Source organism: Notamacropus eugenii, chromosome 6, assembly GCF_028372415.1.
Source record: "Notamacropus eugenii isolate mMacEug1 chromosome 6, mMacEug1.pri_v2, whole genome shotgun sequence".
Classification (NCBI taxonomy): Eukaryota; Metazoa; Chordata; class Mammalia; order Diprotodontia; family Macropodidae; genus Notamacropus; species Notamacropus eugenii.
In genome coordinates, this window is record NC_092877.1 from 388,362,566 (window position 1) to 388,430,999 (window position 68,434).

Genomic DNA, 68,434 nt, shown 5'->3' on the forward strand with positions numbered 1-68,434 from the left:
AGGGGCTTCTCGGCTTGGAGGGCCCAGAGCTGGGGGTGGGGGTGGGCAGGAGGGCTACTCTGGCCCTTCTAGGTTTCCCTACCAGGCAACTCTTTTCTGAGGCATCAGACAGCCCATGACTGATGGAGTCCAGGAGCCAGGATTCCCCACCCAAAAAAGTGACTTCAGTTGGCCCCTTCCCACCTTCCTGTCCATGCCTGGGATGGAGAGTGAAGGGGACCCCACAGAACCCTAGACCCCTGGAAGGACCTTGGAAGCCATTGAGTCTTGATCCTCTAGGTCATAGAGGAAGGCAATGATGCTCAGAAAGGTCTGGGCCAGACTCAGTCTGGGAGCCCCAGTATCCAAGGTCCATAAGCCTGGGGCTTGTCTCCCTGCCCCACTGGATCAAGGATTTCCAGGATGCAGTCTTGGGACAGGAGGAGAAAGGAGGGAGAAGGATAGAGAGTCCTCCAGCCCATGGCAAGAATCTATGTTCTCCTGGTCACGAGGTTTCCTGCATAATCCTCTGTCCTGAGGTGCTGTGGAAATGAAGAGGGTAGTGGGTGCTGTGAGGACTCCTGACGGCATTCATCTGAATTGTGAACCAGATTCTGAAGATGAGGTGGATGGAGAGGACAGATAGGGAGGTGGCCAGCCAGGCATTGCCTGCCCACTCCTCCTCCCTCCAACTATCCAAGGGGGCTCAGAGACATGTTGACACTGTGCCTGGACCCCAATGGGGCCAGCTGGCCAAGGGTGGCAGTGTCCTATTGCCTGGCCATGCCAAAGGAACTTTGATCTGGAAAGAATGAGAGTGGCCCAGAACAGTGACCAGCTCCCTGGGGGGATCAAGTGACCCTGAGGCTGGTGACCCCAGCTGCAACCACTGCGCCATACTCCTCAGCTCTCTAGCACTGCCCGCCCCAGCAACAGCCTGAAGCAGAAGAGAGCCCCTGGCCTGGTCTGGTCTGGCTCAGCTAAGAATGAGGGGGAGGGGTGGGCTCCCACATTCTCCCTTCAATCTTCTGGAGGAGCCTGGCTTTCCAATTGGAAGGAATCTTTGTGATCAGTTTCAAGAGGCAGCCAAGCCTCCAGCTAGGGTTCAGATCTTGCCTTGGACACTTGCTTGCTGCGGTGCTGATAAAAGTCACTTGGTCTCTCCTTTATGTCTTTGTGAAGGGATGGTCTGTATAAGAATATAGTCACTATGCAGTCCAGGAACTAGGTCATCTCTGAGGTCTCTTGCAAGACCTATGAGACCTCAGGCCTGCTCTCAGAACTCAGTCATGCTGGGGAGATGAAAGTTACTCTCAGAGTAAACTAAGGGAATTACAAGAATAATTCTGACCTCAAGAGTTCATCCATCGTGGAGGGCTAATCATGGGCTGGTGTCCAGGAGCTGAAACTGAGGAAGCCAGAGGAGGGGAAGCTCAGAAGGGGTTGGGGGCTCCCAGGGGCTTCATGGGAAGGCTCAGCTCCCTCCCTCTGAGCCCCAATTTCCTCATCTGTAAAATGGGGTTGATAACGGATGCTACCTCACAGTTGTTATGAGAACAGGCCAGTCTGTGGGAGCGTCTTATTGTTTGGACAAGACAAGAGGTGAGGAAAGGCATTTGGGCTGAATCTGAAGTCCAAGCAGAGACGGGCTGGAAAGAGGATGATGCACAGAACTGACTTGACAGCAGTAGGGGGCGTCGCTTAGGTTTTGTGCTAAGGTGAGCACAGAAAGTACCCAGAGGGCAAAAATCACTACTGGAGCTCTGAGGCTCAGGAATTTAGGGGCACTTTCCCAGGGATCACCTCTGAGAACCCAGAGAATCCTCTACTAGACTGCCTCCAGGCATCTGAGACAGCTGGGATGGTTTGGGGGTCTAGTGGCCTCAGGGAAAGGACTGGCCCACACCGAGCTTCCGACATGAGGAAGAAGAAAAGGAGATTCAGCATAGGAGCGTGTGCGTGTGCATGTGTGCATGTGTGCCCATGTATGCATGTGCATGTGCGCATGTGTGCCCATGTATGCATGTGCATGTGCGTGCGTGTGTGTGTGTGTGTGTGTGTGTGTGTGTGTGTGTGTGGACTCAAGCACTGGGGCAACTGACCAATTTAAATGTCAAGCACCTTCTCCTCAGTCAGGCTGGGAGGGGTTTGGAAGAGGGATGACTCAGCGCAGCTACCCAAGACTCCAGCTGACCCTACCTCAAAGTCGTGTTGGACAAAGGCATCCTCCTCCAGGAAGGCAGCCTGATGCCCCTCCCCCCAGATGGGAGGCTTCCCTTCTTTCCCCCCTTAGTTCAATGAGGTTGGGGAACGGGGGGGGGGGGGGGGGGGGGAGGGGGAGGGGGGCGAAGAGGAGGGAGGTGATAGCTGGGGGGGTTTGTGGGAAGAGGTGATGCCTAGCCCACTGGGGTTTTGTGGGGGAAGGGCAGGTCTTACTCGGGCTAACCTTGCTTCCCTCCTGGGGGACTGAATGGTTTGTCCCATCTCTCCCCACCTTGCCAAGGCCTGGCAGCCCCAGTTCCTCCCCTCCCCTCCCTTTTCTTCCCTTCCCCTCCTCCTTTCTTCACCGCTCCCCCTTCTCCCCATTTCTGTTCTCCTCCCCTCCTCCCCTTCTCCCTGCAGTCCAGATTCTGAGTGACACTGACTTTTGCTGGTTGAAAGAAGACACTGACTCCAGATAGGCCTTAAGAAGGCCTTCTGGGCCTGGCCAGGTCACTTCCCATAAATAGTTCCTTGCCCTCACCCCCACCTGCCCCATTTGATGGGGGAAGGGATGGGGTCTGCTGGCTGGCTCGGGCTGAGGCAGAGGCAGGACCCTGCCCTGGGAGCAGTGAGGAGCTATCTCCTTCAGCCCTAGGATGACTTTCTCAGAAGACTGACTCCCAATTCCTGAGACTCCCCACTTATCCTGCCCCAAGACCCTGGAATGGGGAACCCCAGCCTGGACACAGGCAGTGAAGCCCTTGGGAGTCAAGAAGGAGGACTTGGACTGGGCCAGTGGAAACTGCTGGCCTTTGTGGACAAAACAGCAAAGCTAGTCTGAGCTCCTCCCTCCTTCCTCTCCTCCCCCTCCCCCCTCCCCCTCTCCTCCCTCTCCTTTCTCCCCCTTCTCCTCCCCCGCCCCCTCTCCTCCCTTCCCCCCTCTCCTCCCCCGCCCCCTCTCCTCCCTCCCCCCCTCCTCCCTCTCCCTTCTCCCCCCTCTCCTCACCCTTTCCTGAAGTGTCACCTGGGCTACCCTCTTTCCTTTTCTACCCTCTCCCTTTCTTCCTTCTTCTCCCTCCCACTTCTTCTCCCTCCGCTCCCCCTCCCCCCACTGATAAGCAGCTCCTGGAGTCCAAAGGAGCCAAGCCCTAGGGGCGAGTGGGAATAGCTCCGTGCAGCCTGATCTCCCATCTCACTGCCTTGCTGGTGGGCAGGGGGACCCCAGCCTTTGATTCCACATACATCCCATTCCTTTCCCCACCCTACCTCCTTTTGTAGCCATCCTCATTGGAGTCTATAGGCCCCTGGCCCCCCACCTGTCACCTTGTGCTAAAAGCAAACCGTTCCTTCCTGGGGGAGAGGTGGGATCTACCCACCCCAGAGGAAGGAGGGGGGAAAGAGAGAAATGGAGGAAGGAAAAGGGAGAGAGGAGAGACAGACAGGGGAGGGGAGAGAGAGGGAGAGAGAGAGAGAGAGAGAGAGAGAGAGAGAGAGAGAGAGTGTATATGTGTAGAATCCCACTGCTTCCCCTCAAGAAGCCACAGGATCATCAGGGACAAGGGAAAGGGGGAGGGGGTTAGGAACGAGAAGGAAAAGGAAGTCCAGTGGGTGGAGGACTGAGCTGCCACAGATAAAGGCCTGGCCATTGGGACTGATAGTGGACTGATGGAGGAGGGAAAATCCTGGGAATGGAAACTGGAAACTCTGAGCTCAGCTGGTCCTTCTCCTGGAGGATGTAGCCCTTCCTGCATCTTGCCCCAAAGTGAGCCTCGTGAGCCCTACCCATGCTGTCGGACTCAGACCCAGAACCAATGGGCAGCCTTGGACCCCAAGAAGGACAATTCTGTGTTCTTCCAAGGTAGCTGTATTCTCACACCTTTGGGGAGCTGTGTGCCCTCCCATGTGTGATTGGGCAGCCCTTCTGTCACTTAGTGGCTGGTCTTTGAGGACCTCCCCTGCCTTGTGATTCATCCTGAGGATGAGACCTTCCAACCTGAGTGAGGCTGGCCCTGGGCCTGTAACTACCCCAGGCTCTGTTACTAGGCCTGCGCTTGGGGTCTTCTGCTGGCTGGGTCCTGCCCTTACTGGCTCAGGGGAGAGCCTCAGAGGAGGATTCAAGATGAGCTTTTGTGAAATCCCTCACATGGGTGAGAGCCCAGACAGAGCCCACTTGCCCAGCATTACTCAGAGGACAAGGCAGAGGACCCCCAGCTTGTGGGGTAAGGGCAGAGAGAAGTCCACCCCAGCTTTGGGCCCAAGTTTGGAATTTGGTGACTGTGTGTCCCATATACACACTTCCCATCATGGGCCTGGGATACATGGGAGAGGAGAGGGATGAGGGCGAGGTTCCAGAGAGGACACATCAGTGCCCACATATACCCAAGCATGTGTACCCCACTCTCAGAGGTATACACAGATACACATGTACACAGACACAGGACCGTGTTCACACACACATCTGCCCATACATGAACAAGTGAGCAGGGAAACACAGTGGAGGGAAAGCTCATGCCCCACAAAGGGATGGTCTCTGAACAAATGCTGGAACCTCAGGGACTGACCCTGGTGGCCTGAAAGTCTCCCTGCTCTGCTGAGCCTGGGCAGATGTGGTCTGAGAGAAAGCATGTGGGGCTTCCTCATCTCTCCTTCACCAAGATCTCACCCAGGCACCACCTCACTGGCCCTGGCAGGCTCAGAACCCTTCCTCTGTCTCATGCCTGCCTTGTCCCAGGTGTTCCCACTAGAACCCTCATCTCAGGCTTCCAGCTCCCACCTTATCAGAACTCTTGGCCTCCCAGGAGCTCAGCCTGGTCCTGCAAGGAAAGATAAGGAAGCCTAGGTTTCCTCCCCCAGCCCTGGGAAGGAGATTGATCCCTCCAAAGGCAAATGTTTCTAGGGCTGGGGTGGGAGGGTCCCTTTCTAAAGCACAGATGAGACACAGGACATGTCTTTCTGCTTGACACCAGTTCTGTCACCCTGCTAGGACTCATGTGACCTAAGAGGCTTCAAGCCCCAGAGCTCTCCCTGGGACCCTCAATTGTGGCTCAGTGTGGACTGAGCATGGGGGGATGGGACTGAGCAGGGGGGTTCCTGGAGGAGCCAGTGGGAGGTAGGAGAAAGATTCTGGAGCCTGTGACTAGCCGCTGTCAGTGGTTGCATCTGTATCTCACACAAGGGCGAGGTGGGAGGAGGGCCCTTCCATCCTGAGCCCTGCCTACAGCAGTAAGTACTAACGAAGTGTTGGGGGAAAGTGCTTTCCAAAGCGAACCCTCCCTCTTCCTGCCTCCAAACACACTCAAGTCTCTCCATCCTAAAAAGGAGACAGAAGATAAAGCCTTTACTCGTCCTGTTCCTTCATAAAACTAGCCTTCACTCACTCACTTGCTCAAAAAGGGTTTGCAGTGGATCTGTCCTGGCTCACTCACCCAGAGCTCTGAGGGATCTGGAGTCTCTTCTACTGCCATAGAATGAAGTCCCCATTGAGAGATGCCCCGATTGCATTTAGCTATTTTCCCTTTTCCTTCCTTCCTTCCTTTCTTCCTGCCTTCCTGCCTTCCTACCTCTTTCCTTCCCTTCCTTCCTTCCTTTTTTCCTCTCTCCCTCTCTTCCTTCCTCCCTCCCTCTCTACCTTCCATAACCAGCCTCTGGTTCTTCAGCAATCATTCTTGGCCCAGCCTCTTACATTTGATTTCTATTGCCGCCCCCACCCCCACCCCACCCCGCCCAAGCACCATCTCAGAGGTCACCAGTGACTCCTCCCCTACTTCTAGACCCCATGATCTTTTCTCACCCTCCAGAACCTCTCTGCCGATAAGGACCCCAATGGCCTGTCTTCTCCCACATTCTCCCCACCTGTGACTTTCCTGCTGCAGATCTATCCCAAATCCAGTATGCCTCCAACCTCTCTGTTTTTTCCTCTTCACTCTCAACATTCTTTTTCTTAGAGACCTGACCCTCTCCCACAGCTTTCTCTATTACTTCTAAGTCGGTGACTTCCCCATCTATCTCTTTAGCTCTTATCTTTCTTCCTTGAACTCCAAACCCACAATTTAAACTACCTCCCAAATCTCTGCCCTTGAGTAAACCAGAAGTCTAGGGGTGGAGTGACTTGAAAGGTCAGAGCATGGAACCCCCCCATTTTTTATATGAGGAATACCCCTCCCCATTGCAGCTTGAGATCAGCCTTAACTGGCCCCAGCAGCAGAGGCAGGCAGGCTGCATGGAGGCACCCACATTCTCCTTCTCCTGGGACTGTAACAAATATCCGGGAGAGGGAAGGCAGGACTAGGTTGTGGCTGGCATGAGAGTGTATTGAGGAGAATATTTTTCTCTGTATGAAGCTAATGGTACCACACAGAATCATGTCCTCAGGCAAGCCTTATCAACATGAGGGAGAGAGAGATGGAGAGATGGACAGGCAGACACAAAGGGATGGATGGATAGAGTAAGCTGTGTGTGTGTTCATCCTTCGTTGCCGAAGAAGACCATGTCATCAGAGAAATAATGACATGACTTGCACTTGACTTTGTTTTGAGTGAGGGAGGGCTGTGCAGATCACCAGCCTCAGTTATCCAGAGTCATCTGAATCCAGTGACCAGATATTCATCAGGATGACTGGAGATAACCCAGGATGAGGCAACTGGGATTAAGTGCCTTGCCCAAGGTCACACAGCTAGTGAGTGTCAAGTGTCTGAGGTGAGATTTGAACTCAAGTTCCTGACTCCTGCACTGGTGCTCTATCCACTGCACCACCTAGCTGCCCGTAGATAGAGTAAGTTAGAGATAGAAAGACAGATGGATGGAGAGGCAGACACACAGGAATGGACAGGTGCAGACACAAAAAGACTGACGGGTGGAGGGAGAGACAAACACACAGACAGGCAAAGACACACAGAAATGGGCAGATGAAAAGACATACACAGAAAGAGGCAATGACAAGCACAAGGAGGCAGACTAGAAAGAGGCTAGAGACAGGCAGAGATGGACAGATGGACAGACAATGAGACAGATGGAGAAAGGCAGGCAGTTGGAAGGACAGACAGATCTTTAGGCTGAAAGATAAGTGGGCTCAGTGATGAGAAAGGGAAACAGAGGAAGAGGAAGGGAGGGGAATTGAGGATGCTCCGGGGTCCTGGAAGGAAAGGCCCCCTGCTCTGATCATGGGCTCAGGATCAAGAAGGGGTTTGGTCCAGGGAAGGTCAGGGTTGCCCTGGGCAGGGTGGTGAGCCCACAGCAGGTGATCTCCCTGAAGGCATGGGGGTGGGGACAGTGAAGGTAAACATGACCAAAATGATGAAATTATTGGATCTGACATGATCATGGAATTTAGAACTGGAAGGGACAGTAGAGATTACCGAGGTCAGTCTGCTCATTTTACAGATGAGGAAACTGAGGCCAAGAGATGACAGTCATCTCCAAGGCACAAATGTAGTCAGGCCCTCTGACTCCAAATTCAGTGCTCTTGATACTACTTCTGAGGGCTGACTTGCCAAAGCCAAGCTTTCTGGGGTCTTCTTGGCCCTCTGGGTCATCCTCCCTCCATCAGCTCCACTGTCCCTCAGATGTAGCTCAGTGGACAGAGCACCATGTGAGATCCACTGTGGGTTCTGTTCCCAGAAAGACTAACTAGTTTTCTACAGAGGAGAGGAGAACTATATACTGGTCCCACGGGATTTCTGGCCACACACTGCCTGACCCCTGGTGCTCACCCATTCTGACTGCTAACCTCAGCCACAGACTGAGTGAGCAAGCCATGGCCCCTCAGGCTGTCTCACAGGCCTGGGCAGCTACAAGTACGGGCGAGACAGGGTGATGGAAGGAAGCAGAAGAATTAAGAAGATGCCTTGCAGATCCACAGATGGTTTACTCATAGGTTCAAACATATTACACTTTGTTCTTATTTTGTTAAAGTGCACTCTATCAAGTTACCATTTTTTATGTAGTCCAATTATAAATAGTTTACATTTTAACCTGTGGGTAGCTATAGATAAGAATCATGAAGGATGAGCAGGCACAGAGAGGAGCTGTTCTGTAGCCTTGGAGGGATCTTCCATGTGAATGGGATCACAGAGCCAATGGAATGCTGGGGGGAAGGGAAGAAACATTGATTAAGCGCCTACCACGTGCCAGGAACTGGGCTAAGTGCTTTACCAATATGATCTCATTGGAGTCTCAGAACAACGCTTGGAGGTAACTCTATTGTTGCCCTCTTTTTTTACAGTTGAGAAAACTGAGGCATACAGACGTTAAGTGACTTACCCAAGGTCACAGAGCTAGCAAGTGTTTATGGCTGGATTTGAACTTGGATCTTCCTGACTTCAGGCCCAGCACCACCTAGCTGCCTGTTTGGAAACCCAGGAAGGCTGGGTTGAGGAAGCATTTTCTGGGAATGCTGAGGTCCTCTAGGTACTCCCATTTGCAAATGCCAGAGCTCTGATTGCCTCAAGCTCAGGAGCACTGCAGAAACCACTAAGATTTATAAATCATTCTCAAGTTTGGCCTAACCATCCACACAGGAAAAACAAAGTGTATGAAGTGTGATTATTGCTCAGACTATGATATGGAACTGGCCTATCAGTATTTATCCTGGAGATACACTTCCTAAAAACATTGGGCTGGACCCAGGATTGCACAGGAGGAGATTAGTAAGAAAACATCACCCTTCTAAACATGGTGGTTCTTTCAGTGACCAGAGTTTCTCCTTGTGAACTGCTTGGGGTGGCTCCCTTTCCTCCATGGAGCTAGCCCAGGCTCAGCCAGGTACTGGGGGCCCACATCCACTTCCCAAACCAGAGCTTGGGAGCCTCACCAATGTTGCCAATGTTTTCTTTACTTACTCATTTAGTTTGCAGGAAAGTTATTAGACAAAATAGTGTAGCAAAAAACCCCAAAACCCAAAACTTGTGTGAGAGAGCATGTCTTTATCCCCCTGGGCCCCACTGTCCTGTAGATGGACAGTGTCAGTGCGGGGAGAATGTTGGTGGGTGGAGGGGTGAAGGGCACAGCATCGTGACAGCAATAGTGATAAATAAAATGTGTGCTGTACTCAGTTAATCTTCACAACAACCCTGGGAGTAGAGATTTTTGTCCCCATTTTACAGATGAGGAAACCAAGGCAGACACAGCTACTCCTGGGGATTCAGGTGACCATCCACCACTCCCTCTAGTTTGTTCTCTCTGGTGTCCCCATGGCCAGATCACCCAAGGGCCATCTCCACATCTCCAGGGCTTCGGTGACACATGGTATCTCCTAGGCAGTCACTGGCTGGTCTTTCGGTGGCTGCAGGTGGGTTCTGCTGGGTCCATCATTGGGGACTTCCTCTCTGCTGCCAGTTTCTGGATGCACCTGGAGTCTCTGGCAGAAGGGGGCTCTTCTATGTAAGAGGAAGGGGGGTGGGGTTGGCATATCACTTTTAGCTTCCACCTTTCCCTGTTCTAGTCTGGAAACAGCTGCTATTGCAATTGGGTGGGGGTGTGAACCTAGCAATTCTCAGGGTTTAGCTTTCCTCTATAGGAGGAGGGTTGTTACCTCTAGGGCCCAGGTTCTTTCAGAGCATCAAAGAGCCAGTAAGCTAAGGGGCCTATAGGCAGTTACTCTGTCTTCCTTTGGATCTACTTCCTCTTGCTAGGAGAACCCACGTCTTTGTCCCAGACCTCTCTCCAACTTAGAGCTGGGAAGTATTCTTTCCCTTCCCCTCTTCCCTTCCCTTCCCTTCACCTTCTCTCCCCACCAAGAAACTCTACAAAGTCTGGTCAGGGCAAGAGCAGAAACCTAGATGCCAATGTCCTCTTCCTCAGTCCTGCTGTTCTCCAGGCCTGCCCCTTTTTTCTCATAGGAGGCAGCCTCCCTATCCCAGTGATGTTGAGCACCAGGGGCTGCAGAAGAAGGCCATCCAAAGAATTCTCGTTGTGGTGTGGGCTATGGGGATGTGTGGTAGGTGGGCTGCCCCCCACATTCATGAAGAACAGTATGGGAGAAGTAGGGTCAAGGATGTCATCTGAACTCTGTGTGTGCCTGGAAAAGGACTGGAGTGACGATGTTGAGAGGGAAGGGTGGGCAACGAAGAGTACACTCATCTGCATGTTGTATATACCCATATAGGGAAGAGGGAGGGAGCACACCACAGGCTCCCTGGGGACCAGCGGGCTCTAGAAAGCTTCCCCTGAGGCCTGGGGCCTGGCCCCTCTCAACATTTGTCTCTCAGTGCCCACATTAGAGTAAGAGGCTGACCATGGAAAGCCTGCTTTGAAGGTGCTCCCCAAAAGGTGGGTTCCTGGAGAAGAGGGGAAGGGCACCTGAGGGTGTTTGCCTTGGGCCACAATTGCTCTGCCACTGTCTTACTCTACCATTCTTTCCCCAGAGGCGGCTTGGGGTCTGGCATACTGCCAGTGCTTCATCAATGCCTGTAGAATGGAATGATCCTCACAACCTGAGGCCCGCCTGGTCTTCCTCTTCTGCCAGCTGAGTTGGCTCCTCAGGCTAGCCTTAGAACCTGGCTGGGCTGGGGGCTGGGGAAATATCCCTGTACCTGCTAAGGTGTAGAATTCCTCACTGCCCCATGGGTTTAGCCCTACAAAGCTCCCTGCTCCAGGTGGGAGGCACCATGCCCACCATACAGAGGGGCATAGATCCCAGAGACAGTTTCTTTTCTGTCTCTTCTGGTCTCCTCATCCTGCAAAGCCTTCAGAGATGGAAGTGGGAAGGTCTGACCCACCACACCCTCAAGTCTGGCCTGAGCCCAGGCTGCTTGGCCCCAGCCCCTGAAGCTCTAGTCCTCAGGTCCTCCCTCTCAGCTTACCCCTTCACTGGGTGGGAGGGGGCTGAGACTCCCTGACTGCCAGCTGGCTGCCTCATACCCCACCCCCACCCCTACCCCTCCTCCCTTCTACCCCTACATAAAGCAAGACCTCCCTGATGGGATTAGGCCTGAAAGGAGCCTGGGGCTTTGGGACTGGGCCAGATTCTCTCAGCTGCACTTCAGGCCAAAGATTTCGTGGGTTATAATAGCATATGCAGTGATCCCCAGCCAATGGGAGCTGCTGCTTTGGCTGGTCAATCACTGGCTTCCACATGGAAAAGAAATCTGGCCCTACTTGCCCGACTATCTCCCCAGACTCACAACCTCATACTACATACACACTCTTATACATACTTACACAATCACACTCATACACACTTATACACCGACACATGCGCACAACCCACCTAGACTTGCACACACACAGAAACATACATACTCACATGTGCTTGCACTTATATTCACACAGACACACAGACACACACAGACACATGCACATAACCCACTTAGGCTCACGCACGTAAAAACACACACACATGCTTGCACTTGCATGCTTTTACACTCACACATAGATGCATGAACACATACACATAGACACACACACATACACTTACATGCACCTACATATACACACAGTCACTGGGCCCATGACTTTCCAATGACATCGCCATTGGAAGGCCCAGAAGATGACCTTCTCTTGCCTTCTTTCCTAGGGTTCCAGTGAATGGAGCCTGCCCTGGGTGGGGGTGAGGGTGCCCTGGGTGCTAGATTGGATGCTGACCTTGAAGGACTGGGGGCATTTCTGCTTATGACCTCTCCTCTGGAAGGCCCCCAAAGAGCACGCTAGAAGACAGTGTCTGTGGTGTCTTCTTGTTGCCAGGACACTTTTTTGGTGCAGGAGGGGAGGAGGAAGAGTGCCTACTGTGTGCCAGGTACTATACTAAGTGCTTTACAAATGTGCTCTCAGATGAGCCCAGGACACATGGATTGACTTATTTAACTAACTTCATTCAGTTCATTTGTAGTGCATGCTTTGTGAATGCTGGTGGAATGAACGTAAGAGAAATGTAGAAATTTTCCAATGGGCCAAGGAGAATAAAAGATTTGAATCAATGCCAAGACTGGTATTACATGAGGGTGGGCTGGGGAGCAGACCTGTGATAGCCACATACATTGGGCATAACCTTTGGAGAGGAAAAAATAAAGCTGGGGGGCCCTCATTTCCACCTGTGCTAGGGGGTTGGAGCTGCCTGGTTCTATGAGTTTCTCTTGGTTTGGGCTTGGGTTTGAAACGAAGTCTTGGTGGGTACTAAAGAGCCCATAGGATCATGTCACATCATCTCTCACCCACGCATGTATTCCAAGGCCCTTGTGACCACTTCCCTGGTCCCTTGGTCCTTCAAACCACCAAATGAGATATTTGTCAGGGACTGTTTAAAGTACTCCTAAGGCAAATGCAAGCCACAGAAGCAGGGTGGCATAGGGAGGAGAAAGTGTCTGAGAAGTGTGGTGAAGGCACCCAGAGTCAGGAGCCAAGCTGGAGGAGGCATGGGCTAAGGATGGATGGCACAGGCCCTGCCTCCAATGAAATGTCTAGGTATTGGGTCTCTGTGTGTGTCCAGGCCTGGGTTAGCCTCTGCTCCATGGAGACATCATAGGGGAATGGAAAAGAAGATGGCTGTGAGCTGAGTCTGGAAGGATGAGAAGGAGCCTGACAGAAGAGGAGAGAAAGGACATCCCAGGAAGAAGGGATGGTGTGGACAAGGGCTCTGTGGTGATAGGATTCTAAAGCTAGGGATGGACCTCAGGGCTCATTTAGCACACCTTGTCATTTTACAGATGAGGAAACTAAGGCTCAGAAGGTTACAGTGAAATGTTCAAGTTTGTGTGATGGGAGGAAGTACAGTATGTGTGGGCAGCAGTGAGTTTGCTCAGGGGCATGACAAAGCATGTCAAGCCACCCTCCTGATGCTCCATATCACTGATGCCCCAGCCCACTCCCCAGAGCAGCTCCCCAAACCTTCTCATCCCTTCCTGCTCCTTCAGCTGAGCCTCGCTCACTCACCACGTACTCCCTCTTCTCTCCTCCCCCTCATCTCCTGCCCCACTCTCCTCCTTCACTCGTGTCTCCCATGAGGAAATGGCTTCTCTCTCAAGGTTGGCCCCCCAACTGGGTGGTGGTTCTCAGCGGGTGGACAGTTCACTTCTTTACAACTGCCTTCTGGCTCTGGAGAAGGGCCTTGGCCTGGCGGAGGGCAGCCATGTGGAGATGGGCATGTGCAGCTTGTGCTGGACACGATTGAGGGAGGCCTGACACTTCTGGTGACATTGGGGGCAGGTTCTCTTGATCTATTTGCCTTTCATGATGCCCTTACCATCAGCCACCATAAAGACATGAGGTGTAGGTCCTGAGATAGGTTCAGTGTTGTAGGTCTGTTTAAAGCCAGGAGGAGCAGTCCCAGAGGATCCTGCTGCAGATGGGCTGCTGAGGTGGCTGGGCTCTTCTCCGGGGACTGCACCTGTCATTCCCCACTGTCTCTCCTGGTCTCCTTGCCATTTCCCCCCTGCCTACAAATATACCCACATCTCCCCTAGCCTCAGACGAACTGCTCTTGGGTCATTCCTCCCGCCCAGCCACCATGCTATGCTTTTCTTACCCAAGTTCCTAGAGACACTGTCTCTAATAGGTACCTCTGCTCCACTGGGTTCTCTCTGTTCCTTTTCTTCATAATTTCTGGCAGTCTCATTTCCGACCTCATTGTTCTACTATAATGGCTTCCTCCAAAGTAACCAATGGCCTTTGGGTTTTTTTGGCAGGCAATATAACAGCCAATCACAAGCCTGATTACACTATTATTGACCCAGGTATTTGGACATGCTATGCTTCTGATCTGTCCTGGATTGCCCTTCCTTGGTCAGTCTGGTGGGCCCTTTCCAGTTCCCAGGGACTCACCATATGCTAGACTTGGTGTGGACACCTGATTGGCTTAGCTGATTATGGCTTACTTGCCTTTACTGTAGCCTCATCTTCTCTGGCTGCAGGCCTGGCTCCAGTGATTTGTGCATCAGCACAGCTAATGGCCTTTTCCCTGTCCCCATCCTTCTGGACCTATCTGAACCCTCTGACACTGTAGATCTCTCTTCCTTGATATACTGTCATTTTTTTTCAATCAGTTTTCTTGGCCAAGATCCTGGAGTACTTTGCCATTTTCTTCTCTAGCTCATTTTACAGATGACAAAACTGAGGAAAACGGGGTGAAGTGACTTGTCCAGGGTCACACAGTTAGTAAGTGTCTCAAGACAGATTTGAACTCAGGAAGATGAATCTTCCTGACTCCAGACCCAGGGCTCTATCCACAGCAGCTCCACCTCGCTGCCCTGATAGTGTCTGAGTTTGGATTTGAACTCCAGGCTCCATGTTCCTATGCACGATGGCGCCCCCTAGCTGCCTTAACATACTGTACTTTGGGGTTTCATGGAGCCACTCTTCTGGTTCTCCTGTCTGTCTGAGTGCTTCTTCCTAGTCCCCTAACCCTGTTCCCATCCTTTAAAGGTGAGTGTCACCCAATGACCATTTCTATGCAGATGATTCACGTTCAGATCCACTCATCCCACCCTAATCTCTCTGCTGCCCTCCAGCTCCCTCTTGTCAGCCCTGCCATGGCCCACACCTCCTAGTCCTGGACTCCTCCCACATGCTCCCCCCTACCCCCAGATACAATCTGCTGCCCAGGCTGTAACATGTCCTCTTCTCTCCTTGTCATCATGGTATAGGTCCTCAGCTCCTCACACCTGGACTATGGAATAGTCTGGAATGTTGAACCAGGTGTTTTCCACGTCAGCTCAGCTGTCAAGTCACCCCTCCCCCCTTGAGGAACTGTTGCTCCCCATCTGTCATGTCTCAGTTCACTTTGAAAGCTTCACCCTCATGGTGCATCATGGTCTTTGGGCACCTCACTTTCTGCTATCCTCTGATTCAGAGACTGGCCTGCATTTCCCAAACAAGACATTCCATCTCCCAACTCTGGCAGGTTTTGCTGACTGTCCCCCTTGCCTGGAATGCTTTCTCTCCTTTCCTCCTCCTCCCTCCAGTCTTCTACAGGAAGCTTTTCCCAACCTCTCTTAATTCAAGTTCCCCTCCCCCCCATTTTCTTCCATTTTCCCTGGATTTGGCTTGTTCACTCAGGGTTATTTACGTCTCCCCCAGCAGGCTGTGAGTTCAAGGGCTTGGGCTTTTACCTTTCTTTGTTCCTTGAGCTCTAAGCACAAAGCCTATGTTTAATGTTGATAGACTGACTGACTGATCATCTACCTCTGCCACGTGGGTCGTGTAAGACAGTAGGGACCCTAGCCCCCTCTGCTTGATCAGTTTGTCCTTGCCATAGCCCCACCCCAGAGGTTCATTTCCAGGAAGATCATAAGCTTCTCTCAAATTGCTGGGCAGCCCAATCCCCATGGGCATCTGAGGAGTCAATAAATAACTGGCAACAGTGGCAGAGTACCAGTTAGTGAGTCAGAAGGGGTTTTGCCACTTGCTACTGTCCCTTTAAGGCCCCTGGCACAGCAGAGCTGGGAGGCCCCTTTGGACCCCACTGTTCTCTTGCCTTTTATGAGCCCAGTATCATCTATCTTCATGGGCAGTACACTGAATTACAGAATCTGGGCACTGGAAGGGCCCTGGGCTCAACCTCAGACCAAGGGAGGAGCCCCTGCCTCCAATGTCCCCCAGACTTCTTTTGGACCCTCCTTGGGAAGGCCTCTGGACTCTTCCCAGGCCTCTGTCCACTCCTTGTTTTAGCCTGGTTTCTGCCTCTGTTCCAGGACCCACTTTCCTACTTGTCCACTTGTTTATATGGCATGAAGATTCTATATTCCACCTGTCCAGGAACTTTCCAGTGAAGACAACCCCATGCCCTGAGTCCCCAAACCAGGAAAGTTCCATTAGTGCACCCAGTCACAGACTCAACAAGGGAGTACAGGAATGAGGTCTGTGGGGTACATAGGATGTGGCCTCCCCCAAACTTCACCGGACCTGAGGCTTTCTTAACTGAAACATGTGATCCAGAATGAGATACCTGTTCAGTCTGCCCTAGTCAGGCCTCATGTGGAGATCTGGGGATGCCACATTTTGGAAGGGACATTGAAATGCTAGGGCATGTCCTGGACAGAAAAGGGTTGTCAAACCATGCTGCCTGGGATCCATTGGAGGGAGGGGGCATTCTGAGGCCAGCGAAGATGGGAGGATGATTGGTGGCTTCATGCTGCTCCCTGGCTGTGATGTGGAAGAGGGGAAGAGACCTGATCTGCTTAGCCTTGGAAGGCCAAATTGGCAGCCATGGGTCAAAGTTAGAGGGCAGCAGATTCCAGTTCCACATCAGTCAGAAACATGTGTTACCTTGTAAGGTAGCAAGTTCCCAATCACCTCAGGGCTCTTCCCTTCAGCCTCCTCTGAATAACCTAATTCAGCACCATCACCCATGGTCCTCCAACAAAATGGCTAATTCTAACAGGCAAGGGACCAGGACTAAACCTCACACTGAGCTGGAACCCTCCAAGTCTTTGTTTCCCCGTAGAACTTGTCTTTGAGCATCTCTGTCCCTTACTCCTAATCTTTATTTGTTGAATCAAACATGGGACTAGACTTTGATTTGCGTTATATTTCATCTTGTTTGCATTTCCTCATTATTAGAATCTTTGAAGAAATTTTGGGGAAGAGAGGAGTCTAACAATGTAACAGCAGAAATTGTATCATTGTACATGATATAATATAACCTAATGGAGGACAGAAGGGATAATATGGCACCTACAGGGAAAGCAGCTGGGTGGTAATGTAATAGAAATAGGTGTTAGAATGTAACACAGGGGAGGCCAAGAGAAAAAAAGGCACTGGGTGATGCAATATAATAGCTAGACTATGGTATATGTAGTGATACAATGTAACCTAGAATAAGGACACTATAGAACAGAGAGAAGTGATACAATATGACCCCTAATAGCACCTAGGTCATACAATGTAACAGAGCCAAGAGACCAGGTGTAAGACAGGAGATGGGTGATGTTATCTCAGAGTGGGCAGAGCCTAGGAGACATAGTGTAATAGGTCTGGTACAGGGTAACATACAAGGGTAAGAGTGGGGCTGGGGCAGCTGGGCAGTTCAATGGGTAGAGCACCTGGCTTAGAGAAAGGACAGACCTGATCTCAAATCCAGCCTCAGACACTTACTAGCTATATGACTGAGCAAATGATTTAACCCAGGGGTGGGCAACCAGCACCCTCGAAGCCACATGTGGCCCTCTAGATCCTCAGGTATGGCCCTTTGACTGAAGCCGAACTTCACAGAACAGTGTTTGGACCTGGAGGGCCACATGTGGCTTCGAGGGTGCAGGTTGCCCACCCCTGACTTAACCTCTGCTTGCTTCAGTTTACTCCTCTGTAAAATGGGGATGATGGTAGCACCCATCTCCCAGGGTTGTTGTGAGGATCTAGCAAGATAATATTTGCAGGCAGCTATATAAATGTAAGCTATTATCAACATAGGAAAACTGGATGACTGTTCTTCAGTCACTGAAGAACACAAGGTGATTCAGGGTAATGCAACACTGAGCTCACCCCAGACTGAGCTCTTAAATGGTTGCTGCCTTGTGGCAGCCTGCTCCTCGATTTTCAGACTTCCCTTCTGTACAAGCTCATTCCTGTCTTCCTACCAGCACAGACCCACCTTAGGGATCCTCACTAGACCCCACTCCTCCTCGCCATGCACTTATCCCATTTCTCTTCCCCTTTTTTTCAGTCACTTTCTAGGAAATTTATCTCATTTTGGTCTCTACTTTCTCTCCTCTCACTCACTGAAGTTGGTTCAGTGTTGCTCAGGGATGGGGAACCTGTGACCTTGGGTCATGTGGCCCTCTAGGTCCTCAAGAGCAGCCCTTTGACTGAATCTAAATTTCACAGAACAAATCCCCCTCATAAAAAGATTTGTTCTGTAAAACTGTAAGAAGCTACAGTGTAGCTTCTAAGTTGAACGCTTCCTCTCCCAGACTGCCAGTGATCTTTTAACTGCCAAATCCCATCCCCACAGTCCCTTATAGTGCTGACCAGCCCTCCTGAACACTCTCTCATCCGGAGCTTTCTAGGACCTTGTTCTGTCCTGGTTCTCCTTCTGCCTCTCTGGCTGCCTCTTCACAGGGTCGGGCAGCCTCTAGTTTGTCCTGGGTCGAGGAATCTTCTCTCCCTCCTTTCTCACTTGGTGATCTCACCAATGGCCATGGTCTTAAACACCAACTCCATGGCTCTGAGGTCCAGGCTCAGGCCCCTAATGGAAAGAAGGGCAGGCCGGAGTTCTGAGGTCTGGTGATGAGACTTTCCGAATCCCCAGCGACTTGGATTTCCAGTGGCACTCCAAGTGTGTGTGTGTGTGTGTGTGTGTGTGTGTGTGTGTGTGTGTGTGTGTGTGTGTGTGTGTGTGTGTGTGTGTGTGATATGGTCTGCAGTGAGTGGTGTGTATCTCTGTACAAAATGTCTCCGAGGTAAAAAGCTATGGAGGAGTCGGTCGGTGGGGAACCTGACTGTCAGGAGCTGCTTCTTCGGGGATCAGACTTCAGGCCCCCGCCCACCATGGTTCTCAGTCCCTCCTCCCTGTCCCGCCTCCTGCACCTGCCCGCCTCCGTAGCCGGGGTGGGGGTGGGGGTGGGGGGTCTGAGCTCGGGGAGTCCGGCTGGGGTGGGAAGAGGACCTGGACCCCCCCTCCCCCGCAGCCGGTCAGGGGTGGGGTAGCCGAAGGGGACCAGGAAGGACCCTTCCCCCCTCTTCTCCAGTCCCCTCCCCTAGCCGGCCAGCTTTCTCCCTCCCTCCTTCCCTCCTGGGGAGCGATAAGGTCTGTTGACTTTGGCTGTGCTGGCCCCAGTGGGCTGGGTAAGAGAGCCCACCCGGTCTCCGCACCCTGGCTCTCTTTCCTGCCCAACAGGAGGGGGCCCCGGCGAGTTTCCCAGCGTCCGCCCCAGGCTAGTCTGGTCCCCTCCCCCCTGGCCCGGTCAGCTCCCCCATTACCCTCGCCTCTCCCCCCTCCTTCTTTCCCCCCGGGGCGGCTCCTCCCCTCCTCCACCGTCCCCCCTCCCTCCGCGGCCCCCTCCTGAAATTAAGGCTGCCGAGCCGGGGCGCCAGACAGAGCCCTACGTGAAGCCCTGCGCGGAGCCCAGCGCGGAGCGTTCAGGCCATGGAGAGCGCGTCAGGAGAGAAGCCTGCTGGGGCAAGGGCGGCTGAGGAGGAGCTCGGGTTCGAGTCTGCCGAGGCGCCAGCGGGGCTGCGCGAGGCGGTGCGCGCTTTGCGCGCGGACGTGGCGCGCTTCCAGCGCGGCGTGGAGAGCCGAGTGGACGAGGCGCTAGGACTGGCCGGGCCCCTGGCACGCACCGTGGCTGAGCTGCAGAGCGAACACGAGCGGCTGCGGGTCCACCTAGGACAACTGGCGCGCCACGTGGAGGCGCTGGCGCGTGCCACCGGCGTGTCCCTGGACTGCGGGTCCGAGCCCCAGACCGAGTCAGTGTCCCCCGGTGCCCGGGGGCCCCCGCGCTTCGCCAGCCACGCCGTGTTCTCGCTGTCAGGACGTGGCCAGGTGAGTGAGCGCCTCCCGGCCCGGCCCGGTCAGGTCGGGACCTGACGGTAGCGAGTGGGTGAAAGTGCAGCCTGCAGGTGGGAAAAGGAAGGGCCCACCACCGACCTACAAGGTCTGATCCCTCCCCTTTGGGGGCCTGCTCCGAGGGGTTATAGTTTGAGAGAGTCTTTCTGATCTCCAGCCTCAAATTTCCCTTTTCATAACCCTGACCTGTTGGTCCCACTTCCGCCTTGTGGGGCCAGCTGCAGCTCCTCCCACACTGACCTGCCTCAGTTTCCCTAGCTTGTTCTGTGGCAGGGGTCGGGGTAGGGGAAGGTCGACTTCCAGGTTATGTATCAGACCCGTCGGGATGTAGTTTGGGATCTCGGTGTCTTATCTCTGGCCTGAAGTCTTGGGTTGGGCCAGGAGCTGGGCAGGGCTTTGGGATCCTAGCCTACAACCACTGTGTTGCGGTCCTGGGTTGGGGTCTTCAGCTTCTCGGCAGGCATCGCACGACCTGGTTTGTTGGTTGCTGAAGGCTAAATGACAAGAATGTGCAGTGGGACAGCTGTCGGAGGCCAGGCCAAAAGTGCCTGGTGACTGCCTCCTGTATTTGGAAGGTACTTAGTAAATAAACCAGGCTGCATGGTATGGAAAAGTGAGCCTGGTATGCCAGAGAAGAGGAGTGTGTGTGTGTGTGTGTGTGTGTGTGTGTGTGTGTGTGTGTGTGTGTGTGTGTGTGTGTGTGTGTGTGTGTGTGTATGTCCATCAGAGCAGTGGGGGAGGGGGCTTGGAGGAGAGCATCAGCCCAGCCTGGCCAGCTCTGAGTCCACCTGTCTCTCCGCTTCAAGGGTCTGAATCTGTTTCAGAGGCCCCTCCACACCCTCCTCTTCCTGAGGGGGAGAGGGTCTTTGGAACCCGGGACTATGATGACCTAAATGACCCTTTGAGGCCTCTGAATGGAAGGGGTGAGCTTGGAGAAGGTCCATAGCCTTCTGGGGGTTTAAAGAGTGGCCACTCATTGAGGCATGCAGAGAATGGGGCCTAGCCCTCACTAGTGAAACCTGGGACTCCAGGGATGCAGGCCAAGGGAGGGAGGCTCCCCTGTGTAGGGTCCAGGTGGGTCCAGGTGAGTGATTTGGGTTTGAGAAGGCAGCCAGCCCAGTTCTCAGGCTCTCTGGGTGGCTCCACAGACCCCCAGCCAAATGGGAGAGGAAGGAGCCCTCTGGCTGGTCCTGGCAGGTCCTTTCACTAGGGGAGGCCTGAGGAGAAGGAATTGAGGCCAAGGGGCTTTCCCTTCCTCCCTCTCATCAAAGCTGCCTAAGCTTTTGGAGTAACTTGGCTGGGAGCCATGGACTGTCCATGATCCTGCCTGTCTTCTGGTTTCTTGGTCACTCCCTCAATTCTTACTTCTCTCTAAGGTGACCTGGACCAGTCTGCCTCTCCCTGTCCCACTCCTTCTCCTTCCTTTCTTCTCTTGGGCACCGCCCTCACCATCCCACAACCACCCCAAGCACTAAGTCTCAAGGTCTCTGACTTCTGTCTAACTCACATATAGATTTGAGGAAGGACCTGAGTCCTGGAGGAGAGGGCTGAGCTGTGTGGCCTAGGGAGGAGGAAGCAGGACCCCAGACAGGCCTCTTCTGACCATGTTCACCATCTCCAGACCTGATGTGTCCATGTTGCTTGAATTCTTACATAGTGGTGGTGGGGTCTTGGATTCCATAGCACCCTGGGCACCTAGCACCACTAGAGCTGGAGGCTGCTTGGGACTAATACTTCTTCCTACCATCCTCCCTGTCCAGTCTGGCTTGGTACCACCATTGGGTGGATCCTAGAAGCAGACTGGAGCTTCCCATGGCCATCACATCTTATCTCCTACCATGACCATGCCTTCCCTGATGGGACTTGCCACCACCTTCCCATCCCCCACTCCCTGAACCAAACTAGGCCTTGTGCAGACCCTGCCTTCCCAGGGCTTATGGTCCAGTGGAGGATGGGAAGGGAGTGAAGGTGTGTCCAGGAGGTAGAGTTGGAGTCCATTGGCCCCTGAGTGGGCATGTGAAGGCAGGGAACCATGCAAACATTCTCTCAGGCCCAGACATGGTGTGAGCCCGACATGGAGATGGCCATGGTGGGCCTGGCGTGTAAGGATCTCTCCTCCATCTGGGGAAGTGCTCTGGCTCTGGGGCTGGGCTACTGCCTGGGAACTGTCTGCTGAAGTTGGTAGCTTTGCCCTGGGGGGTGGGGATGTGCAGTATTTGGCCTTTCCTTTTCCAAGGAGGCATTCACTTTCACTTACTTCTGCTGCCCGGTGGGTCCCTGGAGGCCATAAATACAGCAACCCCTACCCTCGGGGAGCTTATCTTGGGGGGGGGGGATACTTTTTGCCCTTGCAAGTCCATCTGTTAACAGTAATTCTAGTAGAGCTCCCTGCCTGGGTGGGGGTGGAGAGTTTGTAGGAAGATCCAGATCCCCAGAGGTGAGAGGGGAGCCCCTTCTAGGTTGGGGCTGCTGCCTGTGATGGCACAGTAGTCCAGTCTGACTGGAGGGAAAGGCTGGAAATGAGGGGATTTCCTGTGGGTTAGCAGAAGAGTACCTTGGTTGGGGACTTAGGGGCCTGGAGACTGCATGAGCCCAGATCTGCCAAGCATCCAGCTCCCTCCTTACTCCTAGAAACTCTCTCCCTTTGTTGCCAGGGCTGGATCCCTTCCCCCAATTCTCCTGCCCCTCCTGGCCAGCTCAGACTCTATTGTTGGCCCATAATGCTTTTCCTGGCCTGTCAAGGCTCAGTCAGGGGGTCTCTCCTCCTTCTCTTCTGTCTTCCTTGGCTTCAGTCTCTCTGTCCCCCTCCATGGCAGGCTGATGGCTTCATTCACTTTCCCCTGCAGCCCCACACAAATGAATTCCCTTGAGAAAGCCTTCCCTGATTCATTCCCGACCCCCACCCCACATTGGTAATGGGTGACCTTCTGCCTTTCAGACCTTGTTTGAAAAGAGCTTCTCTCCTATGTGTGTTCTTTCCCCCTGCTCCCTGAGCTTCACGAGGCAGGGACCTGTCTTACCACAAGTAAACTAAGCTCCCTTGTTGAGTGTGTGGAGGAAAGTGTCAGGTGAGAGATGGGGGGAGAATGTTGTAGATACAATGCACGGGTCTTGGCAGTTGGGGTGTGGGAGAGCCTGAGGACCTCGCCAGAGGAGGGGGAGGTAGTGGGGCCATCCAGCAAAGGGGGCCAAGGATTTCCATGATCCTTGGGTGGTGGCAGCTTCGGCAGTGAATGCAGTTGGGGATGCTAGTGTGGGAAAATGAGAAGAACCCTCCTTAGAGAGGGAAGTGACTGAGATGTTGGAGGACAGAGACTGAGCTACCCTGGAAACCAGAGGAGAGGGCCCAGGAAACTCTGACAAGGTGAAGAGAGCTGAGCACAGGAAGGGTTCGAGTCCTGGGCATGAGAGCAACAGCTGAAGGAACTGGGCCTAATTTCTCCTGGAAAAGAGAAGGCAGAGAGGGCATGTTGGTGGGCCTTGTTTGTCTGGAAGGTAGCCTGCATGTGGGCAAGGATCAGCCTGGTTTGGAAGGATTAGGAACACCACAAGAGGAAAGTTTAGACTTTAGATAAGTGCTGCTGTCTCCCTCTGGTGGCCTTTGCTGGCTGCCCACCACAGAGGGCCCTGCCAACTCTTCCGGGGATAAGTGGCCAATGGGGACCAAGTGTGGTGGGGTGGGGGTGTCCTGGAGAAGGCTATTGGAGGTATGGAGGTGGATGGGGGAGGGGTAGCCAATGGGGTTGCAGTGTGGTGGGATGGGGGGGTCCTGGAGAAGGCCATTGGAGGTAGGGAGGTGGATGGAGTTCCAAAGAGGTCATTGGATAAATGTAAATGGGTACTCAGGCATTTGGCAGAAAAGGTGAGGAGGGGGCTGATGGCTTGAAGAAATGGTAGAGGTCAGTACAGGATGTAGGAGACCTGCCCTGCACCCCTGGCCAGCACCCCTCCATCAGTGCCCCTCTGACTCTCATTTTTCATAATTTCCTTGCCAGGCCTCATGGGTCTGTTGGGGTGGGCTCAGGAGTAGTCTGGAAACTCCCCCACCTGGTTGCCTGGGCTACCCTCTACCTCATTGCTCCTCCTGCCCTGCCCCAACTATGCAGCCCCAGCTGCCACCATGCTGGGTACTTTTGGGGTCGGGAGACACAATTAGGTAGAGGGTCCCTTCCCTGAGAAGTGACTAAAGTCCTGGTGGGGAATTGTCCTGGACACTTGTGGCCAAGGACAGCCCCACTTCCCCCCCATACTCACCCCCATGGCTTGCCACAGGGCCTGGACTCCACTTGGAGAGACCCCTGGTTCTCAAGTTAGAACCTGGGTTCAAATTCCTCCTGTGTCATTTATTGCCTGGATGACCTCAGGTAAGTCACCTTTCCCAAGCCTCATTTTATTCATCTGTAAAATGAGGTAATTGGCCTTGCTGGCCTTTCAGGCCCTTGCCATTACTAGCTTCTCTGCTCTGGTAGAACTTAGAGAGCCAGGGGAATTTAAGAAAAGCCAGACATTTCTGTCCATCTAAGCTCAGTTCCTGGAGGTGGGACTTCCTTTGACTCTAGAAGGACCCAGGAGGCTGGTCTGGTCTCCAGAGGAGTTACCTGGGACCACCTGCAAAGCCCATTAGCTGAGAGAGGAACAAACCAGGGCCCTCTGGGCCCCAGGCCCCTCGGAATGCCTTTGTGTGAGACAAGCCAGGCTCAACCTTATCTCTCCTTCCCTGTCAGCCATGTTATTTTTATAACAAAGTGAGCCACTTTGGGGAGAGGTTTAAATCAAGTCCTTCAAAGGCACAACCTGAGGAAAGAGGCCCAGGCTGAAGTGTTCAGCATATTCCATGTCCTGGAGAAGGCTCCCCAGTCTGGGAGCACATAGGGTACCTGGAGTGTGTATGCATGTTTTGTGTAGCCACATGCATGGGGAATGAATATTTGTGACTTAGGAACTCACTGTGAAGGGGCAGCTCTGCTGTTCCAGACCTCCCTGGCCTCCGCTGACCTTCACTAATGCCAGCTATGGTGAGAACCCCTTTTGTATAGGGGAACAGAAAGGGCCTGCCAGCTTCCCCAGCTTTGGGAGACACAAGAAATTCAGCAGGTCGTGTTCCAAGAGGCTCTCTTTGTCTGGGAGTCAATCCCTTGGGGCTGCTTTTGAAAATGTCTCCATGGCCCTCTGCTCTTTTTTTTTTTTTTTGGAGGAAGGGCTGCTCTATCCTCAGCCCCTTTGTCCCTCTCACCTTCTCTCCATGGAGAAAAAGGAAAAACAAAACCTTCGTAACATGTGTTGACAATCAAACCAAAGAGATGCCCCCATTAGTGGTGTGCCCTGTGTGTGTCTCAGGCTGGGCTGGGGGGTGGGGGTGGGGTGGTCTTTGGAATTCCCAAGTCCTTCAGTCTTTTCAAGCTGGTGTCCTTGCATTGCTTGTTCTGGCTTTCCTTACTTCTCTCTGGATCAGCCCATAAGGGTCTTCCTGCTTTCCTCTGAAACTGGCCCCTTCCATCACATTCATCTACCAGAACTTCTTCCACCATCCCTCAGTTAATGGGCTCAAGTGAGCTTTGCTAGGTTCCCTGAGCCCTGTCTCCACAACAGTCCTCAGTCCTCTCTAGGAGGGAGGCTGGGTCTCTGGATAGCCTAGCCCAGCTCCAAAGCTGGCTGGCTTAGTGACAGCCATTTGGTCTCTGGTCACCTGTAACCCAACATGGATCAGGATGGCCAAGTTGGGGGTGGGGTGGAGTCCCAAAGCTCAGGCAAACCAGGGCATCATTATGTAACTGGACTGCTTCCTGCCTGTAAAAGAGACTCACTGTGTGCAGGGACACAACAAAGTACTTCTCTTTCCCTTGAGATGGAAGGGAGAGGCATGCCTCAGGGCCACCTGTCTCCTCACCCCTCCTGGGTGCATGTTCTTCTTTAGACATGTGGGAGATGGGAGGTGGGGAGCTGCACAGGGTCCTTGAGGTTGATTTTTGGCTCCCTGGAGTTTGGGGGTGGGAGTTTCTCCTCCTTCCTGAAGTCTCTTGGTGCCATGTACTGAGTGGGGGAGGTCAGCCTCCAGAGGCCATCTGGCCAGCCCTAGATAATGAAGATAACTTTCCATGGGGAGTCGGGAGGAGGAGAGCCCAGGAAAGGTGGAATCTTTCGAGACTCTTGGCAGATATTCCCCAAGTACCTTCCCTCCCTCTCCTGCCTCCCCCTCCTCTCCTAGAGCTGTCCCAGGCTCCCACAAGCCAGCCTACAGTGGTCCCTGACTTTTATTTTCCCAAAGTGCTTTCATTTTCATTAATGAGGTTATTATTAATAATGACATGATTATTAGTTACATTATTGTGATCTCTATGGTGAATCTCTAAAGGAGGCAGACAGGAATTATTCTCTCCATTTTCCAGAGGGAGAAACTGAGAAGAATGCCCAAGGCCACATGAGTGGTGAGTGGTGGTTCTGATGCCTTCTGTGGCAGTTTCTCTTTGAAGTTTCTCAAAGCCAGTCCTTGGGTCCGAGAATGAGCCCCCCCATTCCACACCCGTGATCCACTGTCTCTGCTGTGCTGGGAGGGGGAGGAGGGAAATGCTCCTTGGTGCTGAGCTTGACTTGGTCATCATCGCTCTCTATTGGGGCTGGCCTGCTTTATTCTTCCTGATTCCATCTTGTTCTCATTGACATCTACTGGCTCTGCATCAGTTCATGCAAGTCTTCTTGAGAGTCTCTGAATTTTCTGCATCCCTGTAGCTTTCAGCATGGTAGCTTCCCTTACTGTCATAGTCTGCCACTTGTCTGGCCTTTGCCTGGGGGATGAGCAAGCATCCTGCGGCACCGTGAGTGTTTAGGGGTGCTTGGGGTCCCTATCACTGTACTTATCCCAGTAGGGAGACCGGGCAACTGGGGGGCTTTTCTGATATCCCTGTAGACAGCCTCTGTACAGTAGGGTTGGGATGCTGGTCTCCTGATATAACCTGCTTCTTCCTTTGGTCACTTTGCCAACGGGCAGGTGAAGTGAGAGCTTTCTCTTTTTTTCCTCTTAATAGTATTTTATTTTTTTCCAGTTACATGTGAAGATAATTTTCAGCATTCATTTTGGTAAGATTTTGAGTTCCAAATGTTTCTCCTTCTATTCTCTTCCCTCCCCCTCCCCAATATGGCATGCGATCTGATATAGGCTCTACATGGACAATCATATTAAATGTATTTTCACATTCGTCATGTTGTGAAGGAGCAACCAGAACAAAAGGGAGGAGCTATGAGGAAGAAAAGAGTGACAGCAGAAGTGAAAATAGTCTGCCTTGCTCTGCATTCAGACTGCACAGTTCTTTGGGTGTCAATGGCATTTTCCTTCACGAGTCTTCTGGAATTGTCTCAGATCATTGCGTTGCTGGGAACAGCCAAGTCTGGCAGGGCTGGTCATCGAACCATGCTGTTGCTGTGTACTTTCCAGGTTCTTCTCCTTTCACTCAGCATCAGTTCATATAAGTCTTTCGAGGCCTCTCTGAAGTCTTCCTGTTCATCATTTCTTACAGCACAATAATATTCCATTACATTCATGTACCACAATTTATTCAGCCATTCCCCAATGGATGGGCATCCCCTTGATTTCCAGTTTTTGGCCACCACAAAGAGAGCTGCTATAAATATTTTTGTACATGTGGGACACTTCCCCATTTTTAAGATCTCTTGGGGATACAGTCCTAGAAGCAGTATTGCTGGGTCAAAGGGTATGCACATTTTTGTAGCCCTTTAGGCATAGTTCCAAACTGCTCTCCAGAATGCATGAATCAGGTTACAACTCCACCAACAATGCATTAGTGTTCCAGTTTTCGAAGTGAGAGATTTCTAAACTGTTCTTCCTGACTCCCAGCCTAGGGCTCTGGTGTACCCTGTAGTGCCTGAGGTCTCCTTACATGGAGGAATCCTCCTAGCCTCGGCATCCTACAGAAATGGGACTTGCAGCTTTCCCACCCAACCCAGTGGGGACTTCTGTGCTGCTCTGGTTGTTGTGCAACTGAGTGTCTCAGTGTATAAAGCCCTGGATCTGGAGTCAGGAAGACCAGAGTTCAAATCCAGCCTCTGACGTTTTCTAACTGTCTGACCCTGGACAAGTCACTTAGCCTCTGTCTGCCTCAGTTTCCTCATCTGTGGAATGGGGATAACAGCACAGTCACAGGGCTATTGTGACCCTGAAATGAGATAACAGACACACGGTGCTTTCCAAACTGGAAGTGCCACACAAATATTGTCTGTTTTCAGTGTCAGTGATCTGTGGAGGGGTCACTGGGCAGTGTAGCTAGAATCTTGCATGCTTAGGCCTCCCTGGTGAGGGAGACATCCTCTGTCCTGGGGGCAGAAGACATTCTCTCTGATGGTAGCCCCACTGTGAAAGGCTGTGGAGACAGCACTTGCCCTTGAGGACCCCCCCCCATCCTCTCCTGCCTCTGGTTAGAGCAGCACTCCTTGTGGGTGGTCAACAAGCCATGCTCTGAAGGTCTCCTGTGTCTGTGCCGCCCCATTCCTCCTTCCCTCCAGCCTTTGGGCTTGGGCTGTTCATCCCTCCTGGTTCAGCCTTTCAGGGCCAAAGGCGGCTCTGCTATCCCCTTGGAGTCTAAGCTTCTTGAGGCCCCCTTCCTTTGGCTGAATCCGTGACCTCTCCCTCCTCATCTCTTCCCAGAAGCAGCCTGGGGCACCAAGGCCTGCTGTCTCATGTCTGAATGAGGAGTGCTCCCTATGTGACTTATCTGCTGACTGGTTTTCAGTGAGGATCTTATGGGGCAGCTCAGGGTTTCTGGGCCCATTGGTTTGCTGGGGTGAATCCTTGAGGCCTTGCTGGGGCCTTGGTGAGATGAGGCCCCTGACACTCACAAGCCCTGATCCCAAGCAGGAGTAAGCTGAGTAGTCTCTCTGTGTCTCACTCAGTTGTAGATGGGGATGGTGCCCAGCCTAGGGGCTATTGTGGGAGTCAGAAGAGAACTGAGCTCCTGCTTCTCATCCTAGCCTCTTTTCTGGGAACCATCAAGGCCAGGACCTGACTCCTCTCTGGCCCCATCCTGCCCTGGTCCCCTTTGCCTGGAGTCCTGGGCTCTCCACCCCTCATCTCCTTCCAGGGCCCTGTCACTCTCATTGCCTTTGGGGTCCCCTGAGGTCAGGGCTCTTTAAAGCCTCCCGGTGCTTGGGGGGGCCTGCATGTTTACCTTTGATCTAGAGTGCTCCATTGTGGTCAGATCCTTCTTCCACTGAAGTCAGATTACTGAGCATGCAGTCCCCTGGGCTCACTTGAGTTCTGTCAACATATTAGTGGAAAGGCTGGAGGATCCCTTTGACAGTGGGCATCACTTTGTGGGGAGGAGCTTGACCTGGCTGGTCTCTGCCTTTCAGCCCCAAAAGCTTATCTTTCTGTCTGATACCCAATCCAAATGAAGTGGCCCAATGGTTAGGGTTAGCTACCCTCCTAGAGCCCCAGCCCAGAGACTGAGAGCAAACCTGGGAAATGGACTGTGCCTGAGTAGCTGGAGGAGGGAGGGGAGGGAAGACTGGATAACCTAGAAGAGGGAGCTGGAGCAGGGGCAGCAGCTGGCCTGGGGCAGGGGTGGGCAGGGGACCTGGCCTGGATGCTTCTCAGCCCAGGTCGGAGGAAGGCTCCCAGAGAGCAGGGCCTGGAGGCTCTTGGCAGAAGGATGGTGATGTGATTCTCCTGGGGCTGGGACCTTGCCCTTGGTGCTGGGCACAGACAAGGGGGCTTTGTTACTCTGAGGTCTGGCAAGAGTGAAGTCCTGGATGACTTGGGCAGGCAGGCAGCACCAAGATGGGGAGGGCCAGGCCTCAGGGCACCCCAGACTGTCTGTGGGGAATCTGGTGAAAAACAGAAAGCCATGTGGGGATGGTCTGGGAGATTTAGACAGGCAGGAGCTAGGAGGGAGACGTGCCAGGGAGTGGGAAAAAGCCAGGATGGGCAGAGTCTGTGGGAGACAGTAAGGAAACCGCCCAGGGCAGGAGGCAGGCACTGCTCATTCTCAGTGTCTGTGGAAAGAACCCGACCTCTAGGCATCAGGAGAAGTGCTATCTAGTCCTGGCTCTGCCCTCAACTGGGGGACTATGAGCAGCCTTTGCCCTCTCTGAACCCAGAGGGTTGGGCTAGAGGAGCCATTGGCATGGATGCCAACATCGTTATGTGCCAGAGGCAGTGCTTGGGGTGTGGGTGCAGCCCCCCCCCATTCCCCAGAGGTCCAGCCCTCCATTTTGTCCTCAGGGGCAGAGACTGGCCCCCTCACTTGGTCTTAGAGCACCAGAGGTCAGTCCACTTCTTAGCGCATGGTGAGAATTTAATCGCTTTCCATTCATTCGTTTATCCACCTGCATCCATCTATCTGTTGTTTTTTATACTGAGCTCTCTGTGGCATGGGGAGTCTCTGGCAAGAATTGGTCTGGAGTTAGCCCTGACTACCAGTGCCCCTCTCCTCCCCCGCCCACCAAAGGGGCCTGCCCTGGCAGCCCCTGGGCTCCTCTTAGCCACCTCCCCTTGGGCTCAGTGTCCCCAAGTTCAGACATCTGTACAAAGCTGACTTGGCTTCCAGCACACTGGTCCAGTTCAACAAGTATTTGTTTCATCAAGCGTTAAGTGTGTGTGTATCTATGTGTGTGTACATGCGCGCATGCCATGCTGGGGATACAAGGCCCTGCCCTCAGGGGGCTCCCATTCTCACTGGGTTGGGGGAATGACAAAACAAATTCAGTGCATGTAGTTGGAGGGTTTGGACAGTTTCCTGAAGGAGCTCATCGTGGAGCTAAGCTTTGAAGGGAGCAGAGAGGTCTGCATTGCAGGCAGGGTACAGCTCAGGCAAAGGTGTGGAGGTGGGGTCTTTTATTTCAGACTCCAATGATGGTGTAGGTGGTCTGCTCCTCTTGTAGCAGATGACCCAGATCTTGGAGGGAGATGAAGGAGCTTGGTGTGACTGTGGGGTAGGGTGATGCCCAGGAAGACGTTGTCAAGGTTAATGCCGGATTGATGTCCAACTGCCTGAATCCCCTTCCCTCCACTCTCCCCTCCCCCTTCTTCTGAGATGCCACTTACTCTCTCCTTCTCATGCCTGTTCCCCTGCTCCCCCTTTTCTCCCTATAACTGTCACTCGTTTCCTGTTCCTGATCTATGGACGTGGAGAGGCAGAGTGTGTAGACCTGGGTGGGAGAGCTGCCTCTGACGCCCCTCTCACTGTTCCTGGCAGCCCTAAGAAGGTTTGGGCCTGCTCTGCTGGAGGAAGGAGCCTGGGAGTTTTCCAGCCCCTGGCTATAGGCACCCTGAGGCCCTTGCCCTGCCTTCTCCACCTGCCTTTCTCCCAGCAGGCACCCCCTTGAAGGGATCCTACACTGGAAGGTGGTTTCTCCTGTTTCCTCTTCAGTTTGGGCCCCTTATGATTGGACTGGCAAGATTGTGGGCAAATGAGGCATTTTTTTTACCACAGTTCCCTGCCTGGCTTTGAGTCACTGTTACTCCAAGTTAAAGGCTTGTCTCTAGAAGCCCTGCCCCATTCTCAGAGACTGCCATCTTGAACCAGCTGTTCACTGCTCAACTCTGTGCTTGTCTGAGCCCTGGCCTTCACCCCTGTGACCCCTGGGTGATTCCTGCTGGCTGTGCCATCTGGGCACACATGAACTAATGATCAGAAGGGGGTGCTGGTAGGCATTTGGGCAGCTTTCTGTACTTCTCCATCACAAAGAGTGACATCACATGGTCTTTTCATTCTCTCATCCCCACCCTGGTGTCTTTCATAGTCCCACTTGTTAGTGTCAGATAATACCTCCCCCCCAAGAAAGAACCTCCCCATGAATCTGGTTGGCCCCTCCTTCTGCCTCCAGCTCCTACTTCTCTGCCTTCCTGGTTTTTCTGGTCTTTGAAGTGCTCCCGTTACCCTTTTGTAATTTAAAATTTCAATTTATAAGCATCTATCTTCTGCCCTTCCCCTCACCACCACCCCCCAGCCAAAAGAAACATGTACCAAGTCAAGCAAAGCAAATTCCCATGTTGTCCACACCCCACACTGAGGATGAGGATGATTCCTGCCTCCAGGTCCATCATCTCTGGCCAGGAAATGTCTGTCCTCTCTGAGTGAGGTGTCCACTAATCCCCTCTGGCTCAGGAGGCCTCCCTCCCTCCCTCCCTCCCTCCATCCATCCATCCATCCATCCATCCATCCATCCATCCGTCCCTCCCTCCCTCCAGCTCTGGCTCAGGAGGTCTCCACCCATCCCTCCAACCATCAGTCCCTCCCTCCCTCCCCTCCCTTATCTCTGCATCTACTGAAGAAGTCCACCTCCAAGGCTCTGCCCATGGCTTCCTCTCTCCTCTTCTTCAGTGATGTTCAGATGGGGCTGCAGGGGTTGTACCTTTGGCCATGCTACATCTCCAGGAAGGAGGCAGCTGGGGGTCATGTTGTGACCCACATTTGACCCTGCCCAGCCCTTAGACCTTTACTATACAGGACCTCTGGTCCTCAAGCCTGACGCAGAGTGAAGATGGATGGGAACGTTGAGAAGGGCAGGAAAGCCATCAAGTTACAAGAGATCCTCAGAGCTTTATGGTTCCTCTGTGGACTGCTGTCCCCCTCCTTCTCTGGGGGCTTTTCTGAATGTTAAAGCTCTTTGACACCTGGTTTCTTCTGCCTCAGCCATTGGCACTTGACTCCCCTCCCTGTCCTTGGGTTTCAGCCACATTGGCTGATCACCTGCTGTGTACACAGGATGCCCCATCTCCCACCTCCACACTTTTGTCCTGGCTGTCCCTCACTACTGAGCATACTTCCTCTCACCCCTACCTTTTATAATCCCTGGTTTTTTGCTCTGTGAAGCCTTTGCTGGGCTCCCCATAATATGGTACTCCCTCCTGAAGCTACCTAACGAAAGTGTTGCCTCCTGTATACTCTATATGTAGCGCATTCTCCATCCGAAAACGAGCTCCTTGAGGCTAGGGGCTTTTCCTTTTGTCTCTGTTGCCTAATACATGCTTGGCCATTGGTTGATGGCTCCCCATGCTCTCCTCTCCTTCTAAAAAGCCCAGCTCTACCCACTCAGAGGGTCCACTTCCTTCCCCTCATCTGTGGCAGCCCCGGAATGCAGGAGAGGCCCTGTGTGCCCAGTGTCTCCACTTGCTGCCCTGACCTCCTTAGCGGTAACGCTGCCTCTGACTGCTAATCTCTCCAAGGACAGAGCTTCTCCCAGGTCCCCCTGGAGCCCTTCACAAGTTCTGCTTGGGGTTGGCTGCTCTCTGCGACTTCCTGAGTTCAGCTCCTGTGCCATCCTCTGCCTGTCTTTCCCTGATGCCCCTGGATGGGGCCCTACCAGATGCCTTTTGGGGGAGTCCACTGGTCATCTTCTCAAAAAAGGCAGTGTAGCCTGTTGGTCTGGCATCCCTGCCTATTTCCATTCTTGTTTGCAAAATTTTCTTTAATCACAGTATCTGTAGAAAGGCCATGAACAGAGACCTTGGGTTTCTCTCTCCCTCCGCCCACCTCCACCTCTTTCTGCTCTGTCTCTCCCTTCACCTCCTCTTTCTCTCAGCTTCCATTCCCTCTTCCCTCCCCCTCCCTCTTCTCTCTGTCACACATACACACTCCACACCCCCACATACACACTCCACACCCCCACATACACATTCCACACCCCCACCCCACCAGGTGAAGCTACTTCTCATAAGAAAAGTCAAGTGTCATGCCTAAGAATCTCCCTGAAACCTTCTTCTCAGCTGTCAACGTGGCTGACCCAGAAATACCAGTCTCCCAACGGGACAAAGAGAGCCCCAGGGGACTCACAGCCAGTAGGGGCCTCAGCGAGCTCCCAGCGTCTGAAGTGCCCGCAGTGCGCCCCTAGCCAGCTCCCTCTAAGATTCTGTCCAGACTGGGGGGAAGGCTCCCCTCCTCCTGCTCAGGTCAGCCCTGCTGAGGTAAGGGGGCTGTGAGAAGTTGGGCACAGTTCAAAGTCTGACTGGATCCGAGTAACTCCTAGAAATGGCTCATTAACGTTTAGATCTGCTCATCTAGACACAGCTGCCCTGCCTCATTCACTGAAATGTAAAAGCTCAGCCAATCAGGAAGCATATATTAAACACCTTCTGAGGCCAGGCACTGGACTGGGTGTGGGGGTTGGGGAGGAGGATGGGAGGACACCGGTTGAGGGGCCAGAGTAGCCACTCCTCCCACGTGACTGCCCCTCCCCCATGGTGGATCCTGCCTTTAGATGAGCTTCTCCCAGGCCTTTGTTTGGGGGGTGGGGTGTGGATGAAGCCTTGCCAGTGGGCACAGGCTGGGGCTGGTGGGCCCCTTGAAAGCCTGTGGCTGATTCCGGGGATGGAGGAGGAGGAGGAGTGGGCGAGCCAGTGTCTGTCCCTGAGGGGACAGCCCACAAAATCTGGAAAAACATATTTTAAAACCCTGGCAGGTTGGGAATGAGAAAATCAACCTCTGCAGAGCTCCTCAGCCCTGCTTTAAACCTGCTTCCTCTGGGGCCTAGAATTCCCACGTGAATCGAGTTCGCCTCTCAGATGCCCCCGGGCTGGGCTCTCCTTTCTTCACCTCACCCATCCCTTTATCTTAGGTATCCAGTGTTCTGTGGATGTGCCCCCATTTCTTCCTGATCCCCAGCCACCACACATCCCCATTGCTTTTTCTCTAAAAAATGTTCCTGCCATCCACCCCTCAGATACACTGTTCGTGGCAGGATAATTTGTAGAAAGAAGGCACCAGTCTGAGTGTGCCAATAGGGTGGGAGGGCGGGGTGAGGGGAGGAGGAAGAGGGGGCACAGCTCTCTCTCCAGGTCCTCTCTGGCAGAGGCTGGACATCCTCTCATGGGAGGTTTTGTGAAGGACCTGCATTCTTTGCAGGTGAAGCTGGATAGGGCAGCCATGGATGGGCTTTCCACCCCACGCAGTCTGTGCATCTCAGTTCCTTGTGAAAGCTATTTGTAAGCCATCAACATACTGAAGGCTTGACCTGTTTCTCTTTAGCTTGAGTATATATTCTTTTCCTCTAAAGAAAGTGTTCATTTTTGTGTAATCAATGATTTCTATTTTTAAAATGAAAATGTCGCCTCTTTCCATTGGATGTATGTTCCTGTTTTCTGGTTTTTTAAATGTCTAAGTGTCCGGCTGGTTTCTAGTGAACCCATGCTGGCTCACTCTGGTCGATGCTTACCTTTAAGTGCTCACACACTCTCCATCCGTGATTCCCTTCTGTGGAGGGGGAGGGGGGATGGGTGAGGGTGGTCCCTGCCTCTGGGCTAAAGAAGGAGCTAAGCCTCTCCCAAACGAACTGGCCAAGAAATAGACATCCCACTGGTGACCTCTGCAGACCCAAGTCTTCAGGCCTCACGTGGGAGGCCATTATTGCCAGCATCCTTTGATATGGCCTTACACCAAGGAAACAGAGATGTTTGGGTTTCTTGTAGCAGTCTGATCTGGGATGCAGCAGGAGAACTTTTGGCTGCCCTTTCTGGGACCTACAGGGGTCTAGAGAAGGTGCCCCGAAGCCCCATTGGTGGAGCATGTCTCTGAGTGGGGTACCTAGTGGGGGGATGGCCCAGACCAGGCTACTCTCCCTTTCTCCCCCTTTTGTGAGACGGGAGACTGTATGGGGAGGAGCATCTTGGGGGTGTGCCAGCTTTGGGCTGAAGGTAGTGAGATTTTGATGGTATTAGGGAAATTTGACCCTGGGAAGGGACACATCAGAGGAGGCAGAATGTTTGGAGGATGGCCTGACCTAGTGCAGATATGTTGGCCCCCAGGCCTCGAGAATAGATGTGGGCCATCCATCCACTGTATGTGTCAGATTGTAGGAAAAGGCCCAGGGGCCATCAGGATAGGCATGTGTGGTGGACCCTGCCCGGTGCCTGAGGAAGTGCATGTGGTGAGGTGGGACGCCCAAGGTGGCAGACTGGCTCTGATCAGGTTCAGGGGTTCTGAGCTGCCACTGGCCTGGGGAAGGTGGCATGTAAGGGTCATCCCTGTTTGGGAGTGGGTACAGCTAGGAAGTGTGGTCCCCAAACCCAGACCTCCTGACTCTGCTGCCAGCCCATTTCTGGGCTTCCCTCTCCCCACAGTTCAGCAAGCCTGGCTTTAGTTTTAGATTTTATTGTTGTCAAGTATTGAAGGAGAAGCAGCTGACTCAGCGCCGCCTAGTCTCCTACCTCTCCCTGCAGAGAGAGGAGGGTCCTGCGGGTCTGGACCAGGACTGGTCGTTCTAAGCCGGCCGTTTTATTCACTTTCAGATCTGTTAGTCAATCAGTAGGCCTTGGGAAGCCCTTACACTGAAGAGCTGGGGATTCAGAGAGGGCAGAGGCCCATGCCCTCCAAGACCTGCTACTCTCATTTGGGTTTGTGCGGCCATTCCTCCAAAGTCTTTTCTCAGTAAAGTTTCTGTGTGTTCTGGCTGCACTGCTGTGGTTTGGGTGAAACCTTTGCAATTTTATGCCATTAGGGTTTTGTCTTTTTTGACAACCTCTAATCCCTTCTTTGCTTAAGAGAGAGAGAGTTGGGAAAGGTCTGTCCTCCTTCCCCCTCCTCTCCCCCCCATTCCTTTCTGTCCTCCCCTGTCCCCCATCTTTCCCCCTCCTCCCCGTGTCCCTTCCTTTCCTCCTCCCCTGCATCAGGCGGGATGATTGTGGACACCAGTTGAACCTCAGCCTGGGTCCTAACTCCAGTTTTGCTTCTGGCTCCCCTTAAAGCTGAAATCCCTTTTTCCTCTGGACCCATTTGTCCTCCTAAAGGACAGGAGGGGGTATTATGAGGATCAGGTGAGAGATGGGCAGTGGATCCCAGGGCACCTGCAGAGAGAGGGGGTTACCTTACTGGACATGCTAAAGGGGCCCTGAAAAGGCTGGGATGGGACACATAGGGTGGGACACACAGACACCTGGGGTGGGATACACAGACACACAGAGTGGGACACACAGACACACAGGGTGAGACACACAAGGGTGGGACACACAGACACACAGAGTGGGACACACAGACACACAGGGTAGGACACACAGACACCTGGTGTGGGACACACAGACACATAGGGTGGGACACACAGACACCTGGGATGGGACACACAGACACCTGGAGTGGGACACACAGACACATGGGGTGGGACACACAAGGGTGGGACATACAGACACATAGGGTGGAACACACAGACACCTGGGGTGGGACACACAGAGTGGGACACACAGACACACAGGGTGGGACACACAAGGGTGAGACACACAGACACCTAGGGTGGGACACACAGACACACAGGGTGGGACACACAGACACACAGGGTGGGACACACAGACATATAGGGTGGGACACACAGACACATGGGGTGGGACACACAGACACATAAGGTGGGAAACACAGACACCTGGGGTGGAACACACAGACACCTGGGATGGGACACACAGACACCTGGGGTGGGACACACAGACACACAGGGTAGGACACACAGACGCTTGGTTTTGTGTCTTTTCAGAGCCTGGAGCAGGAAGAATGGGTTGATTCAGAGGTGAGGAGAGTCTCCAATGCCTCAGTCATGGAGAACGGGCATCAGGTGACAGCGGGTGAGTGAGGACTCTCCTGGGCCTTGGCCCTTGCTGCCCAGGCTAGTCTCCTCACTCCCTCCATGGACAGTCTTCCTCCAGCTTCTCTTGGGGCCTATAAGGGGGCTGGAAAACATGCCATGGAGGAGTACCCACCCCATGCAGGGACTGCAGAAGAGAGGAGGCCTTGGGAACTGTTTTCTGGGTGCTGCTTGGTCTGAGCAGGGGAACCAGGACTGATGGGGGGTGCTGAGCTGGGGCTGGTCCAGGCTGCAGGAGAAGGAAGAAAGTGTCCCTCACTGGGGGGAGGGGTCTTTGCGCAGGGACTGCATGTCCCCTTGAGCAGCTGCTAGAGAGAGAATTCCGGGCAGGTATAGGGTTGACCCTGCTGCCCCCTCAGAGTCAGATATCCTGCCTGTTCTGGAGGCCCAGGGCTGCCTCTTATCTCACACCCTCAGGTGCTGCTGGCAGGCTCTCTGCTAGGGTTCCATGCCTGCTGGGGTTCCACTGCTGACTCTGGCCGGGGGGAGGGACAGGGACAGGGACCTAGGAAACCCACAGAATATCAAGTCAGAAACTGCCAGCAATTCTGCCATGCCATCCAAATGAACCATGTGGGAAGGATTGCAGAGAAGGGAGAGATCCAGGAGAGCTTCCCAGGGGAGGCAGTCCTCAAGGTCTGATTACTTTGGAGCAGAGGAGGCCAGAACCAGGCCTGATCCTCCAGACTGGGGAATGTTGAATGCTGAGGCCCTGTGGTGGGCAGGGGCTAGGAGGGGAGATCAGGACAGGAGGGGAGATCAGGACAGCAGACTTGAGCATGGCAGAGCCCTGAATGCCAGGCGTAAGAGTTTGGCTTTTATCCTGTAGGAAGTGGGGAGTCACCAAGGGTTTTTGAGCACAGAAGTAGCAGGATAGAAGTGGTCCTCTGGGGGGATCTGAGATTGGGCAGTGGCCTGCAGGCAGGTGTCCATGGAGGGCTTTGATCAACATTGGCAAAGTGAGAGGAGGAGCCAGCTGGCCCAGGGAGCTGGGTGGAGGCCTCCACAGGGGCCTGGCCACTCCTTGGGCTTTGGTCGGGAAGCAACCCCCAGCTCCGACCTGGGCTAGGCTGAGGCTTGGGCTTCTGGCCCTCCCCAGGCCAAGGAGGCTACTCACCCTTCACCTACTCTGTTCTCTCCTCAGAGGTCCCTGAGCCCCACCCCCCCAGCGTGGCTCTTTGCATGCCCCACCAACCTGTCACTGCCATCACCCGGGGTCCAGAAAAGGTTTCCGGGGAAATCGTGTCCCCAAGCTTGACCTGTTCTGGGGCCTCTTTGGCCAGCCAGGGACACAGCACAAGCCCCCATGAATCAGTGAAGACCTCAGGCCAGCCAGGTAGGGAGGGAAGGAGAGGGCACCCAGCCCTGGGGCAGGGAGGGATCAGGAGGGCTGCTGCCTGACCACCCCTCCCTCTCTGCCTGTTCCTACCCCCAACCTTCCACAGTCCCCTCCCCCCTCCCCCCTCATTTAAGCTCTCAAACCCTCCTCCCCAGAGCAAGGTCTGAAAATGTGGGCAGCTGTCACAGTGACCAGAGTTTGGGGCCTGGAGGTGCAAATCCAGCCTCAGACACTCACCCACTGTGTGATCCTGGGCAAGTCACTTAATCCATCTGAAGAATGGGGATATCAGCACCTACCTCCCAGGGGTGTTGTGAGGATCAAATGAGAGAATATGGATCCATCCAGTGGGAAGGCTCTTGGCAAACCTTAAGGCATTTATGGAAAGGCTGTTCTTAGCCCCATGAGGGGCTAATGGCCCTTAGAGCACATCTATTTCTATCTTCTCATCTGTCAGACGGGGGATACTTAGGCTGGACAGAAGGGTTTGTCTAACATTGGATCTTCAGATCCTGTCTCCAGTGTGTGCCCGCTGTGTGACTCAGGGCTGGTCACTAGGCTGAACCTCAGTTTTCCCTTCTGTTGAATGGGGAGAATTGTATTCTGGTTATCTGTGTGCTCTTGCTAGCCCTTTCTAGGCTACAAGTTCCCTTAGGGGCAGGTCATTGCCTTCCCTGAGCTTGGGCTCTCCCCCTGTCTGAGCCCATTTCTCTCTCCCTCCAGTTCTGAGTTCCCCTCCCCTCCCCTAGGCTAAGGCATTGGTGGGGGAAGGGCAACACTGTTCAAGTGGGCTAGTGGTAGGGCCATCTGCTGGGAGTAGGGAGCTGCCACACCGGTTCAGCAGAAGGCTCTCTGTTTTGGTATTTTGTCTCCTGCTGATCAGAGAAGAGCCTCAGGGTCACCAGGGCCTCCTCAGTCACCAGCTTGGGGACGACCAGTGCCTTTGTCAACAATGAAAGGTAAGCTGCCCACTCCCCGCCAGCATCTGCGGCCAGCTGGGACCACTTGTGGCCTCCCACACCCTCTCATGGCCACCATGGCCTCTGACCTTGCAGTGTGGCCCCAGGCCCATCATCCCTTGACTACACATTTATGTCTTTGGCTTCACATTTATGACAGAAGTCTTGGCCTCAGGGACCTGAAGAACATGCCATGATGCCAGGGAGCTCCTGCTCCTGGGGTGGCCTCGTAGAAGCTGGCTGGGCCCCAGAGACCATTCTAGCCAGGGAGGACAGGGGTCTGCATGATGCCAGGTTCTGCTGGGCTGGCTTGATCTCCTGGGAGCGAGAGGACCTCATGGGGGCCTGGTTCAGAATGTGCCCCTGCCCTGGCTCTCAGAGCCTGACCCATCCTTGGGGTCTCAGCCCCAGGTGGAGATATGGGTGGCTTCCCCCAGGCCTTGACCTGGCTGAACTGGCAGGATGACTCCTGGCTATTGAGCCAGTCAGGCCAGTCGGTGGCTTGAGCTAAGAACCCCTTCCTGGGGCTAAAGCAACTCCTTGCTCCTGCCCATGGGAGCTGTGGCCCTGCTGAGTTTCACCTTGGGACTGTACCCATGGCTGGGGGGGAGGGAGGAGGAGGGGCATCCCTCCCCACTATGTCAGAGCAGCCCTCTCTCCAGCTTCCAGCAGGCGACCCCTCCCAAATCACCATCCCCCCCACCGCCGGCTATCAGCCATCGGCAAGGGGAGCGTCGCAGGGAGCTGGTGAGATCCCAGACGCTGCCTCGGACCTCCGGGGCGCAGGCCCGAAAAGCCCTCTTTGAGAAGTGGGAACAAGATGCTGGCAAGTACGAGCTGCTCACCTTCCATCTCTGGCTGGGCTGGGGAGGGACGAGCTCTCACCTATTGGCACCCAGTTCTGATCCCGTGCTACTCACTTCATCAGTGGGGATTGTGCCCCATGAGGCAGGAGGGAGGCCAGAGGGGATGTGTTGACTCTGCTTCAGCATCTGTTACAGTCAAGCCCTGGAGCCCCTGCCCCCACTTTGTAGGAAGCAAGCCCCCGGAGTCTCCCCACTCCTCTTCATAGGAGGCAAGCCCCCCCGGGGATGTGGGACGGGACCCTGTGCCCAGACCTAGGGCAGGGCAGCCCAACAACTTCTGGCCCTGAATTCAATGGCGTTCGGTGCCCCCTTGAAGCGGGGAGGGATGGGCACCTGCTTGCTGGGGGGAGGCTGAGACCCGAGGTCTGTCTTCCAGGAGCCGAGGGGAGTCACGGGCCAAGCTGAAACGCTCACAGAGCTTTGGGGTGGCCAGTGCGAGCAGCATCAAGCAAATGCTGTTGGACTGGTGCCGGTCCAAGACCATCGGGTACCAGGTGAGATCCTGAGGGTGAGTGGGTAGAGTCACTGAGGAGGGAGAAACCCTCCCTGCACTGGGTGGAGAGGGGCAGGGACATTGAGACCCCGGGGGCCAAGAAGATTCCTGGCAGGAATTGGGGTTGGGCTTCCCTGATATCTGAGCACAGCGTCTCCTTGGGTGCCCACAGCCACTTGAGGGGGCAGGTTTGAGGTCCAGTGAGGAAACCCTTTCTGCTTATGTACCTTCTGTTCTTAGTGGGGGACAAGGGAGGCACCGAGGTCCAGCACCTGGACTCCTCCCTGGCCACCTTGCCAACAGTTTCTCATGACAGCATCAGCATTCCCATTTTACAGATGTGGAAACTGAGGTGTAGATTCAATGCCATGAAGTGGGATTTGATCTCAGGGCAGAGAAGAGCCCCTGGAATGGGAGACAGGAAGGAGGGGAGGGCCTGTTCCCTCCCCTTCTCTTCTGGGATGCATAGGTCAGGCCCTCACTCTTCTCTCCCTGCCTTCCTGGGTCCCTGCAGCACATCGACCTCCAAAACTTCTCCTCCAGCTGGAGTGACGGCATGGCCTTCTGTGCCCTCATCCACTCCTTTTTCCCAGAAGCCTTTGACTATACCTCCTTGGACCCCAGTGAGCGGAAGAAGAACTTTGAGCTGGCCTTCACCATGGCTGAGTGAGTACCTGGCAGCAGTGGGGAGGGGAAGCCTGTCTTACAGGCCTTAGGTCAGGCTAGAGCACCTTCCTCAGTTCAGAGAGCAAACTCACGGCTTGTGGTGGGCTGAGACCAAGAGAGCCTGTCTGGGGCCAGGCAGGATTTCCTGGCTGGGTCCTGAGCTGGCATGGGTTGGAGAAGCCCTTTCTCTCCCTGTACACCTGGCTGAAGAGCCTGGGGAGAGCGGCCATGTTTGTGCGGACTTGTAGGGGAGAGACACAGAGATAGAGCTGCGTGTGGGGCTATAGAGCTTGGGATGCCCCTCCCCTCCACCTCCCCAGAAGAGCTGTACAGAGAGTGGGCACTCTGTGTGTGACAATGGGGGGATTTACAGAAGGTACCCTGGAGGCCTGCTTGTGGGCACAGTGCCCAAGATTCTGGGGGCAGGTCAATGGGCTGATGACTGAGCTGCCAGCCTCGTGGTGGGGAGGGGTCACGTGTTCCAAGTGAGGTGAAGCTGCCCGGCTTTGAATGGTTTGACCTCTTCACAGCCTGCCCTTGGGCTGGGCACAGGCTCAGCAGATGGTGCCCACCTTTCTGAGACTGCTGAGAATTCTCCAAAGCAGCAAATGCTGTCAGCGTCCCCTGCAGGCCAGTGAGCAGGAGCTGACCTCTGGCAGAAGACAGCCCAGGGCCCAAAGGCTGCAGGTCCTTTAGAACCAGGGAAGGAGGAGGTCCAGGACTGGGAAGGTGGGCCAAATTTGAAGGTCCAGTGGCTCCAGCTCCTCTAGTTAAGGGCGGCTCTAGCTCCACCAGGCTGGGGCAGCTCTGACTCCTCTAGGATGGGGTGGTTCTGACTCCTTTAGGAGGGGGAGGCACTGGTTTCTCTAGGTCAGGGCAGTTCCGGTTCTGAGAGCTGACTAACTACTGCCTTCTCAGTGCGGGGTGCCAGTTGGGATGTCCACTACGTAGAGAGATGGCAGCAAGGACTGGGGCAGCTCTGAGAGGAGGTTCACCCCATACTGTCCACAGGGGTGCTCTGGTCTGAGCTACTTTCTCTTCTTGGAGCTTGGGATACTGGGTCACTTGTCAGGAGCCTTGACTCAGGATGCTGTCATGGACGGTCTTCTGAGGAAGCTTCTGGGTCAGGGACATGCACAGACATTCCCTGATGGGGAGCAGGGAGTCTGGGGCAGATCTCTGCACTGGCAGCTCCACTGACCCTCTGAGCTGATTCAGTTTCCTGAGTCAGCAATCTCATTTGGATCAGAATAGGGAGCAGGTAAAGTCAAGGACAGGGCCTGGGTCCTTGAGTCACTTATCTCTAGCCACAGGCGGGCCCCTTAACACCGATGCCCTTTTACTATCTGGTCACTCTGTATTTCCTGGTCCTAGAGGGGATGGGCCAAGAGAGTGTGCAGTTCAGAAACTTGGCTGAGGGGTAGGGGCTGGGCCCCAAGGACTGCTGGGACGTTGTGTCCTGATCTGCCTTGGCTCCAGCTGGCCTCTGGCGCTGGCCCTCCTAGGCTGGAGGGTTGCTCTGCGTCTTGGCCCATTGTCCTTGGCGGATAATTTTGTAACATTCTCTCCAGTCTCCTCATCCCATCTCATCCCCATGACTCCCAGATCCCCAGAGAGACCCACAAGCCTGTGCGCACCCATCAGAGAAGAATGGGACGAACTTCTGTGAACTGATCCAAAGCGATGTGAGCAGAACAGCAGCCCTGGCCTGCCCAGCCCCGAGCTCTTGCCTAGAATGACCAGGCTGGCCCTGAGGCAGCCTACTTTTATGGTAGAGGAGGAGGACAATGAGTGTCCTGGCTTGTCTCCCCCCAGGAGACCTGGGTTCCCCAGGCTTCAGAGACAGATGGGGCCTGGCAGGACCACTGGGTGCCAGCAGGTGTTTCTCTCTCGTCCCTGGCCTCGTCCGTTTTCTTCCCAACCAAAGCTTGGCCTGTGCATGTCTCTACAGCCTAAGCTTTGTCCCTGAAGGTCCTGGGAGAGGGGGTAGCCCTAGGGTCAGAATCATTTACCATAGCCAGAACTGCCTTCAACTGCCCAGTGGGACTTAGCCTGGACACAAATTTGGGGAGATACAGCTGGAGTGCCATGGCTTTGCCAGAACTGAGAGCCCAGGAGAGTCCAGTGGGGGCCACAGATGGCCCTCTAAGGGCGGATGTGGCCTGCAGGGAGAGCTGAGCCGAGCCTCAGTTCCCTCCTTTGTGAGTGGGGGAATCCCAAAGCTGATGTGAGGAACTTGCATCACCAGCCTTCATTATTTTGTAAATGGGAAGCAAGAGGGGGTGGCTCCTGGGTCACTGGGTTAGGGCCGCAAGCCTTGTAACTTGGATCAAAAAGGAAAGCAAGGAAAGCTTGCTTGTCAGCAAGCCCAGGGCTTTGAGGGTGCCAGGCACCCTCATGGTAAGTGCTGGGCACCCAAAGGCAGATGAAGTCCCTGCCCTCAGGCAGTGCCCATTCTCCTGCTGGAGATGGCAAACCAAGAAGCACGTACATACAAGAAATACATGATGCGAATGGAAGGTCTCCCAAGGCACCAGCAGCCACTGGGCTGAGGCTGCAGGTTGGGAGAAGGATCCCATGTGTGGACATGACAGAATCGGTGGACGCTGATGGGGTTGCCCAGAGAGGTAGCCTAGACCCAAGGCAGCCTTGAGAGGGCTTGAACTTGAAGGAAGCGCCATCTAGCGAGACAGAGGGAGGAGCAGCCAAGGAGGCAGGAGGAGAGCCAGGGGAGAGTGCAGAGCAGGAGAGAGTGAACCACAGAGTCGGAGAAAAGGCCCCTGGATTTGGTGACTGAGAGATCATTAACTTTGGAGAGAGAAGTTTGAGTGAAAGGAGAGAAGATTTAGAAGAGGGGGAGAGAAAGGGAGGGGGCACCCGCTGTGGGCAGCCTTCTCAAGGCATTTGGTCACGATGAACAGTGAGCCTTCAAGGCTGGGTCAATCAAGGCAGAGGTGGATGTGAGACTTCTGGGCGTGTTTCTAGGCAGCAGGGAAGCAGCCAGTAGATGGAAAGATTGAAATTAATTAATGAGAGGAGGGGTGATCCTGGGGCTAATCTGTGGGACCCTTGTACAGATAGAGGAGCTGGCCTTTCTGGGCAGCAGGCCTGAAGGCATCTGGGTAATGGGAGAGCAGGAGGGTGGGAAGAAGTCTGCTGTGGATCTTTCTTCTCTCCCTTAGGGAGTAAGGGGATCTTTCTGTGATGACATGTTACCCAAACCCTCCTACCTATGTGCAGCCTGGGGGAGGGGTGGGTGCTTGGTGGCCCTTGGGGGCCTCTGGAGTGACCCACAAGGGTCAGCGCTGTGGCCCACCCCCCACTCCCCGGCCTCCCCATCACCTTCCTACACAGAAGACTGTAGACCAGCCCCCAGCAAAGGCAGCTTCTCATTCACCCTGCTGGGAATGTGTCTCGGCTTCTCCAGTTACAGCTAGAACAACTGGAGGGGCAGCGGCTGCCCAGGCAGGGCTATTTGTGGTTTCCATGTGTCTCTGGTGAAAACTGAACTGAGGTCGTCAAATTTCCTAACACACTTGGAAAATTCTTCTTAAGAAAAACCCACCTCAGGGGCTGCCTGCCTGCTTGTGGCCTGACTTTGCCCTGACTGCTCCCTCAGGGCCCTTTTCTCCCTGCCCCAGGAGGCACTGGACTGGGGGAGGGGATCCTGATGTGACTGGAATTGCTTCTCCCAAGGGGAGAAACTCAGGCTCAATTGGTCTAGGACCTGGGAGCTTTCAGAGCCCCTAGCACATGGACCTGAGGCTTTTGTGTTTCCAGTTAGATGAGCCCCCATCAGGGGTGGCTGAGAGAATCTGGGAAAGGGGAAGGTAGGGAGCTGGTTGGCCAGAATCTTCCTGAGCTGAAGCTCACCTCTATCAATTACTAAGCATCTGTTCAGTGCCTACTGTGTGCTAGGTCCTGTGCGAAAGCACTGGTCATACACAGAAAGTCCAAAGCCACTGCCTGGCCTCAGGGAGCTCCCAGCCTAACCGGGGAGACAAGAAGCAAACAGCTTAGCACAGACATTCCATAGATCAGATCAATTGTGCTTAGTCAATTGGAGGAAGACTCTGGCAGTGAGGGGAATCAGGATTTTGGAGAAGGTGGGACTGGAAGGAAGCCAGGAGGTGGAGAGGAGGTGGGGAGGGCTCAAGGGGAGAAGGGAGGGAGCAGCAGCAGCCACTGCTGTGTTGTTCCAGGCATGGAGGAGGGACAGCCAGAGATGTCTGGACTCAGGCTTGGGAGTTTCTTGTTCCTGATGGCAGAACTTGGTGGGCCTCTGGAGAGGCAGGGCCTGGGGCCATTGGGCAGGATCCAGCTGTGTCCTCATGGACTCACTTGTCCCTCACAGGGCTGGGGTTGAGCCTCAAATAGCTGTGGCTTCAGCCTGTGACAGATGGCTCAATTTCGCCTTGACCTTTTGTTTTGGATGGAAGCCCTGGGCAGGAGCCAGGGCATGCAGAGGTTGCACGCTGAGTGGGCTGGGGGCTTAAAGTGTAGGCTGGACCACCTTCCCTGAGGGCTGACTCCCAGAGTGCCACCAGCATGTATGTGGGCACCTTCTGGGTGGGATCACTTGGGGCTCTCATCCTTCCCTGGGCACCCCTAATGCAGGGCTGTGGGCCACGTATGTAAGTATGGCGTGTATTTTTGTTAGCCTGTTGATGTGAAGTGAAGCCTGACTTGGGAGGATGCCCCTGTCAAACCCTGACTCTGTGATCACCTGTGTATCCTCGTGCTTCCTCAGTTTTCTTCTCTGTGAAATGGGGTGAGCCCCAGTGACAGAGTCTGAGCTTGAACCATCCCTGAATCCCAGGGTGCAACCTTGGGGCCAATGTAGCCAACACATAGCTCAGACTGGCACATTGTAGGCACACAGTAAAGGTTGAATAGTGGTCTTCCTGTTGTGTGTTCTAGGAATCTGGCCCAGTGCGAGCGCCTCATCGAGGTGGATGACATGATGGTGATGGGCCGCAAGCCAGACCCCATGTGTGTCTTCACATATGTGCAGTCCCTGTACAACCACCTGCGGCGCTTTGAGTGATGTCTGGGGCCTGCACCCCCAGGGCCACCCCAGAAGAGGCTGCAGCCCCTCGAGGTCAATCCCAGCCATGGGGACAGTGATGGTGGTGGCACTCCTGAACTGGAGCAGGAGAAGAAAGGATGCTGATGGTGCTATGAGATCACCCCCTTCCCCAGGAGAGTCTAGAACGGGAAAGGCTGAGGTAGCCTTTGGCTTCTTGAAGCACATTTATGGAATCAGGCAGGGTGCCCCAGGATGTCGGACCCCTCCCCTAAGTGCCCCAGCCTCCCACCATGAGCCCAGGCTGTGAGGTCTGCTGTGAACTCAGTGCCAAGGTCCCAACCCTTGAGAGCCCAAAATGGTGGGGCTGCCCTCCCAGTGGGCCATGGCCAGGCAGGCTCAGTCACACTCAGTCACACTCAGGATGGCAGGTCTCTTTTTAGAGGGCTGCTACAGCTGTTTGAGGTAATGTGACCTGTGCTTATGTCTGTCTGTACATAAAAGATGTGCCCCCAGGCTCACTTTGGACTTTGCCTTTTGTTTGGGAAGGGAGGTGGGACGGCACCAGCCAGGCAGTCCAGCCCACGCCCAGGCCCAAGCCCCTGTGCCTTCCTGCCTAGTCGTCCACAACATTTCTAGAGACAGAAAGTGCACTTCTTCTGAGGCTCCAGGGCCTGCTCCTCCACCATCCTCTTCCTCCCTGAGCCCACTCCCAGTCCATCTCCTAGGGCTCCCTAGCCCGCCAAGAACTCCTCAGTCCAGGAGCACTGGCCTGTCCCATTCCCTTAGCCAGGAGTCCGTAGCCCATTGTGGAGGGGACCCTGGCTTCTCTGGGCTGGAAAGGCCCTGAGAAGGGAGGACCCAGTGACCGTTGTGGAGCTCTCCAATTGTACGGCATTGACTGAGTGCCCCTCACCATGCAAAGCACTCTACAAACATCTCATTTGATCCTCACAATCCTGGGAGAGAAGTGCTCTTATTATCCCCATTATACAGGTAAGGAAATTGAGGCAGAAGTGAAGTGTCTGAGGCTGGATTTGAACTCGAGTTCTCCTGACTCTAGGCTTGGTCCGACATATTGTGGAGGTAGCTGCCCACTGGCCAAGAGCAGTGGAGCAAGGAGATGCTGAAACCTGAGGAGGTCATTGAGTCTGAGCCCTTGTGTCAGAGGAGAACATCAACCCTGTATATAGCCATCCTCTGTACAATCCACAAACCCCCGACCCTTCTGCATACCCACAAAATGTCTTAATGGACAAACTTCTATAGGGGAGAGGGCTGGCAAGGCCCCTGTGATCAGCTGCACGGATGTGAGGGGGCTTTGGTGGGGAGGGGGGCTATGAGTTGGTGACATCATCAGGGAAGACCTCTGACAAATGGCAATCAAGGCCACCAGGCTGGGGCTGGGGGGCTTCACTGCCCCCACCCCCTTCAACAACAGTTAGCCCCTTTTAATCTGTGCCCCCCTCGGCTCCCCTACGGCTTCAGCCAGCTTCTGTGTTAAGGCTTCTTCACTTGGAGTCTGTGAATGTCAGAAATCCGTGTTTCAGATTTCAGTACAATCGGTCACCCCTGGAATCCTAGAAATTTCATTTTATGCACCTAAAATCATCATTCTGAGAAGGGGGCCGTGGGTTCTGCCCAGCTGCCAAGGTCGGGCCATGAACACAAAAAGATGAAAGATTCCGAGTTCCATCACCATTGCTCTGAACCCGAGTTAGGATAGTTCCTGACTCCTGGGGCAGAGATCAGGAGTGAGGCCATCCATGGCGGGCCTAGAGAGGGCCCGGGGCTCCCGGCTGGCTCACTCTCCCAGCCGGGCGGCTTTTGTCTGTGACAGGGGCCGCGTCTTTGGGGTGAAGTGCCCCGACCCACTGTCTGGGTTGGGAGCCAGCTTATCCCTCCTGGCCTTGGGCGCTGACACATTTCTTCTGTTGCTTATGACAGCCCTCCCTTCTGGGTCCTCTTGGGGATGGACCACCCAGGTGGGTTGGGGTGGGGACAAGCATGTGCCCATGGACTCAGCCAGGCAGTTCTTGAGGCACTGGTATGGGTGGGTTTGAATTGACCTATTGGGCTCTTGGTCTGATGGGAGGTCCTGCTCCCTCCCCCTGCCCTGGAATTGATAGCACAGGAGAGGGAGAAGGGAGAAGTGGTCCTAAATAGACTGGAGTGGGGGAAGGGAGGAGAGTGTCCTAAAAACCCATTTCAGAAGCACAAAGAGATTTCACTTTGGGAGGGTACACCACGCCCCCTCCCCCCCCAGTCCACACCCCCCCCCCCCCCCAGTTCCAGGGAGTTATGCACAGTGTGTCAATGAGTCAGTCAAGCATTTCTGCACTGTCCAGCTGATGTCCCTTCCAGACTCTCTGCTCAGTCCTGGGCCAACAGAGAGGAAACTGGACTTGTCCCTGCCCTTGGGCCGTCAGCCGAGAAAGTCACCAAGCACACACATTTCCTTCTGGACACCATGAAGGCCCACCGAATGTGGTTATGCCAATGCTGCCCTGTAAGCTGTTACCAGGGCAATCAGGGCAGGCCTCTTGGAGGAGGTGCCAGGGGAGGCCAAGCAGAGGCGGGGGTGGGGGGAGGGGGGGAGCGGCAATAAGCCTAGAAAGAAGTCACCTCCTGCTTGATCCTGGGGACCTTGGCAGGCTCAGACCTGTGCTTTTGTGGGGAGGGCAGGGTTAAGGGAGGGGAGTGGGGACTGTGCCAGGGAAGGCTTCCCTTTTCCAGCCAGGGCAGCCTCGCCCTCCTTCCCTCTGCATGTATCCCCGAGTCCTCAGCCTGCTCCCTCCCTTCTGGTAGCCACTGCACTGTCAGCTCTCCTCATTTCTGCCTCCCAGTTGCCTTCTGACCTCCTCTGGCCACTAGGCCAAGCACCCTTCTCCAAATGGGGAGTCCCTTTGGGGGCCTGCACTGAGGATGAGCCTGGAGTGGCCATGCCCCCGTGTCCCCACGCCCCCTGTGTCACCACACCCCCTCTCCTAGCTCCCGTTTTTTGTGATCTCCCCTCATTAGAACATGAACTCCCCAGCACTTAGCACAGTACCTGGCACACAGTAGGCGCTTCATCAGTCTTGCTGCCTAGAGCACCTTTCCCTCCATCCTCTGTGGCCTCTGACCTCTCCTTGATCTCCCTGCCTCCCTCCCTCCTCATTTCCCTCCATCCTTCACACAGATGCCAGAGGGATTTCCCTAATGCTCAACAGTCCTGACAGGGTCATTCTGGACTGGACAAGCTTCAGTCACTCTACTCTCTCTAGGATCCGACTAGCCTCTGTCTGGTCTCAGCTTTTTGGAACCTTATGTTCTTTCAAAGCTCAGCTCAAATGCTGTTCCAGACCCCCCTATGCCCCAGAACTAGTTTGCATTTCCTTTCTAGAGATCCAGGGCCTCCCTCAGGGGCACATTAGCTTCTGAGGGCATCCTCCACAGCAAAAGCCTTTACAGCACCAGCAGGAGGTCCAGCTACCAATGTGGCCAATTTTGTGGCTGGCCCCCCACTGGAAACCGGCTGTGGCTCCTCATCCAGGGGAACACCTGAAACTTAGGGAGTATTTCAGTGACTTTCAGATGTCTAGGAGGTCCCAGAGGGGCAATGATCAGAATTGGCCTCCCTCCACCCCCCCATATACAGACCATCAGCTGATGGAACAATGAGAAGTGAGTCTCTGCCAGTAGCACATCAGCTCCAGCTTTGGCAGGGACCAACTGGCTTTGTCCTGCCAGGGCTAGCCAGACACACATTTGCAGTGTGCCCCTTGGCCCCAAGGGCTGGTGCTTTGCAGCTGCCTTATCCAGTTTCCCCTGGTCTAGGTCGGGGTATTGGTGGGTGGGTGTCTCTGAAAGTCTCCAGCTTTTAAGGTGGGGCCAAGTAGTCCAGGCCAGGCCTGCAGGGAAGGGGACTCAGCACTTGGCCAGCCTTCTCCCTTCTTTGACTGGTCAGTCCCTTCCATGGCCCAGCACGTGTACTAATACTGCCCTCTAGTGGATTAAGTGACAGACACTTTGGAAAGAATGGTCGCCCAAACTGGTCACTAGGGGCTCCAGCTGGGAGGAACTCCAGCCCAAGCTCCTCAGTTGATGGGTGAAAACCTGGGGCCACAGTAAATGGAAGGGTCTAGATTTGAAACTTTGCAACGAGCCTGCTATTCCAGGTCAGGCAGGACCAGGCGTTTGTGTGAGCATCACACATCATCCATCCATTGATTGGATTTGGTTTGGAGAAAAAAGTCCAGGGGATCAGTGGAACCAAGGTGCTGCTGCTTGGTTACTCCCACAGCAGGGCAGGGGTCGATAGTCTGGATTCCTGGGTTAGTGGGTGGCTATTGGACCCAGCTCTCATCACGAAAGTGTTTTTGCTGGCTCCATGACCCATCCTGCACAGGTCATTCCTGCTGAACGGATCGGAACAAGCATTATTCAGTTTTGGGGTCCCCCAGGACTGGTAGTCAGAATGACAGAAGTCAGCAAGGCCCGCCACCCAGGGTCTTCCTGGAGATCATAGTGAAATGACCTAAAAGGAGCCTAAAATAGGCTCCTCCTAAATGGAGGAGGATGGAGGAGCCTGGGTAGACTCCCTGAAATGTCGGCAGAAGAAGGAAAGCGGAAGTATGATGCAGGACCACAGCTGGGAAGGAAGGTCCACCTTCCCACAGTCTGAAATGAGCACGGTAAAGTGCAGAGAGCCCTCCTGGTCCCCAGAAGAGAAGGGAGTGCGAGCACGGGGTGGGGCTTAACGGAGGCTGAGGGCTGTACAATGAAGATCTTTTTGGAGGGCAAGCTCTCTCTGCTCTTTGGAGATCTGGGGTCAGAGCATGCAACGAGCGTCAGGTGCATTGGTGATGCGCTCATCAGCTTTGCCAGTTTTTTTCTCTTCCTCTCCTTCCAAAAACATTCTTCCTTGTAAAGGGAGCTTCTCTGGGAGCTGGAAGCAGGGGGTGATGCCCAGGGGAAAAGAGGCTGAGCCAGGGTTGTCTGTACATTTCTCTTCTACTATGGCAAAGAGATGCCTATCGATGGGAGAACAGTGAAGAGTGACTCTAGGTCTGTAGGAAGGTCTTGTGGAGTAAGAAATGGCAAAAGTGGGAAATTCAGAGAAAAACCAGAAGATCTGCATGAACGGATACCGAGTGAAATGAGAACCGAGAGCAGAAAGTGTTCAGTGGTTACAAGGAAGTCAATGAAAAGGTCACTGAAAAGAAGCTAAACTCTGAGTAGTGAAACCCACGACCACCACCAGTGAAGGTCCTGTCTAGGGAAGAGAGCTCCCTCCCAGCAAGAAGGGGAGTGCGGGGGGTGAGCTGCCAGGACAGGAGACAACCTACATTCAGACATAGTGTCTACAACGGATGTTTCTGCTTGTTTGGTTTTTTTGGGCACAAAGGAGGGATCGAGTGGGAAAGGATTAGGAAGGAAATATGAAAGGCATCAATAACATATATCGTTTTCAAAGTGAAGAAATAAATAGTGCTGCTCTGAATATTTTATAAAGGTTGTTTCATGACAATCTTTCCCTTGGAGTCAGGAAGACCTGAGTTCAAATCCAGCCCAGCTGGGTGACACTGGGCAAGTTTCTTTACCTCTGTCTGCTTCCATAAAAGGAGGATGGTAACAGCACCTACCTCCCAGGGTTGTTGTGAGGACAAATGAAATCTCGTTTTTCAGCCCCTCGCCCAGTACAGGGGTAACAGTACTAAATGTTAGTTATCATGATTATTTTCCTCTTTTAGCTGTGTGGATTTTATTTGGGCAAATGCTTGTGGGTTTTCTTTAATCAGAACACTATATTGTGTCTTTTAAAACATGTTTTCTGTCTTGGATCTAGTTAAGAATTTCCCCTCAAGCCATGATTGTGAAAGAGATAGTCTTCCATTCATCTTTTTCCATTTTTTTTTTCTGGGATGACTTTTTCTGTTTCGATTCTGCCCTTTCCCCATTAGCAGTTAGCAATGGATTCTGGTGCTGGGCCAAACCTGTTTTCTCCCAAATTACTTTCCCATTCCCCCAGCAGTTCTTGTGGAAGGGGTGAGGGCTTCTGGGGTTTCTTCTTGCCAGGAGGTCTGGAGGAGGCTGAGAATGGCTGGGGGAGGGGGTATGTGTGAGGGGGGGTTCCCTTGAGCTTGGGAGTTCTGAGATGCAGGAGGGAGGGCCCAGTATGGTGAGCCTCAGCAGTGAAAGCTTTAGGGAGCCTCCACTTACCTTCCAAGCTAAATGAGAAAATATAAGCAGCTCTGGTCTATTTCATCTAGTCCACAGATCTATTTCTCATCATGGAGCTTTAGTAATTAACTAGTAATGAGTGATTTCTGCTTTGTGGTCATTTGAGCTGTTGTCCTTTCTTCCTCCTTGGACTCCCCTCCCCAAGAGACAATTCTGAGACACAACTGGTTGTCTGTCCTCCTTGTAGGACAAGATGAATTGCTAACTCCTCAGTCTAGTGCCTGCCTGCCTCTCCCACTGAATTTCCCTTTACTCCCACCCTGCCCTCTCCATACCAATTGGCCTGACCAATCAGCTCTTCCCCAACTGAGTCATGACTCACTCACCCCTGTGCTTTGGCATACTGGGCACTTTCTAGGTGTCAAGCACCGTGCTGAGCCCTGGAGATTTAAGGAAAGACAAGGGACAATCCTTGCTCCCAAGCAGCCCACAGCCTAATGGGGGAAGCGAAGTGTACCAGCTCTAACTCCAGAGGGAAGGCACTATGGCAAAGTTGGACGTCCTGAGTCAGTAGCATCAAAAACTGAACCAAAGCGGGAGTGGGGAGGCATGGCCGGTGGTTCGGGAGTGAAGGTGCCCTGCCTGAGGGCCCCACAGTGGGCTCTGCCCTGCTCCCCAAGAATCACTGAGGTCAAGCAGGAGCCTAGGCGGCAGGGCAGGGCCTTTGGGGGATTCAGCAGCCCCGCTGATTCCTGCACTCTCCTCTCCTCTCCCTGCACTGTCTGAGGAGGATCCTTCCCGGGATGTGGACACAGCCTCTGATGGAGGGAGGGATATTCTTCTGGAGCCACCTGGCTTTCCTGTCAAGGCCTCCTTCTTCTCCCCACCTTGGACTCTCGAGCCTTTGTCTACACCAGCGCTGCCCCAGACTCCTCCTTGGCACCAGAGAACTTTTTCCACGGAGAATGCCCACTGGCACCTCCCACAAAAGAGGCTTGCCCCCCCTTCTTTTGCATGCAAAGGGGGGAACAGAGATCATACTGCCGAGGCAAATACAGCCAAACTCTATTTCCCCCACTTAAGGGATTTTATTTTTTCCAATTACATGTAAAGGTGGTAACCACGCCATTCACTTTTTAAACGCTTGAGTTCCAAACTTTTTTCTCCCTCCCCTGTCCCCCCGAGAGTGCGAAGTCTGATGCTGGAAAGGGCACCGGGCGAAGGTCCGGAAAGGTGGGGAAGGACGCTTCTTTCTGGTCGGCTCAGGGGCTTGGTGCAGGATGCCCATCAAAGGAGGCCCTAGTGGAGAAGGAGGGGGCCGTCCACCACAGCAGCCAGCCAGCCACAGGGCTCTAGGAGGGAAGGAGATACAGAAGAGAAGGGTGATCCCATGTTTATAAGCCTGGCTGAAGTCAACAGCCCCGGACTCACGAGTCTCCAGAAACAGTGGGCTCAGTCTTTAACACAAGTCCCGCCCACAGACCCGGCTCCTTCTCGGCCTTTGAAGTGAGGGCGGGGGGAGGGGCACAGCCCCCTGCCATCTCCTCCCACACCCCGGATCTAAAAGCCGCGAGTCAGAGACAGAATCTCGGGGTCCACGGGGCAGCCCCAGCCCAGCCGCCAGCTTCCAGGGCCCCGCCCTCCACATGCCTACGTCCCGCTCACCATTCGGCCTTCCAGATGAAGTTGAGGAATCTGACGATTTGTTCGTACAGGACAAAGACAACGGCTACGTCCAGGCAAACTCTGCTAAGACGGGGAATGGTTCCCTTGTAAAACCTTGAAAATGAGTGAAAAAGAAATGTTCTCCAGAGAGCAAAGAGCCCCTCTCCTTCCCTTGAGCCAAGGCTCACCATGAGACTGGACGCCAGGAAACCCGAGTTCAAATCCAGCCTCAAGAACTTCCTGGCTGTGGGACCCTAGGTCAGTCACCTGCCTCAGTTCCCTTCTCTGTAAAATGGGGAGAATAACAGCACCTCCCTCCCACGGTGACTGCCAAGATTGCATGAGATAAAAAATGGGAATGTGTTCAGCCCAGTGCCTGGCACATAGTAGGGGCTTAATAAAGCCTTCTTTCCGCTCTCTCTTCCTTCTTCTCTTCCTCCCTCTCTCCTGTCACTTCCTCCCTCCCTTCTTCCTCCCTCTTTCTTGCTTCCCCCCTCTCCTTCCTCCCTCTCTTTCTCCTCCTTCCCTTCTCCTCCCTTCCTCTCTCCCTCTCTCCCTCCCTCTTTCTCCTCTCTCCCTTCTCCCTCCCTCTCTCCTCCCTCCCTCCCTTCCTTCCTCCTTCCCTCTTTCTCCTCCCTTCTCCTCTTCTTCCTCCCTCCCCCATCCTTGGGTAGGTGAAGCCCCCTTCTCACACAGGGCAGCTTCCTCCATCTCTAAGAAACACCCATGGCTCAGGTCAGGCCTTTTGGGCTAATTCTCATAGATGCAAGATCCGACCAGATGCATTTAAAGTCCTGCCCTGGGCCATTCTAATGTCAGTAGGAAAAGCAGCACTTTCCAGGTACAATGTGTGCCAGGCACCTTACAAGGATTATCTCACTGAATGACCAAAACAATTCTGGGAGGGGGGTGAGGAAAGTGAGGCTCGGTGACTGGCCCAGGGTCATTCTAGCCCCAGGGAAGGCTAAATGCTTCCTTCCACATACAGAGACCAGAGATGGGGAGGGACTCCCTCCTATTCCTTGGGTAACAGCCTACAGCTCTCAAACTCTCCAAAGACCAGTGAGAAGCTCAGAGCCAATGTCTTCTTACTCTAGACCCTGGAGAGGACCCTCAAGGTCTTTGGCTGGGTGACTCAGAGGACAGTCAGGAAGACTTGGCTGTGAGACCCTAGGTAAGTCTCTTCCTCCATCTGGCCTGCTTCCTTCTGGCTAAGAGGTTTTCACCTTCTCATCTCCACTCCTAGAATTTAAATGTGCTAAAGACCCTGACCATGACCACTGACCTTTTGGATGCTCGCCTCACATGGGTACTCTTGGGGTGGTCATTTTATGGAGAGGCAGGAGAGGGTCTGAGGGGAGTTCAGACCTGGAAGACCAAGCTCTATGTAACACCCAGCATAGCTCTGTTAGGTGACAGGGAACCTTGAGAAGTTCCTGAGGTGAGACATTCCTCCCGGGCAGCAAGCAGTCTGAGTCTTTGCTTTCCCTGCTTTGAGATCTGCCCATTGGGGTCAGTCAGCCCATAGGAGATCCCTCCCTCCCCCAGGCTCATCAGTGCTTGAACACAGCTTCTACAACCGCCACCCAGAAGACCAAATCTCAGGGCTGAATCATTAAAGGAATGGGTATAGATGAGCCCAGACAAGGATACTATTCTGGGTCTAGAAGAGCCTTCCTCACTTACCCTGAGAGACCCTCATTCTTGTAGATCTGGTGGGCACAGTCAAATGTGTTTTTATACATGTGAGCTTCCAGGCTCTGAAACAAAAGGGAACAGCGAAGCAACAGGCTTTCAGTCCTCTAGCTAGCTCAGTTAGTCAGTCAAGAAATCTTGATTAAGCACCTACTATGTGCCAGGCAGTGTGCTGAGTGCTGGGGATACAAATATGAAAAAATCCTGCCCTCAAGATGCTTATAATCTAATGGGGAAGACAACACATAGAAGCATGCTGAACACAGGGGATGGAGGAGAGAAAATACCCAGCAAAGAGAATTCATCTGTTTATCCATCCATCTGTGTCTATTTATCTGTCCCTCCATCCATCCCTCCATCTGTCTGTCTCTTCATCTATCTCTCCATTCTTCCATTTATCTCTCTCTGTCCACTGGTCCATCCATCCATCCATCTTTCTATCCAGCTATCACTAAGCAGGTCTCCCTAACTCGCCCCCCTACCAGCCCAATTCTCAAGAAGCTTTCTCTGAGTCGACCAATTTACTCCTCCTTTGACAGCCTGGTTCTCCTGCCTGGGGAGCCCACTCTCTTGAGGCCAGCCTGCATGCAGAGGCTACTGTAGCTCTGAAGCCCTGATCACAGCCTGGCCCCTTCCCCCAGCAAGGTAGACTTCCCAAGTGTTTGGAGGTGACTTTTCCCCTCATTGCCTTCGGCAAACCTCATCCCTTTCAGGGGCACAGAATAAGTGTTTTGAGGAATGAAGGGGAAGAAACCCCACCAAAGAACGGGGGGACCCTTTCATCTTTGCAGATGGGACAAGTCTGAGTTTTGCATTACCTGCATCCTCGTTTTTACCACGTCGATCGGGTTGTTGCCAAAGACACTAGCAGCTCCTGCAGCTATCCCAAAGATGGCAGTGATGAAAGGGTTTATCTCTTTCTTTGGATTGTCACCTGATGGAGAAACTCAGGCTCAGTGTTAGCCTGCTAGAGACACTGGTGGCCAAGCCACTAACCTCACCACTTGGCCTAGGACTAGAGACACCTCTCCCCCAGCAGAAGGCCAGCTCCTTGGAGGAGGCAGAGTATGTCTTTGATTTCACTGCTTTTCTTCTGCCCTGCATGGAGGCCCCGGGCTCTCTGCCACTGTGGGGGGAGAACCTGGTGGGCTTTGTCACCTCTGTTAAGGTTGAGATTGGTGGCTCAACCCTTATGAGTCATCTCAGTTTGATTTCAGAGGCTAGGACTCCTGGACTGCTCCCAACAGAGAGAATAGCCTGACCACTGGAGGGCCCAGGCCAGGAGCTGTGGACTGGAGGGCCTCCTTTGAACCTGCCCCTCCCTCACTTGGCAGTCTGGGAAGACCTTCAGATGACCCTTCTCAGAATCAGGTTAGAGGGAGGAAGTTAAACATAGAGGGTTACAAAGGAAACCAGTTACTTGAAAATACTGTTATCCAAATGTTTTTCCCATTCAAGTTCTCGGACCCTCTGAAATCCATCCCTAACCCCTTTTGGGGTGGGGTGGGGGGGTGCCTGGAAACCTCAGACTGGGAACCTACAGAGCTTGGCATCCAGCCCAGAGTGGACGTGACAAGGCCTGGACAGTGGGGGTAGGCTTGGTCACAGAGGAGCCAGAAGGAGGTGGAGCCTAAAGTGGGTACAGGGAGAGAAGGGGAGCTAGCCAGAAAACTGGTCTTGACCTTCTGCCCTGAGGGGCATAACTGAAGCAGAGGGAGGGGGAGATGTGGGGAGAGCCACAGAGGATCCAGGAACCAGGACAGCGGTGTCAGGTGGCACCAGGTGACAATAAGAGGTCTGGAGGACCTGGGGCCATTTATTTAATCTGCCTTGGCATTTCCTGCTGGAAGAATGGTGAGGGTCCAGGCCCCATGACAGGCTGGGAACCCTAGGGTCTTTCCCCTTCCCTGGGCTATTTTCCAAGGTTGACTCTGGCCGTGCCCAAAGGGTTGCAGGAGTTACCTTGGTACCAGTTGCGGAGGGAGGTCATCGTGGAGAAGCGGATGGCCTGATTGGATGCCTGCTTGATGATGGTGGCTGTGAGGCCCTGATAGATTCCATGTAAACCTGCGAGGAGCCCTCCGAGGCTCATCACTGGTCCTCCTCCCCTTCTTTCCCTCCTTTACCCGAACTCTCCCCGAGACCTGTGGGCTCTGCCCTAGGCAGGGAAGGGCTGCTGGCAACCTTTGCAGCCCTCAGGGTCGGAGTCCCTGTAGCCAAGACCAGGGAGAGTGATCAGGATCGTGCCCCCTGCCTTTAGCCAAGTACCTTCTTGCTGTACAATCGCACGAATTCCATGTATGAACCCTTGGTATCTGATGTTTCCAGATGTCTGATCATGAATAAATTTCACCTGTAAAGCACACAAGGGAAGCTGGTCTCCCCATGTCTAGCCTGGAGTGTCTGCAGCCCAGAGTTGGCCAGTGGCCCTGGACCTCCTCCCTCCAGCACCAGGGTCCAGGAGGGGGCACCCTCTCCCCTGGGATGTTTAGTCTGTCAATGATAAAATCTTCCTGAAATGTTTTTGTCTGAGGGGTCAGGCTGAGTCTGACATTCCCTGCTGAGCTGGAGAATGCCATGCTGGGGCTGGACAGGGGCAGCTGTACTATCTCTGGCCTGACATGGGCCCTGGGGCAGAAATTTTCTTTCAAATAGGAGAGATGTGTGCTGCCACCTCTACCAAATGACCAAAGTCCTCTCTCCATAGGCTGCTAGCAAGCTGGGTTCAAATTCATGGGGCCCAGGAAGGGGAGAGGGGGAGAATGAGCAGACTGAGGCATGCTGGAGAGAAAAAGAGGGATGAGGGAAGAAGGGGAGAGGGAGGGAGCCAAAGCACACACTCTGGGATGGCACTGACAAGGGCAACAGCCCCCAAAAAAAGGCATTGATCCCTTTTATTGTGGGGCAGATAGCAAGTGGGCTACCTCAGGATTAGGATTGGTCCTTGTCCAGGCTAGGTGGCCAGCCCACCTCCCCATGGCATTTTGGGGGCCCTGTAATTTCTAAAAGTTGTATTGTTTTTAACTTTTGTTTTAGAAACAGTTTTGAGTTCCCAATTCTCTCCCTCCCTCCTGTTCTTCTCCTAGCCACTAAGGAGACACCCCAAGTCAGGCAGGGAACATTTCTGTCTTCGCCATGACTGTACCATTTGTAATCATGAGGGCTCTAAAGAAAGCTGGGGCCTGGGTCCCATTCCACTCCCCACCCTCCTCCTCCTCCTCACTCCAGGGATCCCAGGCTGTCCAGTTGCAATGCCTGCCCCACATAAGTGTCCCTGCCAGCCAACTCTTGACGTCAGCAACCAGGGCCTCAGCAGGAGCGTGTCCCCTCTGGGGCACACTTGGCTCCCACTTGTGCATATTTCCTGCCCATGCTCGCACCCATTTCAAGGACATATTTATCGAGACCTTCCCACCCACCTTTATGGTTTCCAGAGGACAGACAATGACAACAGCCTCCGTGGCACCAGCTCCGAGGCCACAGAGAAAGCTCTTACTGTTACTCAGCCTGCCATCAGCATCTCGGACATGATTGCTCAGGAATTCAAACATGCCAAACCTGCAGAGAGTGTGTCAAGTGTCAGTGGGCTTCTAGTGACAGTCTCCTGTGCTCGAATGAATGAAGAAGGGCTCGCTCAGCCCTCGGCAGAAATCCATCTCTCAGGCCTCTGAGCCCCCCAGGCTGCAGCGCTAAATCAACAATCTGGGAGGTGGGCACTCTGTTATCTCCATTTACTGCTGAACACACTGAAGCTGAGTGAGGGTAGATGACCACTGGCTAATAAGTGACTGAGGCAGGATTTGAACTCAGTTCTTTTGACTCCAAATTCAGCACCTCTGGCTGCCTGTCCCACTCCACAAGGGAATGTCTAGACAGAAGAAAGGACCAGCTTCTCAGTATGAGGAGGAAATCTGATCTCCCATCACCTCTACTGAAGGTCCCAGAACTTACCTCACTGCTGACTTGGGGATGGAGCCATAGAACAGAGAGCTGAGGCCCCGGTACAGCCCTAGGAAGCCATGCTCCTGAATGGTCAGCCTCACACAGTGAGCTAGGAGACAGTGGGGGGGGGGGGGGGAGCAGGCTATGTGTGTGGGGTCATCAAGAGGGAGGGGAGGCTGTGGGTAGGGGAGGAGGGCCAGGCTGGGAGGGGTAGGGGTGGGGGTGGTCACAAGTTAGGGAGTGAGGGGGAGAGCCAGGGGAGCACCAGGCTGTGGAGGTGGAGGTGGAGTGGGGGGTAGGGGAGGGCCAGGCCAGGGGGGTCACAAAGGGGGAGGGAAGGCTGCAGGGCAGGGCATAGAGGTTCTCTCACTGATGCTGCTGTATCGGGCCTGCTTGGCCCTCTTATCCAGCTGCAGTTGTGTTTTGATGTACTCTGTGGGGAAGCTGATGCAGATTTCGATGCCTCCAGCAATGCCGCCTGCAGGAGAGAGGGATGGATGGACGGGTATGGAGAAATGGGAGGGGGAGGAGATAAGAGAAAAAAGGAGAGGAGAGGAGAGGAGAGGAGAGGGGAGGGAGGGATGGGGGAAGAGAGAGAGACAGAGAAAGGTGGAGAGACAGAGAGAGACAGAGACAGAAAGACAGAGAGAGGAGAGCAGAGAGGAGAGGAGAGGAGGGAGGAAGAGAGAAAAAATGCTATGGGTTTTTGGAAAGCAATTTGGAATTATGCAAATAAAGTGACTAAAATACACACACACACACACAGAACAGTCATAGACACAATCACAATCACAGACACACACTCACAGGAAAACACGCTCACTCACAAACACACAGAGACATAATCACACAGTCACAGCCACTCAGAGAGATACACACAGACACAGACGTACAGACGCACTCACACAGGTAGTGGTGGTGGTGATGGTCACCAAGATGACGTCATTATGCTGGAGTGAAGTCACAGCGTGTGCAACTGTGGCCGATCAGAACAACACGAGTTCACAGCCTCTTCTCTGAGGTGGGTTCATCATCCACAGTGGGTCTCCCATGTCTCACAGTCAATTTCAAAGTTTTAAAGAGAGACCTTGAGAGTATCCCTGTACCATGGCTTCTGACCACCAAACGATCGCCTGCGCCATGCAAGTTCTCCACAAAATAGTCTTTTTGGCAAACGTACATTTTGCATTCAAACAATGTGGCCAGCCCATCAGAACTGTGCTCTCTGAAGCATAGTTTGAATGCTTGGCAGTTCAGCTCGAACAAGGACTTCAGTGTCTGGTACCTTATTCTGCCAGGTGATCCTCAGAATCTTCCTAAGATAGTTCAAATGGAAATGATTCAGTTTCCTGGCATGGTGCTGGTAGACTGTCCATGTTTCACAAGCATACAACAATGAGGTCAGCACCATGGCTTGGTAGACCTCCATTTTGGTAGTCAGTCTAATACGTCTTCTCTCCCAAACTTTTCTTCAGAGCCTCCCAAACACTGAGCTAACTTTGGCAATGTGTGTGTCAACCTCATTGTCAATGTGTACATCCCTGAAAAGGACACTAGCAAGGTAAGTGAACTTATCCACAGCATTCAAAACTCCCCCATTTGTTGTAACTGATAGTTCCACGGTATGGACGGTGTGGTGGTGGCTGATGGAGCACTTGTATCTTCTTGGTGTTGTGAGGCCAAAATAAGCACAAGCCACAGAGAATGAATCCATACTCTGTTGCATCTCAGTTTCACTGGCTCGGTGGAGTGCACAATCATCTGCAAACAGAAAACCTTGCACCAACTTTTCCTCCACTTTGGTCTTGGCTTGAACACACTCAGACATAGACGTACAGTCACATGGTCACAGTCACACAGGTACACAGACATACATACACACACTCACAAGTGGGGGGTTCCACGCCCCACCGGTTTTCAGACTTCCCAACACATTGACCAGTCACCCTGATCCCCCCCTCCATTTTTAGCCCTTTGGTATGGAAGGGGAAGGGGAGGGTGCTCGCTAGTGCCGTGTGTGTGTTCGTGTGTGTGTGAGATGACAGCACTTATTAGGCGCCTGCTGAGTGCACTGCTGGGCTGCCCTGGCCAACCCTCACCCTCGCAGAGGAAACCAGCCCCGAACAAAGGCACAGGGTGACCGGCCGGAGACAGACCAAATGCAGGAGCAGGCGCCACTGAGCAGGGGGTGAGGGACACGTGGGGGACCCCCATCTGCGTGAATGACCGTGACTGTCACATGCCCCCCCCACGGGTGACCATGACCCGTCGGAATCTGTCCTCCTGCACGGGGGAGGAAGCCCACCGTGACACCCACGTGACTTGACGCCCAAGTAACTTGGCCATCCAAGGGATGCCCTCCCCTCCCCCCACTGTGACCCCTCCACGTGACTGGGAAGCTTGTGGCGACCCCCACCCCACCCCTACCCCCTCGTGACCACGTCCCCACTACCAGCCAGGATCGCCTTCACGGTGTGAGTGATCTTGCCTCCCCCAGACACTGGGACTGAGGCCAGGCCCAAACGGAGTCTGTTGGGACCGCGGCCGCTCAGAACCTCTGGCCACATAGTGGACTAGCCGTTTAGTCGACTAGCCGTTTGGCTGCGTGCGCCCCGCCCCCGCCCCTCAACCACTCCATGGCCCCGCCCCACCCCTGAGCTATGGCCCCGCCCTCAGCCTCAACCCCGCCCCCCAGGCTTTGGTCGCACCGCCCTTGGACACCCCGCACCTCCACCATCTCACTCCCTGGCTCGAGCCTTCTCCCGGCTGAGGGTGATTAATTTTAATGAGCAGAGGGCGGGGCGGGCTCTTGGCTCATTACCTGCTTCTGATTGGCTGTCGCAGAAGAGCCGGTGGTCTGGATTGGATGGGTTAGGGCTCGGGTCTGAGCCGGCTATCCCGGCAGGCGACAGATGGGGAGACTGAGGCAAACGCCTGCGGACCCTTCCCCTCTGCCCCTTCTACCACCCTAACCCTAACCCTAAGTACTGGACCAGAAGCCTTCTAGCCTCTGTTGGGAGCCCTCCGGGGACGGGGAGCTCACCTCCGTCCTCTTGGCTTGATCAGTGTCCCCGGGCTCCAGCCCAATGGGGCGTGCTGCGAGAGCCCCGCCGCCTCCTCCTTTACGGACCGGTAAACTGAGGCTCCGAGAGGCTGGGGACAGGCCTGAGATGGGGCTTGCCTTCCCTTCCCTATGCCCTGACACAATTTCCCCCTCTGCCCCACGGCGGCTCGTGAGGCTGGCACTGCGGCTTGGTCCGCGCGCTCGAACCCGAGCCCGGGCGGGGCAGTGAGGCCTGGCGGGGTCTCCCTGCCGTAACCCAGTCTGGTCGCCCGGGAGACGCATTCCTGGCTGCCATGGGAACTGGAGTGTTTGCAGGGCGCAGTCCCGGTGTGGCCGAGGCCGGAGCAGCTCCTGACAGTCCGTTCTCTAGCGCGCCGGGGTAAGGCTGGGGCAACGGGGTAATGCTGCTGGGGTGGGAGCAACCCGGTAAGGCTTCAGGAGGAGATCCACCGGGCCCCAGGGGCAAGGCTGTGGGGCAATTCACTGGGGCCTCTTGCTCCCCGCCTCCTGGGCTCCTGAAAACAGTGATCCTGGGGCCCAGAGGTTTTGAATCAAACCCTGTCTTGAGCTGAGCCATGAGTCTGAGGTCTCCCTCCCTCCTCTTCCCCCTTCCCTTTTCCCTTCTCTCCTCTTTTCACTTTCCCTCCTTCTCCTTCCCTTCCCCCTTACCTCCTTCTACTTCCCCTTCCCTCCTCCTTCCCTTTTCCCTCCTTCTCCTTCCTCTTTCCCTCCTTCCCCCCTTCCCTTTTTCATGTGGGTTAGGAAGGTACCTGCCAAAGTCTTCAGGGTTCAGTCTGGGTGCCATCTCAGGAAAGGCACCAAGTGGCATGGCGGGGGTGGGGGTGGGGTGGGGGGGGGGCTAGGGAGATTGCCAGATGAGGTGGACCCAGAGAGAGAGCCACAGGAGGAGTCCTTCCTGGCTAAGCAGCCCATTCCTCTGCAGGATTCTGGGCAGCCTCCTTATCATTGTCAGCATTCTTAATAAAAAGTGGCTCCCCCAGAACTGAACACGGCAGCTTAGTGCTCTAAGATACCCTCCCTTGGGCATGTCTTCTGTGTCTGCTGCATCAGTCCATCAGCCAATCAACAGACATTATGAAGCTTCACGGAGCTTGCAGCCCACTCAGACCCCCAGCTCCAGTAGGCATGAACAGCGGTGTCCCTAGCCCTCGTTTCCCTCACTGGGGATTGGCACTGTAAACACTGGTCTCTGATTTTGTCTGTTGTACTTGGTCTCCTGGGCTCTTCTCCAGCCTCCTCCAACTACCTCTTCATTCCATACTTACAATGACTTCATGCCAGTGCAGGGAGGGCTTCTTGGAGGAGGTAACATTTGGGCTAGGTCTTGAAGAATGGCTAGGATTTCAGCGTCCGAGATGGGCAAAGGCAGAAGAGTTCAGACATTCCTGTATGGTAGCAGTGAGTAGTCAAATGTATCTAGAAGCTAGAGGATGAGGAAGGTTGTGGTTGGAAGTATGAGGGAGGGAAGGGGGCAGGGACAGGCTTTTGGAGCGGCCTCTGGGGCCCTGGCAGGGGTCTGACAGACAGATCAGGCCAACTGGCCATTTTTCGGAGGCTGCTGAGAGCCTGTCTGCTTTTCCCCAGGTCCCAGGAAACCTACCATGGCCAAACTGCTACAAGCCCCTCCCAAATTCCTGCTGCGGGAGTGGCACATTGCTAACAAGACTCAGTGCAGTAGTGCTGAAGCTCAGCGATCACGGTCTGAGCGAATCATTGCCGAGAGCCAGAGACTGATGAAAGAGATCGAGAACACCACCCAGGGTTCCCAGAGTGATGTCAAAGTTAAGATCGGTGAGGGACACACTTCGAGATGGGCAGGGTCCTTCCCCGGCTGAGTGCCCCCCGTGACCTTGGACCAGGCCTTTCCACTGCTCTGAATCTTAGACTCTTCCTTTGAAAAATGAGCGAGTTGGGCTAGATAAAGTTTAGTGTCCCATCCAACTCAAATCACTGAAAGTGATCCATGAATTGAGCTGGAGGGCGGGGGGGTAGAGAGGCAGAGGGGTTGGGGAGCCAAAGGGATGGAGTGCTAAGGAGGGCTGGGAGTATTGGAGGTCCAGGAACCATTAGAGGGCTGGGGGAGGGAGTTATGTGGAGAACCAGAGGTCTAGGAAGTCATGGGGATCTGGGAAAAGTGGGGAGTGGGAGGCCTGAGGAAGGTCGAGGGTGTGAGCTGGCTCACATAGCAATGGGCCTGCTCCAGGATGACAAGGAGGCTTGTCAGGATGCTGAGGCTAATTCTGCAAACATGGAGGGGCTGCTTATATAATATCCTAGGGGGTGTGGGGATCCAAGGCTGGTTCAGATGATCCCTTAGTATCTTCTGCTGTGTGTGTACACAACTCTGACTTTGCTAGGAGAAGCTATGTGACCTTCAGCCAGGTGCACAGCCATGGGGGTGGGGTGGTCGTGGTGGTGGTCAGTTTCTGCATCTGTAAAATGAGATGATTTTAGAGTCAGAAGGGACATTAGAGTCTTTATCATCCCCCCTCCCCATTTTATTTTTTACCATTAATTTGTTGATTTTTTCATCCTCAAGAATTTTATTCAAACTCTGAGGATTTACTGGGTGTGTTGGGCTGGAGAGGGCACCAGGAGTACTGTGATCTCTTTGGTTTATCTGTCAGTCAATCACAAAATGGGTTCCATTGTTTGCTTGCTCCCAGGCTGCACCACACTCAGATCTGGGGACCCAAACCTTTAAGAGAAGCAAGGCCTGTCCTCAGTGAGATGACCTTCTGTCAGGATAAAGGCCAAATCCCACAGGGGAGGGAGGCCCTGGCAGGGGTTGGCGCTGAGCTTGGAAGGGTGTAGAGCATCTCTTCAAGGAGGACATGAGGCACCCACAAAAGCTTGAAGAAGGGAGGGAGGTTCAGGGAAGGAAGGCAGCCTGAAGGAGGAGATGACCTGTGGTTAGTGTTTGAAAGGTCTATGGGATTTCAGCTGGGTAAATTTAGGGGGAGGGATGCCATGCCAAGCATGGGAATCGCAAGGCCAAAGCCTGGAGGTAGAGAGGTATGGCGAACATTGGCTTAGTGGGAGCACGGGCAGGGGAAGGAGTCTGAGAAAGGTCTGAGCAAGAGTTGGCGTGGGAGGGGTTTGAAGGCCAGATTTGGATCTACCTGGCTGGTGGTGAGGATTCTCTGCTCCAAATCTTCTGTGGAGAGATAGATGGGCACTGGTGGGCAGGGTGAATTGAGGAGTGAGGCACTGGACCTGACTGGAGGCAGGTTAGGCTTCGAGGTTAGTAAGACCTTGGAATCTGGGAAGATGGCACAGGCCAGAACATGAGAGTGAACCTCATCAAGACACAAGTCCAGACGTCAGCAGCACAAGCTCAGAGAGTTTCCCCTGAAAAAGCCCTGTCAAGTATCAGCAGAGGCTCAGAAAGCGCAGGCATGAGGGGGCAATAAAGCTGCCCCCTTGGTCAAGTCAGCTGGGGCCAGAGCACCATGGGAGCACTGTGCTCTGGTGGGAACCCCGTGGGATTGCTGCGCCCCAGACAGTGTGGGCCACAGTGGTGGAGGACCGAGTATCAGGCCCAGAGAAGGGCACCCAGAAGGGGGATGGGGTCCACACAGGTTGGTCTGGAGGAGAGAAGGACTAAATCGGGGATAGTGAGTTTGGGAGGCTCCCCTACGAGGAGGGCAGAACCAGCAGGTTTGGAGGGAGGGGCAGCCAGGGCAGCTGGATAGACTCTTGATGGCCTTCTTGTTCAGGGGAGCCAGGTGAGCCCCAATGTGCCCTTCTGCTTGGGGTGCTGACATCCCAATTCTACCCCTGTCATGGAGTAATCCTCTGGAGGTCTGACTCTAACCCTCAAGTAAATCTCTGTGGGATGGCCCATCCAGATGTCCGGCAGGCCAGTGTCTATGTGGGCCCAAAGCTCAGATAAGAGGACCCACAATTATGGAAGCCTAGGATGGGTAGGAAGTAGGATTGGTCCTAGGCATCTGACATACCAGAGACAGAGAAGCAGGTGGCAGCCCAAGGAACCATCTCACTTTAGTCTTTGTGTCGCCAGTGCCTGGCACATTCAAGGCTTGTTGATTGACTGATGTAGGGAGAGGGGAGCTGGCTTTGCTAGGATGGCCAAGTGAGGCTGGAATGTTGGATGCTGATTGCCCAACCCTCTGTATGTGCCCTGCAGACCAGAGACTTGATGAAATAAGGTTCTGGGAGAAGGAATTGAGTGACAAACTTGATCAGCTTGTGAAGGAAATTGAAGTGCTGTTCACATTTAAGACGAGATTGGAGAAGGCCCTGGAGGGCTGCCAAGAGCCCTTGTACATTGCCCAGAAATGTCTGGCATATAGGTGGGTGAAAGAAAGGGAGAAAGATGGAAGGAGGAAAAGAGGGAGAGAAGAGGGAGAGAGGGAGAGAAAAGGGAGAGAGGGAGAGAAGAGGGAAAGAGAGAGAAGAGGGAGGGAGACAGAGAGGAAGCAGAGTGAGATGCCCTTCCAGGGTTGGGAGGCCTTCATGGTCAGGGATCATGGCTTAGCTTGACTGAACCCAGGGCCTCATTCAGATGCCTGGCTCCCATCTATCTTCCCTTATCAGCCAGCCTTGACTGAGTGCCTCCGGGGTGCCAGGCATCATGCTGGGTGCCCCTCCCCCTCAGCTTCCATGCTTACAAAGGAGACATCATATCTTCATGAAACTAGAGAAAACACCCAGAATGAACATAGACCATAGGCATCATGGGAAAGTTTAGCTTCCTCTCGGCCTTCCCCTCTCCCCTACTCTAGATCTGTTCCATCTCACCTGCCTATGGGCTCACACGAGAGAGGGGGCTCCTGAAGATGGAGCAGGTAAAGACTGGGGGCAGAGGTGGAGGAGGGAGAGTGGAGGTCACCGAGACCCCAAAGTCAAGTGGCTTGGGGAGCAGAAGTCAGCCAAAAGACCAGGGAAAGGGGAGAAAGCCAGGATATCCTCAGAGACTCTGAAAATAAAAGGCTTAAGCAGAGTGGAAGAGAGGCCAGTGGGGTGAGAGCACCTTGGTCAGGGGTCTTCCTCCCTCAGGGGTGCCCTGCCCTGGGCCACCTGCCTCGATTCTTTCCCAGTGGGACTTCCACCCTTCTCTTGACCAGGGAGCAGCGTGTTGGGATTGACCTCGTACGTGATGAGGTAGATCGTGAGCTGGTCAAGGAGGCAGAAGTCTTACAGGGAGTCATATCCCTGCTCCAGCGCACCCTGGAACAAACCTTAGAGCAGCTCAGGTATGGACAGGATCAGGGAGGGCACCCTGTCCCCACCTTCCCCTCATAGCCTGTTTGGCAAGGACTCAAGTGCTAATTCAGGCCACCTGGGGCAAGTCCCTTCCTCCACCATAAATGGGAGGATTGACCCC

At 54.0% G+C, this 68,434-nt stretch overlaps 3 protein-coding genes across 7 annotated transcripts in view; 2 read left to right on the top strand and 1 right to left on the bottom strand.

The window, feature by feature from the left end:
- Window positions 1–18,692: 18,692 nt before the first annotated feature.
- Window positions 18,693–47,053, top strand: SMTNL2 (smoothelin like 2). 2 transcript variants are annotated; one of them, XM_072619024.1, is made up of 8 exons: window positions 18,693–19,588; window positions 37,076–37,163; window positions 38,328–38,519; window positions 39,406–39,481; window positions 40,132–40,311; window positions 40,724–40,841; window positions 41,355–41,506; window positions 46,427–47,053. In XM_072619024.1, the coding sequence occupies exons 1-8, from the start codon at window positions 19,193–19,195 to the stop codon at window positions 46,551–46,553; spliced, it is 1,329 nt and encodes a 442-aa protein (XP_072475125.1). In that variant the 5' UTR covers window positions 18,693–19,192; the 3' UTR covers window positions 46,554–47,053. The 2 variants fall into 2 exon arrangements, with proteins under 2 accessions (XP_072475125.1, XP_072475126.1); XM_072619025.1 differs by having other exon boundaries at window positions 18,695–19,588; window positions 40,144–40,311.
- Window positions 47,054–53,761: 6,708 nt separating this feature from the next.
- On the bottom strand, window positions 53,762–63,329 carry LOC140510405 (tricarboxylate transport protein, mitochondrial-like). Of its 4 annotated transcripts, XR_011969221.1 has the most exons (11): window positions 62,452–62,605; window positions 60,370–60,477; window positions 60,009–60,108; window positions 59,477–59,615; window positions 58,326–58,410; window positions 58,020–58,124; window positions 56,876–56,991; window positions 56,049–56,122; window positions 55,648–55,767; window positions 54,363–54,476; window positions 53,762–54,049 (listed from the first exon to the last, which is right to left on the bottom strand). XR_011969221.1 is itself a non-coding variant. In XM_072619032.1 (10 exons), coding segments are annotated over exons 4-10 (627 nt in total). In that variant the 5' UTR covers window positions 59,609–59,615; window positions 60,009–60,108; window positions 60,370–60,477; window positions 63,043–63,329; the 3' UTR covers window positions 53,762–54,048. The 4 variants fall into 4 exon arrangements, 3 of the variants coding, with proteins under 3 accessions (XP_072475133.1, XP_072475134.1, XP_072475132.1); XM_072619032.1 differs by lacking the exons at window positions 55,648–55,767; window positions 62,452–62,605 and adding an exon at window positions 63,043–63,329; XM_072619033.1 differs by lacking the exons at window positions 55,648–55,767; window positions 62,452–62,605 and adding an exon at window positions 62,728–62,775.
- A 26-nt stretch (window positions 63,330–63,355) lies between these two features.
- TEKT1 (tektin 1) overlaps window positions 63,356–68,434 on the top strand; it is a 9,728-nt gene continuing 4,649 nt past the window's right edge. The window contains exons 1-4 of the mRNA XM_072619030.1: window positions 63,356–63,442; window positions 64,669–64,875; window positions 67,235–67,400; window positions 68,175–68,303. Coding sequence (XP_072475131.1) covers window positions 64,686–64,875; window positions 67,235–67,400; window positions 68,175–68,303 — 485 coding nt within the window. The 5' untranslated portion in view covers window positions 63,356–63,442; window positions 64,669–64,685. The remainder of the gene's footprint in view (window positions 63,443–64,668; window positions 64,876–67,234; window positions 67,401–68,174; window positions 68,304–68,434) is intronic.

What these genes read in the sequence shown, in the direction of transcription:
- LOC140510405 (XM_072619031.1), bottom strand. Translation starts at nt 62,566, where the DNA reads ATGTGGCCAGAGGTTCTGAGCGGCCGCGGTCCCAACAGACTCCGTTTG. An exon ending in GTCCTCTGGAAACCATAAAG is followed by an intron (nt 58,411 to 59,476) that starts GTGGGTGGGAAG and finishes TGTGCTTTACAG; the next exon opens with GTGAAATTTATTCATGATCA. An exon ending in TGCGATTGTACAGCAAGAAG is followed by an intron (nt 58,125 to 58,325) that starts GTACTTGGCTAA and finishes GGCTCCTCGCAG; the next exon opens with GTTTACATGGAATCTATCAG.
- SMTNL2 (XM_072619024.1), top strand. Translation starts at nt 19,193, where the DNA reads ATGGAGAGCGCGTCAGGAGAGAAGCCTGCTGGGGCAAGGGCGGCTGAG. An exon ending in GCCTTTGTCAACAATGAAAG is followed by an intron (nt 39,482 to 40,131) that starts GTAAGCTGCCCA and finishes ATGTCAGAGCAG; the next exon opens with CCCTCTCTCCAGCTTCCAGC. An exon ending in CTGGCCTTCACCATGGCTGA is followed by an intron (nt 41,507 to 46,426) that starts GTGAGTACCTGG and finishes TGTGTGTTCTAG; the next exon opens with GAATCTGGCCCAGTGCGAGC.